This window comes from Colossoma macropomum, unplaced genomic scaffold (genome assembly GCF_904425465.1).
Source record: "Colossoma macropomum unplaced genomic scaffold, Colossoma_macropomum, whole genome shotgun sequence".
Classification (NCBI taxonomy): Eukaryota; Metazoa; Chordata; class Actinopteri; order Characiformes; family Serrasalmidae; genus Colossoma; species Colossoma macropomum.
In genome coordinates this window covers 1270261-1326152 of record NW_023495922.1, presented here as the reverse complement: position 1 = coordinate 1326152, position 55892 = coordinate 1270261, and the positions used below count along the sequence as shown (strand labels likewise).

General features: G+C 37.4%; 1 protein-coding gene across 1 annotated transcript; it reads left to right on the top strand.

Annotated features, from left to right (window-relative positions):
• Positions 1-6105: 6105 nt before the first annotated feature.
• LOC118803519 lies at positions 6106-49835 on the top strand. The gene is made up of 15 exons (XM_036564010.1): positions 6106-6171; positions 6262-6349; positions 11353-11412; positions 11620-11976; positions 15577-15927; positions 19757-19846; positions 24368-24533; positions 27675-27848; positions 27971-28144; positions 28531-28704; positions 30498-30671; positions 34698-34871; positions 41461-41634; positions 49056-49102; positions 49231-49835. Exons 3-15 carry the CDS (start codon positions 11355-11357, stop codon positions 49758-49760), a joined length of 2643 nt encoding a protein of 880 aa, XP_036419903.1. The 5' UTR covers positions 6106-6171; positions 6262-6349; positions 11353-11354; the 3' UTR covers positions 49761-49835.
• Positions 49836-55892: the final 6057 nt, after the last annotated feature.

Here is a 55892-nt window from a genome sequence, read left to right as displayed (position 1 = left end):
TGAAGAGGGGGGTATGTAACCATCATGGGACATGATCATGTTTTTTCTTTTTTTTCTTACCATGGGTTATATTCTTGCATGCATTTCCACCTACAGCAGCAGGGCAAGCTGTATTCTATACTGATTCCTTGAGGCAGGTTCAAGAAATAAAAGGGCAGGCAAACAGGAAGTAGAAGGGAGTTGTTTGCAACACATGTACTCTCTTCTTGGGCTATTTGTCTCCTGTACTGGGAAACTTGTGTTTCTATGCTGGTGAGGAGACTTTATGCCACCCATCAATTCCACTGTTGGTGTAAAGATTACCGTTCAACATATTCCGCTGGACATTCCACCAAAACACCAGGAACTCTCTGATCAACAGTCTCAACTTTCCACTGCACTATCCACACACAAGAACCATCTCCACCTTCTAAGATATCCATATTCCTCAAGGATCATGACGGCCACGAACGCCAGTCACTCCCGGAGCTTTCAGTTTCGTCTTCACCAGCATCACAGGAGCGATTATAAAGTTCCAGTGGTTGACAGCTGGGCTCATCACCCACAGTGTGTTTGAGTTCGCCGAAAAAGGGCACGTTATTCAGCCTCGGTCTCCTCCGGCCACGTTCAGCCGTTTCGTTCGAAACCTCTTCGAGCACGGAGCGGCTGCAATAAGTGTCTTCTATTTTTTTGCTACAGAAACATCAGACTAATTGTTTATGAGTCTCAGCAGCGCGAAATTTTGGCAAATGTTGAGTTGTACTGACGTAAAAGTCGCATGAATTCCTTTTGACCCACCCACATACATCTTCCTCCATAGCCCTGTAGGTGCAGGTTACCCATATTTTCTTAACGTTTCTGTGTGACCCTATTTTAAGTAGCAAGTTGCATAGTAGTTGTTAAATCCCATCCCACGACATTTCAAAATGTGTGCATAAGTAATAGCTTAAAATACAAACAAAGTAATTCAGCATTTGAGGCATTTAATGTCTCTAAGCTCCCACATGAAACGTTTTTTTACATGAAATGAGTATGAATACAATGCCTGATGTCTGAGATCTTGTTTAATATAAGGTAATTTTTTTAATCCATTCATGGCAAAGTTGCTGAGTGTTCTAGCAAAATAGTGCCCATTTTTTCAGCTATTTTACCATCATCAACATTTCATATAAAACTCAGAAGACATGTGTAGGTTCACTGGTGGTTTTGGATAGTAAAAAAAAAATTGGTTATATTTGTGTTGTAGTAGTTGTGTAGTTGTGTTCCAGTAGCTCCGTGTCTGCGTCTTCTGTTTTTTTTGTAAATAGCATCTTTTTACCCACTTTCTTTCTTTTCTGGATACCGAGACATGATTTAAAGTTGTTATACAACTTTTTAAACTTTTATTGACTTTTTAATGGATCACTTAATGATACTTTCAGACTTTGACTGCATTGCGCGCCCTCGCTTTGTCTACACAAGGAATCAGCTGATCGCGCTGCAGAAGCCAGTGGCTTTGTTACATCACAGCGGCCAGTGATTCCAGTGGAGCTGAGGCATCCTTACCGGGGCTGCAGAGCAGGAGAGAAACAGCGGGAAAAGAAGCAGAGATACAAACCAAATTTTCCTGCAATAATTATGGGGAACGTACAGTCACTGGCTAATAAAATGAACGAACTGTCTGCTCTAACACGGACACAATAGGAATACTGGGAATGCAGCACTATGTGATTCACAGAGTCATGGCTGAGCCTGTGCGTACCTGACTCTCATGTTCATCTGAATAGTTTTATTACTGTGAGGGCGGATAAAGACCACAAACAAACTGGTAAGAAGAAGGGAGGAGGGCTGGCTGTGTTTGTGAATAACAAATGGTGTAGTTCTGGTCACATCACGGTTAAAGAAGTCATTTGTAAGCCGGACATTGAACTGTGTGTTGTAGCTATGCGTCCCTACTATCTCCCACATGAGTTTTCCCACGCCATTCTGAGCGCTGTGTACATTCCACCTTGTGCTAACGCGGGCACCGCGTGTGACGTCAACATCAACCATTGTGAGGGTGCAAAACCAGAGCCCTAGTGCATTCATTGCAGTGTCTGAAGACTTCAACCATGTCTCTCTCTACATTTACATTTACATTTACATCATTTAGCATCATTGTCTCTCTCTCATCATGTCTTCCCACTTTCAGCCAGTTCGTGGACTGCAAGATGAGAGACTTTGGACCTGCTGTATGCCAATGTCAAATAAGCATATAAATCCACAGCTCTCCCCCCACTGGGTCGTTCAGACCATAATCTGGTTCACCTCAACTTATAGTATAAACCCCTGGCTCAGAGACAGGTAGTGACCACAAAGACAGTGAGGAAGTGGTCACCTGAGGCTGTAGAATCACTGAGGGGCTGTCTGGAGGCTACACAATGGGATGTCCTGTGTGAACCACATGATGAGGACATTGATGCAATAACATCATGCATTACTACATAAACATCTGTGTGGACTCTGTTGTACCCTCCAGGAATGTCTGATGCTTTCCGAACAACAAACTCTGAGTCACTAGTGACTTAAAGTCTCTGCTGAACCAGAAGAAAAGAGCATTTATGGCAGGAGACAGGGAGGAACTGAAAAAGGTACAAAAAGAGCTTAAAACTTCAATTAAGAAGGCCAAAGAAGAGTACAAGTCCAAGCTGGAAAACAAACTAGAGCTGAATAACACTTCTGATGTCTGGAGAGGCCTAAAAGACATCACTGGCTTCAACCAATGCAGCCCTATTCCAGCAGAGGGTAAGTGTGAATGGGCAAATGAGTTAAACCAGTTCTTTGTGCAGTTTGACAATGGCTCCTCTCCTGCTCGATTGTGTCTATCTCCTACACAGATTAACACACCTCTACAAATATGTCATGGTCCATCCACAGCCTCACCTTCCTCCACCACAGCCATTGACACCTGTGACCATCAGCAACCACTGTCTGCAATGGATGCCACTCACCCACCCCCCACAACTGGAACGTCCAGTGATGATACATTCACTGCCAATCAGGTGCAGTTATCTGCCTGCTGGACAGAACATACTCTCACCTGGACACATCAGGCAGCACTGTGAGGATCATGTTCTTCCATTTCTCCAGTGCATTCAACACCATACAGCCTGTGCTGTTAGGGGAGAAGCTATGGCTGATGAGGTGGATGAATCTATCATCTCATGTATAATGGACTATCTGACTGGACGACCCCAGTATGTGCGACAGCAGGGCTGTGTCTCAGATATGGCTGTGTGCAGAGTTGGGGCACCCGAGGGGACTGTGTTAGCTCCATTCCTGTTCAACCTGTACACCTTTGGCTTTAGGTACAACACAGAGTCGTGTCATCTGCAAAAATTCTGTGACGACACAGCCATTGTGGGTGCATGAGGAATGGACAGGAGGAGGGATACAGGAAGCTGGTGAAGGACTTTATTGACTGGTGTAAGCTGAACCAGCTGCAGCTAAACATCAGTAAGACTAAGGAAATGGTGCTGGACTTTTGGAAGTCCAAACCTGCCTTGTCACCAGTCACCATTGATGGAGTTGATGTGGAGGTGGTCGGGACCTACAAATATCTGGGTGTGCAATTGGACAACAAGCTGGACTGGAGCTGTAACACTCTTGCAGTGTACAAGTGAGGCCAAAGCCATCTCTACTTCCAGAGGAGGCTGAGGTCTTTTGGTGTGTGGCATTAAGCTCCTATGGACATTCTACCAGTCTGTTGTAGCGAGTGCTTTATTCTATGCTGTTGTGTGCTGGGGCAGCAGCATTAACAAAAGTGCTCTGAACAAATTAAACAAACTTTTTTAGGAAGGCTGGCTCTGTTGTATGAGTCAAGCTGGACTCTTTGGAGGTTGTGGCAGAACAGCGGACGCTCAACAAGCTGTTAGCCATATTGGATAACACCTTACACCCTCTGCATGCTACACTGGATAAACAGAGAAGCACATTCTGTGGCAGACTGTTACAGCTGCGCTGTGTTAAAGAGCGCCATGTGAGATCTTTCTTACCCACTGCTTTTCAACAAGTCTCCTTACTGCAGAGATGGTACTGATCTCTTGCTGTCTGAACTGTGCTGAACCACATTACTGTATCTCCTCTCCGATAAATATCCACTATGCAGTATATCATAACTACTACTGTAATGACACTTTCACTATGCACTTTACACTGTAATATTGATGCAACTCCGAGTTAGTTATTTCTGCACTCACTGTGCTTTTAGTTTACCTCATACAACAAATCTGCCTCATATGCCATGTAAATGTGCAAATAGATATACTTTTATTTTATTTCTCTTGTACTTTAACTTATGTCTAGGTTTATCTGTCTGTCTCAATCTACGTTGATCCATAGTTCTTATCACCACCACTTTAAAGAAATCTGCAAGTTTTTCTAAAAGTCCCTGTTTTACATCAAACTCTGAATGACCTTTCTACCTCTCAGTGATTAATTGTACAGAAATGTTTAAAAATCATTGGAATCTGCAGCGAATCTGTTTTCACTTTCAGTTTTCAGTAAGCCATCTACTTTATTTGCAGAAGATCCTTTTCTAGGCAGTTAACATCTTTGAGAAAAGTTGAAGGTAGAAGGTCAAGACAGCAGGAGAACTGTTTTAAGTTTTTAAGAATTTTGCCATTGATAGCGCTAAATTGAGATAAATCAGACTAAATTGTTTCTGTCCAGAGTTACGTATGGGGCAGCATTTTACAGCCACAAGGTCTTTATGGTACATATATCTGATATTTATTATTTTGTCTCAAAAAAAAAATTCATTTGTTGACTGAGAGTAGTTCAGGAGCTATGACTGCAGAAGGCTTTATTAATCTGTCCACAATGGTGTATGTTTTTTTTTTTATACATGTTTTTATTAATGTTGTCCAAAAAAGGAACAGTTGTTTGGACTTTTTTAACTCTAGATTATAGTTTGGAAGACTTGTAAAGGTGCCCAAGTTTTCTGTACTCCTGTTTTTGCTGTAGTGTTTCTCCATGGAGATTTCTGCTTGCCACACTTTTATTTATCTTTACAGGACCAGTACATCATCATAATTTTTGAGGAGAGTATTAATAGAGTTTGATTCTATATTTGGAGTCTAAAATAATTGATTAGAATGTTAACAAGGGATCTATATTGAGTAGAGTTGCAGATTTGATAGATTGACCCAATCATTTCTGAACATCATGACTTTTGGGCTATTGATCAAACCCATTGTAAAGACAAGACAAGATAGCAGCTGTGTTTTTCTCCCTTTATTTAGCTTCTTAATTGATCTTCTTCAGTGTTTGAATGTGAAAACATCCTCCACAGTATTACCCCTTGACTAACCAAAATTCATGTTTGTGAATCAGCTAATCTACATGCAGTTATATTAGCCTGATATCTTTAGTGTTTGAAAAGTGATGAGATAATGAACAGAATGGGTGAAAAGTCCAGGAAATTTCATGATTTTGACAGCACTTATTTTCCATAATTTTTCCAGGCCTGGAAAAACAAATTTCTATTTTCCATAGATTTTTCCAGGATTTTCATGACTACTCTTTTTCCTGTTGTACAGATATGAACACAGCAAGCGAGCTAACACCACTTACTAATTTGCTAATGCTAATTTTAGCATTGGTGAGGATAAAGTCACCAAGCACTTGTACATGACCAAGAAGTGCACCGGATTGTAAAATAATAAAAATATTTTTGTGCCAATCGCCATTTCCAAAACTGTTGTTTTATAAAGTTACATGTATTTGCAAATATAATATTAGTTCAGAAGTTTGAAAGCTTGCACTATTAGCATGTATGCTATCAGCTAGAGAAAGAGCTGTTTTTGCTGTTTTCGAAAATTAACTTATATTCTACAACTACTAATACAAATATTTGCAATTATTATTTGTAACAGTAGTAGTGGTAATATTAGTGATTATATATATATATATATATATATATATATATATATATATATATATATAAAGTATATATATATATCTTGTTAGATAGATATCCTTTATTATACAATGCAGATGATGGTGGTCCATCAAAACTATGCTTGCCTAGTCTTGTTAAAATTGGACTTCAGACACACTCTAATTTGACTGAATGTGCTCCAACTGGTTTTCTCTTTCTGAGGAAAAGGAAGTTGCAACTAGTTTATCATTCAAACTCCAATAGAGAAGCATGAGAGAAGAGTGTGTATACAGGTGTGTGATATAATAAACTGGTCTACTGCGAGAAACTACAGTATTAAAATAGAGACGATGTGATTATATATGACCTGATGTGTGTCTCAGCTGTAGGACTGGAGATCCTGATAAAGACGGAGCTGAACTTTTCTAACTGAAGACTCTGAAAGACTCTGAAGACTGACCTCAGAAACAGGTAATTGGTGGATATTATTACTAATTTTACTGCTTGTGTATTTGAATTTCAGTGTAAAACACTCTCAAACTGAACTGAGGTTAGAGAGGTAAAGTTTTCAGTTCAGTGAGTCATGTGATCAGTTGATGAAATGTCTACATAGGAACATGAACAGGTCCTGTGTTTTCCAGTTCTGATTGTTGCCTTCTCATTTTGTATTTATCTTTCAGTTTCAAACTGTGTTTTGCACAGTATGTTTAGTGCTGAGGTTGTGTAAGCTTTAATAAGAAGACTACACCTGTAAGTTGTTAGTAAGAGATATTCTGTGACAGTGATATAAGCACAGTAGGGTCATTATCTATCTTTGACTACATTTTATATTTCAAAATGAAACTTTTGATTTGTCTCAAGCAACACATCAGCCTGAATCAAAATAGCCATTTCTTCATCACTTCAAAGTGACTCCTGATGCTGTAGTTTCAAACTACTGACTAGAAAACACTATTGAGCACCTTAAAGCCCCAGTCAGAGGTCAGTTAGGATGGTTTTCAGTACTAAACTGGACTGCAGACTTTCAAATAACAGCAACACGTTCACTAAAACCTTCATCATGTGCATCCTTGTGTGTATCCTTCTAGGAATAAGCAGTGCCATAATTCTGTTCAGTTAATCTGCAGCATTTGGAGAACTAGGTGGAAAAAACACTGCAGCACATTTATGACTTTCACTGTGCAGCTAAAGGTCGTTTTAGGTTGAAATGCTGTCCAAAAAGACTGATACCAATGTAACTTCTGAGGCAGTGTCTCTCTCTTTCATACACCCACACTCACACACACACACACACACTTCATTTGTATCTTTGATGAAGTGTTAAACCGGTTACTTTCATCTTTCATTCAGAAACTGAACTGGAGCCAAAGAATGTGAATCACTACTGACAACAAAAACAACATCCACCCCCCTCCCCCCTACCCCACCTCTCTTTCTCTCTCTCTCTCTCTCTCTCTCTCTCTCACTCACACACACACGCACACACACACAACCCCATTCTCTCACTCTCTTCTCTTTGCATAAAACATTTTTATTAATAAAATTCTGCACAAATTAGTTCACTTTTTTCTATTTACCAGCATAGTTTGATCTCACTGTCAGTTCAGTCAGTCCACTATAGACATTCTCTGACCGCATCAAACTTCTAAACACAGGTAACTATGTATCTCCCTGTCTTTCTCCCTTTCTCTCTCTCTCTCTCTGTCTCTGAAAGTATTAAAGTCCTCAGCCACTCCTGCATGCGGAATGTAGTTGTGTGGAAAGTGAAACTGGTTTTTGTTTTTCTGATGAAATGTATTAACAGTTTTCTGCACAATCCATACAAACATGATATGTAAATTGTATTTGTGAGTGAGAATGTGGGTAAACATAGAACTTCTCCTACCATACAGACACAGAATCCATGGGTGGTAGAAAAGTGGAATCACAGCTAAACCTGAGATACACAATTATTGTCCACCATTTCATAGTAACTGACGGAATGAGGTGAAGACAGCTGACATAGATGACAGCTTTAGCTAATATGGGTTGTGCTTAGGACATATTTTTTTGGCAAGGCATTTTAGTATAGCTTTTCAATTTCTTCATATCAGAAACTGAAATTCAGTGTGAACAAGTGCAACATTATTACTACTAGTATAAAATGAAAATGAAATGTTACAAATTAAATTAAACTTTTACTACTAATAATTGGAATTTATTTGAATTTCAGTTTAAAACACTCAAACTGAACTGAAGTTAGAGAGGTAAAGTTTTCAGTTCAGTGAGTCATATGATCAGTTGATGAAATGTCTACATAGGAACATGAACAGGTCCTGTGTTTTCCAGTTCTGATTGTTGCCTTCTTGTTTTGTATTTATCTTCAGTTATGTAATGTTTCAATTAAAGTAAACTTTTACTACTAATAATTGGGTTCTTGTGTGAAACATTCACCTAGCAGAAGTCAGAATTTATGGCTTTTCCAAATTCATTTTCAGGAAACCGTAAGAGTTCAATTTTAATATTTGGTAATTGTCAGAAGTAAAAATTAGACATGTTGAAATCATTAAGTAATTAATGTCTGACCTGAATTCCTACTAGTGAAAAATAAACAAACACATGTTTAAATTAACTTATAATTTTGTACATGTAAGAAAGGAAAGTACTTTTATATGTAAGAGTTAATGTAAAGGTTGGGACAGTATGTAAAATGTAAATAAAACAGAAAGCAGTGATTTGTAAATCCACTTTGACTTTTGACTTTTAAGTCAAGATATTTAATGTTTTGCTTTCTCAACTTCATCATTTTTTAAAACATATGCACATACTGAAATTGATTCCTTCAGCACATTCCAAAAAAGTTGGATCTGAGACAGTGTAAGACCAGAAAGGCAAAACAAGTAAATTCATAAATGATGTTGAAAGATTTACTATTAGCTTATTTTTTTTTTCATATGGTTTCAATATTTTTACAAGTAGAATGAGAAATGGACTTAAGCTTGACCTTCATCAGCATTCTTACTGTGACACATTCCATGTAGAACAGCTGTGCTTTGTATTATAACTGCTGCATGAAAATAATATTTTACAATACATAAATAAGTTATCAGCAGAAACTACAATATTTATATTAAGACTGTTGAACTCTGTTTGAATGTTTAACCAAAATATATTTGAGATTAAAATTAAAATACAGGTATAAAGCACTTACCTACGTTATTAGTTATCACAATTTTTAGTCCCTTAAAAAAGTTTGGGTCTTTTGGGATTTAATCTAAATATGGCAAACGTGCCTTCCGCCCAATGACAGCTGGGATAGGCTCCAGCACCCCACCGCGACCCAGACGTTATTGAACTAATGCACACACACACACACACACACACACACACACACACACACACACGTTTGGAAGATTTTGATTTGACTTAATTTACTTACTTGATATAAAGTAATTAAAATGTGCTCCAACTGTTTTTTTTTCCATAAATAAAAATGGATATTGTAGATTTACAAACCTAATTCAAAAAAGTTCAGACGTAGTAGGTAAAATGCAATAAAAACAGGAAGCAGTGCTTTGCAAACTGTCTTTTATGGGTATTCAGTTGTAAAGAGCACAAAGAAGAGATACTTAATATTTTATGGAATTTATTGATTTTAAACATAACCTAATTCCAAATTGGATGCTTGCAAATAATTCCAAAAAATTTCAAATGTCAATGTAAAGGCCATGACACATTAATTGTAATGTGAATTTTGCAAAGTTTTTGAGCCACAAAAGAAAAAAAAAGGACTGAATATCTATCAAAAGGTCCTTTGCTTCTCACAAAATGGGTAAAGCGTGACATTGTGAAGGATGCTTTCCACTTTGGAAAACCGAAAAGAGAGATTATCCATCTCATTGAGGTGCTTAAACAAAGTCCTTCATAAAGTCTTTAGCTTAAATTTTATGAACTCTTTCGCACACAGCTCAGATCTCTGTAACTCAGTTTGAGCTGATTTTGGTGATGCAACTCCAAACAAGACAAAGCACAAAGCAAACAGGCTGAATGTCTTCATGTAGAGATAATATATTGTTTGCTCAGAACAGGCACTGGGCTACTTTCCATTTTGGAAAAGTGAAAGTATAGTATGAAGAGCTTCACTGCTTCAATAAGGTGCAGAAACTGAGTGCTTCCAAATATAACTCAATGTTTGTAGCCCAGTTTGAGCGCTGCTTGAGCTGCTTTTGGAGATTCTGATTTGTGAAAATGTGCCAGCTGTCGGAATACAGCCAACTCTTCACCTTGGTTGTCTCCATACCAACACCAGAGATGACCATGATTGGTCAGCGAGTTCAGGTTGCTGACGAAAGTTTGCAAAAACTGAACAGAAGTCAAATAAAATAATGTTCTTGCCTGAAAAATCACGTTTGGTTTCCAAGATATTTTCAGTTATACACATGCTCGGTTTAATGTTCTGTCGTCCGAATAAATCATACAAATAAACCATGTTTGGTGTGTAAAGGCCTTAAGACTGGAAAGTCTGTGGAATGATCAAAACACATTTTGGTACTTTTCACAGGTAAACAGATGGAAAGATAACAGACGATGCTTTCATGATTGAGTATAAAAAGAGCATTCACGAAAGGCACAGTCGAACAATGTTTTTCAGTGCACAATTGCAAGGAATTTAGGAATTTCACCATTTACAGTCCATAAAAGATTCAGAGAATCCGGAAAAATCTCTGTGGATAATAGTCAAGGCCAAAAGCCAGTACTGATTGCTGATTACTAAACTTATATGCATATGTGTGTGTGTTTGTGTACACTACTGTGCAAACATCAAAGACTACCCTTCATTTATTTAATTTTCAGCCAAAATGGCCGTTGACGCTATGGGTCTGAAAGGATGTGTAGCTGTCAAGAAGCCCTCAATGAGAAAAGGAAACAGATACATTAAACAAAAAAGATGCAGGTGTTCTCAAAACAATGGACAGACCATTCCAGAGTCCAGACCTCAGACCTCAGCATCACTGAATATGTTTGGGATTACTTGTAGAAAATACGACCAACTTCCAAGACTGAACTTTGGACATGTGGAAAAATATCCTAGCAGATTTCTTTGAAAAACTGAAATTGAGCCACCTGAAAAGAATGAAAGCTGTAATATATACAAAGATACCAAATACTGATACTACTTACTGAAAAAATTGATGTTATACATATTTGAAGTAATTTCCTCTCAAATATGTGTTTTCTGTTTTTTTGTGATTCTGAAAAATGCATAACTTGTACTTAATGGCAGTTTTGACTGAAATTTACATAAATGGTAGTCTCTGACTTTTACATATTATTGTACCATTTCTTCAAAGTGGGTTGAGGAAAACAATAAAGCAAATGTACAGACTACCTTTAAAACATCTCTGCAAGTTTACTACATTAAAGTTTACCTATAAGAAATGTATGTTGAAGTTTCAGGAATAAATAGTAGAAAATCTATTCAAACTGTCTTTCAGGGATGATGTTTCTCTGTGTGATGCTACTGATTTTCTCTGGCTTTATGGAGACCATGTCAGGTATGTGTGCTCTATCCTATAAAAATAGGGAAAAAACCTACTCTACTAGAACAGGGTAGCACTTACAGAATAATGTGACAAAAAAACAGGAAATAATATGGATGTTTTGTATATACAATATTTTCATATACATATATATTGTTAAATGGTTTTCATCGCGTTATTATTTTGTTATATATCATGTTTGTTTTTTATCTCTGATTGCAGAGAACTTTAAGGTAGTTGGTCCAGCTGCTCCTCTTGTTGTTGAAATTGGTGAAGATCTGGTTCTGCCCTGTTCTCTTCAACCCAACATCAATGCTGTGGATATGACAGTGGAATGGATTAGACAAGATCAGACTGATACCAACAACCTAGTGCATCTCTATGAAGATCATGATGACAGAAATTATGATCAGATGGAGTCCTATCGAGGACGAACAGCTCTGTTTAAAGAAAAGCTACAGAAAGGAAACACCTCACTGAAACTTTCAGCAGTCCAACGTTCTGATGAGGGAGCTTACAAATGTTTAATTCAGGACAAATCCTACAACAACGCCATTACTGTTTATGTTGAAGTCAATGGTGAGAGATAACAGTTTTAGTACTGAGCTTATTTTGGAACAGAAACCAACAAGACAACATTGTCAACTACTATAATACAAATAAACATTTAGTAACATATCAAGGAAGTGAAAAGTAGATCTGATATCTGACAGATATTTTGATGACAGAGAGAACAGAGACAGAGACTCTATTATTGTGTTATTATTTAATAAGTGTCAAAAGTTATATGTTTACAAAGTAAAGGCAGGGGAAGCCAAGATTCATTTTGGCAGAACTTCATAGTTATAAAATATGTTATAGAAGTAAAAAATGTAAATTAGTTAAAAAGGTAAAATGAGAAATTACTATGGTCCTTAAAGTAAAATCAGCAGTATATTATTCTATGCAAAACTTTGGGCATCCCTGGACAAATTATATATTTTGCTGATCTTCGAAGTGAAATGATTTGAACATAATATACATGCATGTACAGGGAGATTCACTCAATAGAGGCCCCAAATATTTTGTTGTAACTCCCATTAGGATGAAGCATACATACATACATACATACATACATCATCTAAACCGCTTATCCTTCTGGGTCGCGGTGGGGTGCCGGAGCCTATCCCAGCTGTCATTGGGCGGAAGGCAGGATACACCCTGGACAGGTCGCCAGTCCATCACAGGGCAAACATACAGACATACACATTCACACACTCACCCACACCTAGGGGCAATTTAGCATGTCCAATTAGCTTAACTGCATGTTTTTGGACTGTGGGAGGAAACCAGAGTACCCGAAGGAAACCCACGCAGACACGGGGAGAACAGGCAAACTCCGCACAGAAACGACCCTGGTCGCCCGGCTGGGAATCAAACCCAGGCCATTCTCGCTGTGAGGCAACAGCGCTACCCACTGTGCCACCATGCTGCCCTAGGATGAAGCAATCTGAACCAAAAAAAATACGCTAACTGATGCCTAAAAAGCTAGGAAAACCTATGCGTTATCTATCAATATCAAAGCACTTGTTATTAATGTCATTAAGAAATGGCAGTTAAGGAGAACTATGGAAGTCAAGGCAAGACCTGGAAGATCAAGAAAACTCTCAAATGGAACTGCTTGTATATTGACCACAAAGACAAAGCAAAACCCCCAGATGACAGCAAAGGACCTGCAGAAAGGCTTGAACTAACATAGGAATGGTAGTGCACTGTTCTACTGTGCAGCACTGCTTGCACAAACATGATCTGCATATAGGAGTCATCAAAAGGAAACCTTACGTGTGACCACAACAGTGAATGTCTGAAGTGTGCAAAATACCATCTTGAAAAGCCAGAGACATTTTGAAAGAAAATGTGGACTGACAAAGTAAAAATGGAACTCTTTGGCCATATGCAGAGTTAACAAGTGGGAACATAGTTGGAAAAGATATCTTTTTTGGCAAATCTCTGCATGTTTTATTATAGAGACCGTAAAGTTATTGAATATGAAACATCATATCTCAGTGTTCATTTGATTGATAGGTAAAATTCGGCGTCGCAAGACATTGACCCTCCGGTTTGCTCCACCACTTTCCAAACAGGGAAAGACAATCTCTAACCAATCAAAGCCCTTGCTATATTTCAACTATGGTTGCAGTGAAAGTGTAAAATTGTTTGCAGCAATAGGCTGTAAATTTAAATTGCTAGGAAGCCCCAAACTTATCTGGCCCATTTGACCTGACTTAAAATGTAAAGGTTAGATTAGTACTATAATCACCTAAAGATTCACTTAAGCATCTTTTAAAGACCTATGATTTGCATTCTTAAACACCATATCCAAAACAGCACCACTTTTAAACTATTTAAGGATGCCCAGGACAAATATTTCACATTATATTTACATTTATTATATTTATCATATTTATTACATTTGAGTTCAGACATCAGTAAGGATGCATACATTTATGAAAATCTATTGATAATTACAGGGTTGCATTGTAACGGAATGCATGTAACAGCATTATATACAAAATACAAAAAAAAGATAACAGTGATCAACATCAGATTACAGGTACATTATACATCAGAGTGGTTACAAGGAGCTTTACATTCAAGCCACAAGCCTCTGAATGAGCCATGTATATTTAAAAAGTTTTTAACTTTAGGAAGAGATATCTGAAGAAGAACCCCTCACAAGCAGTAGTTCACTGTCTTTTATTCAACCAGTTAATTGAAATTTTGTTAAGTATAGGCAGAACTAAGATCTGATGCATTTTTCTGAATTAAGTACAAGTTATGCATTTTTCAGATATCTGAATCAGGCGTTTACCCTAGTTTTCTATTTCACCACATTTTACAGTAGCAAACTGATCTGGTAGTAAACTCTTTTATTCTCGGTTGTTGCTACATGGAGTTCTACAGTTTGACTAGTTACAATCAAACTTTTGCTAATGTGCTGAAGTGAGTTAATGTTAACTAAGTGAGCAGTAAAGTTGGTTTCATTTTGCATATATGATTTCTATCTTAAATAGTATGGGAAAATTAACAGGTGCAAAAATGTGTAAATTATTGTTTGTAACCAACAAGCACATGCTGTTTAGCAGATAGAAAACAGAGGATGGCTAGTCAGTGTTTTTAGAATGGCTTCTATTTGTAATTACTGATGAGAAGGGGTCTCGAAAGTGGTCTATCAGATTGACTTTTTGACTTTGGTAATAAGTCTTCCAACCATTTAAAAACACATTTTTGAGCACAGGGAGCTTTGAAAAATAATTAACTGCACAGGTTGTGTTTACTTCTTTTCACTTTAAATGTACTAAAAATGTAATTTGTCCAGGGGTGCCCAAACTTCTGCTTTTGCCAGCCATATAGTACAATAGTGAAATCAAGTGATCAGTGTGCTATGTTGCTCTTGCTTAGGTATACAATGATATTATTCAAAAAAGTGCAATAGAGTTAGAAGTGCTACACTGGAAGTTAAAGGGAAATTCCACTGAAAATCTCTGCATAATTAAATGATTAACATGTAAACAAAGTCATTTAGAGTGGTTTGATATGAAATCCTTCATTTTAGAGAAACTTACAGACTCAGAATTGTCCACAGTGGTAGTGATAGGAGCCAGATGTCCAAAGAGTTTAGTGCCTCTAAAAGCTCCTCCACAGAAAGTTATTACATGAAACATATGAATATGCTGCCTGATGTTTGAGACATTGTTTTACAATAGTTTTGAGAAAGTTTTGGCCTGAAACATTTTTGAATAATTTAAGTTCATGGGGGAGAGTTAAATGCAGAGTGTTGACCTCCAAAAATCTTTTATTTTAAGATTTATCACTATTTTACCATCATGAACATTACACATAAAAACTCAGAAGACATATGTAGGTTGAGGTGGTTTTGGATAGCAAATAAAATGGCTATATTTGTGTTGTAGCCATGGTGACCCCCGGTTCCTACTAAAACTGTGAAGAAATCTGAGTAGTGAGAATATTTTCTACAATGAACCTTTTCACATCAAAACACTGACTTTGTTTACATTTCGACAACTAAATTAGGCAGACATTTCGAAAACTTGGTGGAATTTCCCTTTAAGATGGGAGAGTAGCTGGAGAAAATGGAAGCATAATTTTGACTTATATTTATGTATTTTTTCTTTCTAGTACATTTTAAAATTGTTGGTGCAGCTGCTCCTCTTGTTGTTGAAGCTGGTGAGGATCTAGTTCTGCCCTGTTCTATCAAACCCAGCGTCAGTGCTGAGGATGTGATGGTGGAGTGGTCCAGACTGCATCTGGGTGATAGACTGGTGCATCTGTATGAAAATTATGAAGACAGAAATTATGATCAAATTGAGTCTTATAGAGGAAGAACAGCTCTATTTAAAGAAGAACTGAAGAAAGGAAACACTTCACTGAAGCTCTCAGCATTGCGACTTTCTGATGAAGGAGCTTACAAGTGTTACATTGGATCCTTCTTAATGAAAGATGATGTAATTATTTATGTTGAAGTTAAAGGTAAGGATTATCATGATTTCAATGTATCATTGCTTATGAATCATACATTTGCAACAAAAGAATTAATTCATCTTTGTAGTAATTTTTGGCCAACTGGTAATTACAGACAGTATTTCAATTACTTGAAGTGATGTTTTGGCAAAATAAATCTAATTTACACAATTTCCCACTTACCCCAGATGTATGGTGTCCAAATTTTGCTTCTTTAGTTAAGTGCTGGGAATACAAGGGTAAAGTTGCTAACAAACACTAGAAGTCAATAGTCACCAAAATCTTTTCTGTAAACTTTTCCAGTGAATACATATGGAGAATTCTCACTTGTGTATAAATGGGATTATTTTGTAAAATGTATTTTTTTGCCAAACCGTTCTTTTAAATCTAATACATGAAATTATTTCAGTATTGCAAACATTTTGTATGTGAGACAGTGTCAGGAGGGTACAAAATATAGAAAAGCTGTACTCAAATAAAAGTACAGGTACAGTGTCAACATCTCACACAGTTAAAAGTAGAATTATGGAGCTGATCGCACACTGATCGCACACTGCATAACACAGACGTTGTTTTCACATTAAGTGTTCACATTAACTAGTGTACTTGTTACAACTAAAACATGATATACTATGTTAATAAAATATAATGGCAATTACAACCCCATTTCCAAAACACTGGGACGCTGTAAAGAATGTAAATAAAAATACAATGCAATGATATGCAAATCATGTAAACCATATTTTAAAGGAAAATAGTACACATAGGCGACATTTCAAATGTTGAAACCGAGAAAGTTCATTGTTTTTTTGAAAAATATATGCCCATTTTGAATTTGATGCCAACAATACTTTCCAAAAACGTTGGGACATGGGCATGTTTACCACTGTGTTTCATAACCTCTTCTTTTAACAACACTCTGTAAGCGTTTGGGAACTGAGGAGACACTGCTGTAGTTTTGAAAGTGAAATGCTTTCCCATTCTTGTTTGATACAGGATTTCAGATGCTCAATAGTTCGGGGTCTCCTTTGTTGTATTTTTCATTTCATAGTGCACAAAATGTCATCACTGGGTGACAGGTCTAGACTGCAGACAGGTCAGTTTAGCACCTGGACTCTTTTAATACGGAGCCATGCTGTTGTAATACATGCAGAATGTGGTTTGGCATCGTCTTGCTGAAATAATCAAGGCCTTCCCTGAAAATGATGCAGTATTGATGGCAGCATACAGTGGAGGAAACAAGTATTTGATCCCCCACTGACTTTAAAAGTTTTAATACAAAAAAATAAATGAAACATCTCATAATTTTATGCCAGCTTTATTTTAACAGTAACACATATCAAAAGAAAAACTGAGAAAATTACATGAAATGAGAAATAAAAATTAATTTGAATTTCATTGAAGGAAATAAGTATTTGACCCCCTAGTAAAACATCATTTAATACTTGGTGGCAAAACCCTTGTTGGCAAGCACAGCAGTCAGACATTTCTTGTAGTTTTTATAAGGTTTGCACACACTTCAGGAGTAATTTTGGCCCACTCCTCTCTGCAGATCATCTCCAAATCCTTAAGGTTTTTAGGCATGCATTTGGAAACGCGAAGCTTCAGCTCTCTCCATAGATTTTCTATGGGATTGAGGTCAGGAGACTGGCTAAGCCATTCCATGACCTTGATATGCTTCTTATGGAGCCACTCTTTGGTTTCCTTGGCTGTATGTTTTGGGTCGTTGTAGTGCTGGAAGACCCATCCATGACCCATTTTCAGTGCCCTGGCGGAGGCAAGGAGGTTGTCACCCAGGATTTTACGATACATGGCCCCGTTCATCTTCCCGTCGATGCGGTGAAGTTGGCCTGTGCCCTTAGAAGAAAAACACCCCCAAAACATAATACTTCCACCACCATGCTTGACGGTGGGGATGGTGTTCTTAGGGTCATATTCTGTATTTTTCTTCCTCCAAACACGTCGAGTTGAGTTGAGGCCAAAGAGCTCAATTTTGGTCTCATCTGACCACAGCACCTTCTCCCAGTCTCTCTCGGAGTCATTAATATGTTCATTGGCAAGCTTGAGGCGGGCCTGGACGTGAGCCTTCTTGAGCAGAGGAACCTGGCGTGCACTGCAGGATTTTAAACCATTACGTCTCAGTGTATTACCAATGTTTTTTTTGGAGACTGTGGTCCCAGCTGCCTTGAGATCATTAACCAGCTCCTCCCGTGTAGTTCTTGGCTGATTTTTAGCCTTTCTCATGATCAATGAGACTCCACGAGGTGATATCTTGCATGGAGCTCCAGGCCTAGGTCGATTGACAGTAATGTTGCACTTCTTCCACTTCCGAATAATTGCACCAACAGTTGTCACCTTCTCACCCAGCTTCTTACTTATGGCTTTGTAGCCCATTCCAGCCTTGTATAGGTCAACAATTTTGTCCCTGACATCTTTAGACAGCTCTTTAGTCTTGCCCATGGTGGAGATGTTGGAGTGTCACTGAGTCTGTTGGCAGGTGGCCTTTTATACAGGTGACAATTTGGGACAGGTGTCTCTCATGCAGGTAATGACTTCACTGAGATTAGGGTGTGTCAGTGGTATGTGGGAGCCAACATTAGTCATGGTTTTTAGGGGATCAAATACTTATTTCCCTCAATGAAATGCAAATTATTTTTTATTTAAATATTATTTAATTTTCTAGATTTTCTTTTTGATATTCCATCTCTCACTGTTAAAATGAAGCTACCATAAAAATCATAGACTGTTTAATTATTTGTCAGAGTACAAACTTTCAAAATCAGTGGGGGATCAAACACTTATTTCCTCCACTGTATGTTGCCAAAACGTGTTTATATTGTTCAGCATTAATGGTGCCTCTATGTGCACGTCACATGCACCCCTATACCATCATGAATACTGGCTTTTGAACTGTGCACTGACAACAAGCTGAGTGGTCTTTAGCCCAGAGGACACAGTGTCCATGATTTCCAAAAAGAATTTCAAATTTTGATTTGTCAGACCACAGACCACAGCACACACAGTTCCCCTCAGTCGATTTTAAATGAGCTCAGGCTCAAAGAAGTTGGCAGCATTTCTGGACCCTGTTCATAGATGGTTTCTTCTTTGCGTTTTAGAGTTTTAACTTGTATCTGTTCATGCAGCGGCAAACTATTTTCACAGACAGTGGTTTTAAGTTCCTGAGCCCATGCAGTGATTTCCACTACAGAATCATATCTGTTTTTAATGCAGTGCCGCCTGAGGGCCCAAAGATCATGACCAGCAAATGCTGGTTTTTGGCCTTGTGCCTTGCATACAGAGATTTCTCTGAATCATTTAATAATATTATGTACTGTAAATGACGTAAAGCAAAAGCTCTTTGCTATTTTATGTTGAGAAACATTATTCTTGAATTGTTGCACTATTTGATCGTGCAGTATTTCAGATTGGTGAACCCCTCCTAATCTTAACTTCTGAATGACTCAGCCTCTCTGGGATGCTTTTTTATACTCAGTCATGTTACCAACTTGTTGCCAATCAATCACCAGGTGTTTTTTTAGCATTACACAACTTTACCAAACCTTTGTTGCCCTTTTTTTAGAACATGTTGTTGGCATCAAATTCAAAATGGGCATATATTTTTCAAAAAAACAAGAAACTTTCTCAGTTTCAACATTAGATATGTTGTCTTTCTACTATTTTCAATTAAATATAGTGTTTACATAATTGGCACATCATTGCATTTAGTTTTTATTTACATTTGGAAATGAGGTACTTTTTTGTACTCATGGCCTGAGGTTTTTAACTTTGTCATTTGTTTTTTAGGCTGCTGTACATTTTTATCTGTTTTGTGTTTCAGGAAAACATTTTCATGGATGGAAGATTGCCATCATCTGCATTTCAGTTTTTGCGGTTATGTTAATTACCTTTACAGCTTACATCTGGAAAGGTGAATTTTCTTAGTCATTTCAGGAATAATTTCTACATGTTTAAAAGAACATTTACCATATTTAGATTGTGTGAATGTACAGAAAAGATGATGTCATGCAACGTCATCTTTTGGGAGACTGTATCCTCAGCATGATGACATGCTAAGCATTGGCTTTCAAAAAGAGAAATTTCTTTGTCAGGTTCTCTAGTGCCAAAAATCATTAGTATTTTTCTATATTTAATTTCTCTGCACCTCAGTACTTCACCTTTTTAAAGAGTGCTCAAGGGGTGAGTCTTCAACTTATTCATATACTAAGATCACATTTTACGTTTTGTTTTAAAGTACCAGAAGAAGCGGTGTAATCATTCATTCACTTTCTTGATGCATCATATTTATAATTCTTCCCAATCAATGCAACTGTACTGATTGTAAAAGGGAAATACTGTATTCTTAAATGATTATTCTATTTATTATTGATCAAGATTTATTCAAAACCTATTTCACTCAACAAGTAATTGCCCCTAAACCTAATAACTGATTGTGCCATCCTTAGTAACAAATGCAATTAAATGTTTGTGATAAATTGTGATCAGTCTTTTACATCGCTGTAGAGGAATTTTGCCCCACTCTTCTTTTCAGAATTGTTTTAATTCAGCTACACTGGAAGGTTTTCAAGCATGATCTGTCTGTTTAAGTTCTTGCCACAGCATGTCAATATGATTGAGGTCAGGACTTTGACTTGGCCACTCCAAAACCTTAATTTTTGTTTCCTTTGAGCCATTCAGAGGTAGACTTGCTTGTGTGCTTCAGAATAATGTCCTGCTGCATAACTCAACTGCGCTTGAGCTTTAGGTCATAAACTGACAGACGGACATTCTGACATTTTCTGATAGAGAGTAGAATTCATGGTTCCATCAATTATGACAAGTTGTCCAGGTCCTGCAGAAGCAAAGCAGCCCCAGACCATCACACTACCACCACCATGTTTGACTGTTGATATGATGTTCTTATGGTGGAATGCGGTGTTAGCTTTATGCCAGATGTAACGGAATCTGCGTCTTCCAGAAAGTTCCACTTTTGACTCATCAGTCCACAGAATATCATCCCAAAAGTTATAGGGGTCATCTAGATGTTTTTTTTTTTGGCAAATGTGAGATGAGCCTTTGCGCTCTTTTTGGTCAGCAGTGGGTTGTGCCTTACAACTCTCCAATGAATGCCATTTTTGCCAAATGTCTTTCTTATTGTGGAATCACATACATTGACGTTAACTGAGGCAAGTGAGGCCTGCAGTTCTTTAGATGTTGTTTGTCTGGGTGCTTTTGTGATCTCCTGGATGAGTTGTCGATATGCTCTTTTAGTGAATTTTGGTAGGCTGGCCACTCCTGGGAAGGTTCACCACTGTTTCAAGTTTTCTCCATTTGTGGTTCTCACTGTAATTGCCAATTGGTAACCTTTTCTAGACTTGTAGACTTTGTTTCACATCTATCTTTGAATCTCCTCAGAATGTGGCATCATGTGCTTCTTTTGGAGACTTTCTAGCCTGCTTAACATTGCCAGACAGGTTCTATTTAAGTGATAGTTATATTCTCCAGGACTGGCAGTAATCATGCCTGTGTGTGGCTAGTGAAACTGAACCCAAAAGTCAATTGAATTTGCTTAACTGGTTGATTTAGTAGCTAAGGGGGGCAGTTACATTTTACATAGGGCCAGGTAGGGCTGAACAGCATTTTATCTTCAGTAAGTGTAATTACCATTTAAAAACAGCATTTTATGTTTAATTTGGTTATTTTTGTCTAATTTTAAAAGTACTTTGATGATCTGAAACATTCAAGTGTGACAAATATGCAAAACTAGAAGAAATTGGGAAGGGGCAAATACATTTTTACAGCACTGTATACCTGTTCTAGTTTCCAACTGCTATGCACCCAGGGGCTTGCCCTGAGTGAGAATCGAGCTCATGACCCTTGTGTTATTGGTGGACAATAGAGGACAGCCTCAAGCACAGAGCAACTCAGGATTTGGGGAAACATGCAACTCAGAAAAACAAAAAAAAGAGAGACTAAGAGATTAGCTGTTATTCATATTTGATCAAGATATTTGTGAAATACACAATATGTCCAAAAGTATGTAGACACCTGACCATCACACCTATATTAGCTTGCTGGATATCCCATTCCAAAACCATGAGCATAAATAAGGTGTTGCCCCTCTTTGTGGCTCCACTCTTCTGGGAAGGTTTTCCACAAGATTTTGGAGTGTATCTGTGGGAATTTGTGCCCATTCAGTCAAAACAGCATTTGAAAGACCAGGCACTGATGCTGGATGAGAAGGTCTGGCTCTCAATTGATGTTCCAGTTCATCCCAAAGTTATTCAGCGAGGTTGAGTTCAGGGCTCTGTGAAAAACCCTGAAAACAGCCCCAGACCATTATCCCTCCTCCACCAAACTTTACTTATGCTGCTATGCATTCAGGTAGGTAGCATTCACCTAGTATCTACCAAACACAGATTCGTCCATCAGACTTCCAGGTAGCAAAGCATGATTTAGCACTCCAGAGGATGTTTCCACTGCTCCAGAGTCCAGTGGAGGAGTGCTTTACACCACTCCAGCCATGCTTGGCATTGCACATAGTGATCTTAGGCTTGCATGCAGCTGCTTGTCCATGGAAATCCATTTAATGAAGCTCCCAATGCACAGTTCTTGTGTTGATGTTGCTTCCGGAGGCAATTTGTAACTCTATAGTGAGTGACGCAATGGAGCATAGACAATTTTTACATGCTTCAGCACTCTGTGTCCCTGCTCTGTCAGTTTGCGTGGTCTGTTGCTCCATAGCTATGCTATTGTTGCTCCTAGATGCTTCCGTTTTACAACAATAGCACTATCACGTCGGGTAAAAAAAGGTTTTAAAAAAGAGACTGTTTTATATTTGTACATCTGTTAAGACTGAATGTTGTTGAAACACCTGAACTCAATAATTAGGAGGTGTGTCCACATACTTTTGGCCATATAGTGTATGCAGATCAAGTGCTCTGTACAAATGGTATATTAATATTACTCAAACACAATCAAAATTAGGGGAAACATGCAAAGGTGACACAATCAGGGGATTAATTTGGAGGACGCAATAGTTTTTAATAAACAGGACGTGCCATAAGTCCTTGAAAATATGAATCATCCCTGCAATATATAAAATTGTTCACTTTTTGCTTGTTTGACTTTCCTATTTTAATATGAGTAGGAGTGCATGATACATCTTTAAATTTCAGTCTAATTTACCAATTCATTATTTGTGTAACGTGCGACCAGTAAGCAGACGCTCGCGGATGTAAAACAGTGAAGAAGCTTTACTTGGGGATTCAGACAGAGATATTGTCGTCAGTACACAAGCATGGGTCAGTTCCAAAGTCAGCAACAAAACACAGAAGGCGATCATAACAAAATAGGGCAAGGCAGATCAAAGTCCAAAACAGGCAAAAGTTAAAAACCGAATATCCAGCAAACCAGGCAACAGTACCAAAAGGGCAATCCGAAAATCAGTGAACACGAGAAACAGAGTCAAAACACAAGGTCAAAACACGGGAGATCCAAACCAGAAAGAACGCTCAGTAGTTTCACTAGGAAAGCAATACCTCGCAATGAACCTGACTATAGCCCGGGCTAATATACTAACTAAAACAGGTCATGTGAGAAAACATACAGGTGAAAATGATCAATATTCAGGAGAACTAGAGCGGTGATAAGCTGCTGATGATCTTCCCGGAGTCAGGTGATGAGGCGTTAGTTTTGAGGCTGGCTGGCCGAATACGTGACAATTTGCCATATAGAAGTAGTTTACCTAACGAATCCATGAATTGTCATGCATCAGAATTTAATTTTTAACATTGACAGAATGTGTCAGAGGACCAAAAACACTAAAATGCAACACAGGGACAGATAGCATAAATACAGTTTAATAATCAAAGCATATCCAAGTTCATGGCGGGGATTAAAGATCAAGCAGATACTGAAACACAGGAGTATCCATAAAGACAAAGACGGGGTAGGCCATGTTAAGAAAACAACAGGGAAATACAAGTAATACAATGCCATAACTTCCACAAAATAGACTCCATTTAAATGACATAAGACACAGGAGGATACAATGACCACTGGGTGGGTCAATGAAAGATGATGAGGGAAAAACCAGAGTGATTTTTTCATCTCTAGAAATGTTAGATATAAAACATCACTGTAATTACTGAGGCTTAGTAGAACAGATAGATCTGTTCTTTATTGTAGTGATAAAGAATGCCCCAAAGACAACAGAATAATATAACTAATTAATAATACATATGCATGTAATATAATATAATATATATTTTATATTATATTTTAGCAATACAAATAGTTTGTGAATTGACTAATAAATCAATAATTCATGAAAACTAACAAAATTAAGTTTTTAAGCCTCTGCCACTGTTCCCTTAAACATCTGTCATGTTCAAAAAGTTAGTCACTGGATGATGGTGGTATCTGTTATCTACTGTTTCTCTAATTTCAGATAAATTCTCAGAAAAGAAGCTTACTCCTGCACAATGCTCCATCATAACCTACATGCATCTCCGATCAGAGAATGTGAGGAAAGAATTTGACCTGAAGAAATACAATACATCAGAGAAGGGTTACAGAAGACTCATTCCGGCTATCACAAACTGCAGAAAGGCTCAGTGAGTATTTACCATAAATGTTATTAAGCTCATATTAATACTACATTATGACTTATGGACTACACAAAATGTCAAACAAGTCTAGGTACTTTAAGGAGTCTAAAATATCTTGTCAGAGTTTTTCATCTTTTGTGTTGGAGCTTCTGCACTCTATTGGCAGACTCATTATTAAAAATGTGACAGATTACCTAAAAATATTACATAAGTTACACATATACATATGTACAGTACATGCACATTTATTTTATTGTACTTGTTCATTTATTGTGGCTGTCAATAAGGAATGTTATAAGCATAACATTCATTATCAACAACCGCAATAAATTTCTGTGCACCTTAAGGAAATTTTGTTGTTTTGAGAAAATCCACTTCAGTCGTCATGTGCTAATCTTTGTTCATTAGATTGATTTTGAATCATGTGATAAATCACTGTTTGCTTGTTTTAAATGAAAGACAGATAGTACTTAAGGAAGCAGCAGTTAACACAGTATGTGTAATACAGTATATGGTTACTACCAGAGTCAGTTGGCCCTATACATTCACTATGCACATTATGTAGGGCCCCACAAATTATGCAAGATTAAAGTGAAATAAAAGTGGGTAGGCCACACAATTTAGCATAGCTCATTAGCATTTACAGTACATTACAGTTTGTAACTTTATAGTGAGTGATACAACACAGCATAACAAAGCACAACTGTGCGAAAGTGTTCTGCTATGTGTTGGCCTGCTGTGTCATCATACTGTCATCTCTCAACAACCATAAATATCAAACCAATCCACTCTGTTCAGTAACTACAACAAGACACTATGTTCAGAATCTGAAAAAAGCACCCAATAGCAGACAAAGGATAGCAGACAATAAAAACAGCTTCACACATAGTGACTGCATAGAGTATTAAGCACCAAAGCCAAGAGGTGTTATATAGCTGACAAATCTGTATGCTCAGTCATAGTCCATAGATGCTGTAAAGTTCCGAAATTAATCTCCAACACAGCAAAGTATTATTTAAATTCTTTAATGAGCTTACTGAGCTTCAGTGGTAGCCTACATGTTTCTCTCTCAGCTACTCCAGCCATCTCTCAATAAAATACTGTCAAATTACAACATAAACATCACATGCATTATAAACCACAGGCTAAACATTACAGACACAACCTCAACAACATTCACAACCAACTTTGCTATTTATCACTATTCAGGTATCATGCAGAAATACACAACAATCTACACAGCAACCTGACAAGTTGACTACAGCAAAACAATGTACAATTTTAGGCCTACCTTTGATGTCTTCCTGGGGCCATATTAATCCATAATTATGAATACAGGAAGTGGCCTAGATGTCAGGGCTTACAGTTGAAGATAGATATGATTTCATCGTAGTCCAGTGAGTCTGACAGTTCCCGTTCAAAAGACAAAAAAGGGTGAAGTTTTTCAGGCGAGGTGTTGACATTGAGGCTCTCAGTCTTGTTTTTATCTGATTTGTCGTTGAGAAAGACCTCTCCACTGTACATAATGTCACTGGCAGGATTATAATAACCCTAACCAATCCACTGACAGTGGGGAAAATCTCTGCTAAAAGCCTGTCTGTTGTGGAGTTTGACAGTGCTAATTCAGTGCCCCTCCCCGTAATGTTAATGGATAACGGTGGTATCAGGCATCAGCTCCTGCAGTTTTGTTTTTCTTTTTAAAAACCTTACAATGAACATTTATTTTTTCATCGCAAACAAGGCTACTCTTAAGCTACAAAAAATAGCTAACATTAGCTAGCACTAGCAAAGCAGCAGCATGTTTGCTTCTGGAAAATGTCCAACTTGGTACACTGTGGTAGATTTCAATTAGTATAAGCAAACACCATTAAAAACAGCCAATCACAGCACATCACACATGGTTTAATTTACAAAGAATTTTTATTGGTTGAAACAAATAATAGACAGATAGTTGCCTCCAATCAGTACCAAGATGATATCACCACCATCTATTTGTTTTACAACAGCATGAAATGAAAATGAATATGAAAATCAGTATATCACATTATTAGACAGTGATAAAGAGGTAAGGAATGTAACCTCACATTAAGTCATTTTAATAATGGTAGATTTATAAAAAAAACAGTTATTTGATTGGATGGGTCTAAGCAAGAAGTTATAGCCATGCCCCTGCTCCTCTCCAAGGTTAATGTCAGTAAATAACAAAAAAAGAGAGTTAAATACAACTATTTATTACCTTTGATAAACGCCAAAGGGCAACAGTGTTTACAGACTGCAGCTTGGAAAAGATAACCACATCATGCATAAACGTCTTCATATGCACATGCACAAAATGAAACTTAGCTTTGCAACAACAAATTTACAAATTTAAAATGTTGATTAGCTGGGCCTATAGGGCAATATGATCTGTGATTTCATGCTCTGTGAAACCCTTGCACTAAGTCTAGGGAAACAATTAATGTGTAACGTGGCAGAATAACTCAAACGCTCACGGTTAAAAAACGAGAGTGAGGCTGTAATGTTAGAGTCGTAATCCAAAATCGTGGTCAAAAAACAGGCAAAGGTCAAATCCAGCAAAGACAACCAACACCAAAAGACAAACATAGGGCAAACAAAGTCCAAAGGGCAAAGGCAAAAGGGCAAAAGTCAAAAACAGCAAACAGAGTCAAAAAAAAAACAGAAAAATCACAATAGAGAGAAGAATATAACGCTCAGTAACTCTTGGAAAAAGAAGCAATACCTCACAACAAACTTGACTGAAAGCCTGGGCTTTATACTGAACTAATTATGTTAGAACAGGTGTAACCAGTTAATACTCAGGAGACTGAGAGCGGTGATTGGAGCAAGATGGAGGACTGAGAACCATGTGATCCCCCTGGGGATTCTGGGAATTGGAGTCCCTAGAGGCCTCTGAGGCTGAGGGACGTGTGACATAATGACAACAATTAATCACAACAATTAATGACTGTTAACTAAATAAGTAGTAAAAAATAAAGGAGGAGCCAAAATAATGTTTAACAAAATGTTAGAGAAGTGAAAGAAAGAAAGATAGTATCAAAAATGAAATTGTTCAGATAATTCCAAATGCAAACAAGGTTTGTGAATCGTCATATATTTTACTCATTTTCTTTTCTTCCCCACATGTAGATTTGTTGGCTGTAATCTCACTGCACAGTCCCTTGAAACTTTGAGTGCAGCTCTACAAACAGAAAGCTCCTCCCTGAAAGAACTAGACCTCAGTAACAGTGACTTGCTGGATTCAGGAGTGGAGAAGCTCTCTGCTGGACTGAAGAGTTCACACTGTAAACTGGAGATACTCAGGTCAGAATTTCAAAATTCCATGAAATTTTGCAGTTGTATACCAGCGCTGTTAAAATATGCAACTATTATAATTTCTATTTAGTGTACTGAATAATGTGTTGCTTTTACTTTCCTTTTTGCAGACTTGCTGCATGTAAACTCAGTAAACAGTCCTGTGACACTCTGCGATCAGTTTTACAAACAGAAACATCCTCCCTGAAAGAACTGGACCTTAGTAAGAATGATGTGCAGGATTCAGGGGTTGAGCTGCTCTCTGCTGGGTTGAAGAATTCACATTGTAAACTGGAGATACTCAGGTCAGAATTTCCATAATTACTGACACCCTTTGTAAAGCTGGATAAAAAAGGTTATGAAAAAAGTTTCACTAGCTCAGTCTCACACAGAAAATATCTGAAAAATCTAATCTTTGATTATCTTAAATTTAGAAAACAAAAATTCCAATTAACCAATTTGTTACCCCAATTTGTTGCACTTCTTTAGCATATTCTTTAATCTTCTGCATGTTGATGATGACTATGGGAGTTGGCCTCTGTGTAACTTTTTGCACCTTATATTTATGCCACAGTGAAACAGGAAGTCATAAATGACCACTTAACACTTCCTGAAGAAATATAAATGGGAACATTACGTTTTATTCACTGATCAAGAATACAATTGTGACACATTTTTTCTCTATTTGCAGATTAGCTTTGTGCAATCTTGGGCAGAATACATGTGGAAATCTGGGATCAGCTTTACAATCAGAAACCTGGCCCCTGAAAGAACTGGACCTTAGTAAAAATAACCTGCAGGATTCAGGAATGGGGATGCTTTCTGGTGCTTTGAAAAGTTCACACTGTAAACTGGAGATACTCAGGTCAGAATCTCAAAAAAGCTATTCTTTTTCAGCATTAAGCCTTGAAGTGTGCAACTCATTACTTTTTTTTATTCATTACTGTGCAAAATTTGGTGATCACCCTATTCATTTATTTAATTTCCAGTCTAAAAGCCAATAAATAATAAGTAGTCATTTTTCCATCTCAGGAAAAAAAAACTGGCTTGTACTCAGAATAAGTACAATTACTTAACTGTAGTTTTGTTCAGATGAGGTTCACTATTTTAGGAATGCTAAATAAGAGTAACACACATACTGAGCTGAAAACACAATGATTACAGCACTGTATGTAAGACAATCACTGCACTAATGTTAGGCATGAACTGCACTGATACATTTCCTCCAATATAATTATGTCACTCTTGTGTCATATGTCTGTACTGTAATTTGATTTGTTATCTCAGCTGGAAATTCATAGACAGTGGTAACAATATGATTAATTGTGCAGCCCTACCCCTCACACAAATAATATCTGATCAGCAGTGATACTATGATGATCCTTGTCTGCTGATGAACAGGACAAAGGGGATTGATTGTGTAGCAAAAGATGGGCTACAGTCAGCAAACTTACACAGTTGGCAGATCTGTCTGTTTAAATGGCCAGTGAGTGTAGATACAGTGTATATCATAGACTGGCAACAAAGATTATATGTTTCTGCAAAATAACTGGTCTTAACTCGTATTCACTGGTATTTCGTATGTTGATTCCAACCGTTGGAACAGTAGTAAATGTAAATACATTAATGGGAGATGTTATATTCCCATATGTGAACTGAACATCTATGATGAAGATAAAAAATACACAAGGTCATACAAAATACATAAAGGATCCATCAATTCTGTCAAGAAAACTGAAAGACATTGACTCTGTTTCTAATTACTGTGGCAGAAAGATAGCTTACTTCTAATCTAGCAAAAAAATTTCATCTAATACAAAATAGAAAACTGTTAGAAACCGAGAATAGCAGAGAAAAAAAGCACAATCTTTTATTAAAAATTAAGGTTTCACAAACCCAAGCATTAATCTTGAGTTGGACCAGGCAGCAACTAAAAAAAAAACAGGAAAATCCAACCTTTTTTATACTGCTCTGGAGAGGTTACCCACCCCCATTACATCATATCAACTGATCTGTCTTACTGTCACAACTCTGACTTCCCTGAGTTCTGTTATAACTAACAATTTTTGTACCTTTTACATACACTTTGTTTCTTCAGTTAGAATTGGCCTTGTGACAAACACCTTGTTTTTCTTCTAAAAGTGCTATGTCATCCTTCATCACCCATTCCAATTCACACACAGAGAGAAAAATACACATAGCATAGTGTAATTATCCATGGAATCAAGTCAATCATTAATGTAGTTACAACTAAGTCTCTCTACATATGTGCTTCTCATTTTCAAAGACATTTGTAATACTATATGGTGTGTGTGCTTCTCCAGGCCACAGCCCCTAATGAGGCCCTCTTGGCACACACTAAATTTGTAACATACTTAGGGTCACCCACAGGCACACAGAGAGAGCTGCACACACAGTGAGAATGATCAGCATAATATAATTAATTATGAATAAAATCATGTATTACTTTAATAAACATGAAAATATTTCACACTATCAAAAAATCTCCCTAACAATTCCAAAAATCTCCCTCGTTACAAAAAGAAATAACAACATAACAGAAGTTGGAATGATGGTTGCTGCATCTATTTGTTTCTGTGTGATCCCACATTTTCGGACTTAACTGTGTTCTCTACTGTATTTTTTCTCCCTTTGCAGATTAGCCATCTGTAATTTCACTGTGGAGTCTTGCAAATTTCTCATATCATCCCTACAAACAAAAATCAACTCCCTGAAAGAGTTGGACCTGTGTAGCAATGAGCTGCAGGATTCAATAGTAGAGCTGCTTTCTGCTGGACTGAAGACTGGAGACTGTAAACTAGAGATACTCAGGTGGGTGTTCCTGTCCTGTCATGTTTTGTAGAGAAATACTGACATATTGTGGTGAGAAACTCAACTTTTGCTGCAAGTTTGTCAACACCTGCTAGTACAGAGATGTTTTATCATAAGACAGGTGCAGCTGGATGGTGGTGTTTATCACATGACAGTGTTTAATCAAGGTTTTTAATTAAAGTAGATAAAGCATAATTTGTGAAACAACATGTTTCCCAAGTTTATTTAGGGGTGTCTGGGCTACTACATAATTATTTGACAGCCTTACACTGAAAACAAATGACTACTTAATATGTGCTTCAAGAAAAGGAAATTTATTTCGTCTGTGCTATAACACAGGAAACATGATGATCCAGCCCAAACTCCATTTGCCTATGTCATTTATCACTCTCAGTGCTTTTCTCCTGGTCTCTGTCCTGCAGCCCAGACCTAAACACAGCCTTATTATTCTCCAAAATAATGCAGTAGTTCTATATTAATTGTCCTACATAGTTTATCCTCAGTGGTGGACGAAGTACACAAATCATGTACTTAAGTTAAAGTAGAGATACCCAAGGTAAAATATTACTCCAGTAAAAGTAGAAGTCCTCCCTTTAGACCTTCACTAGAGTAAAAATACAAAAAGTATTTGCCTTCAAATGTACTTAAGTATCGAAAGTAAAAGTACTAAAAGATCTATTATGACTCTAATGTCCTATTACCATTTTTGTAACAAGACTCTTGCTTCATTAACTCATTTTAGGTGAAAATACTCCAGTGCCACTCTTGGTAAACCAATCTTTTAATAGAATGTCATTAATTTGTCTGAAACTGATGTCTGTTAAAATCATCATAAGAACAAAACACTGAAGGCAAACAGTTTCCATTAGGTAGAACCAAGTGGCTCTGAAATAACTTTTTGCAAACAAGCAATGTTTCAGTTTAAGATTTATTTGCAACTTAGTTGCAAGTTTAAATTTAATAAAAGCTTGCTTTAAGCACAGGTTCACCAAAGAGTTTTCCTTTACTATATTGCATTTGTAGGTGTCTGTTCATAAACATAAACTAGCAAAAACAAATTTACTATAACATGAAATAGTGTTTGTATAAAGGATGAGGAGTTGGTGGAGTTACACTTTCATATCGATTCACCCATAAAGAAACACTCAGTCACCCTGTCTCTCCTGGCACATCAGCACCAGAGTATTATTAGTATAAGAACCGGCTGAAACGGCTGAGCAGGAAACTGTTCATTTAGAATAAAGAGTCAGATGGACTCGGAGGAAACTGTCTGTCTGAATCTCAGGCAGGGTCTTCTACATGGCTATCAGTAGCTACATCTCCGTGCCATTCAAAGAGGGCATGAAGTTTGAGATTGATAATCTGAGAATGATAAAATGAGAATGATAATTAAAATGATCGACCCACAAAGAGACAAGAGTGCGTGGAACTCTGGCGCGCCAGTACAGCAACCGAGACCCAAATGCATTATGGCAGCCCCCTACAGTTAGCCCACTTTATCCTCCAAATATTACAACTTTTTACTCAAAATATTACGACTTTATTCTCAAAATAGTATGATTTTTTCTTGAAATATTACGACTTTATTCTCAATGTCTACTATTTTTATTTTTATGAACAGTGGCCATAAAATGCCGTCATAGAACAGAATTGTTGCACTGGGTATGTCCAACAGGTCAAAACAAGTTCAAAACAAAGTGCATGCTGTACCCTGATTGGTATGCTTGCTTCACGCTTCTTTCGTTTTGACTTGTTATAAAATGTTACATTTTTATGCACACATTAGCCAAAAGGAACTACAGATTTTGTATAATGTAGTGGAGTAAAAAGTAAGATATTTGACTTTGAAATGTAGTGGAGTGAAAGTAAAAAGTTGCCCAAAATGGAAATACTTCAGTGAAGTACAGATACATGAAAAAAGTACTTAAGTACAGTAACGAATTACATTTACTTCAGGACTGTCCACCACTGTTTATCCCACAGTTCAGTACAAACTGGATGGAATGATTGCATATTCAAGCATCAATAAAATACTACCATGTTCAAAACCTTATTTATGATTAACAGTTACCACAATAATCAATTCTTCTTCTAAGCAATATAGTTTGTTAACAGTTGGCTTTGATTGTCAAGCAACATAATGAATGAATATTATTCAATAAACAGCACTAGCAGAAATTTTGTTTTAAAGATAACATCAGATTTTTGAACCTTAGGTTCTAGGAAGATCACATTCTTCACAGAAAAAGGCAGATGGACTAAAAGTTTAGTAACACGACAATATTTGTTGTGTACTGTAGAACATTAGCATATCTGAAAACATTATCACTCAAAAATAAATTGTCTTTGTTTAATTTTTTGTGCAGACATAAAAATGTCTAAGAAGAACTGTAGACCAGTAAAAAGATGGTAACAATAATCAAACCAGGGAAACCTTTTAGTCACTGGATCTTGAAGCAACAGGTTTAAGTGTTGGATGAGTAACAGAGGCTGACCCTTCAAAAGAACTAACTGTAGTTTTAACACATTTATTTTCTAAAACAATATTATAATATTACACTTTTTATTCGCTTTTTTTTTTTTGCCTGGGTGGATCATAAAATCAGGTCAGTATGGCAGATTTTTTTTCAGTAGAAAGTTATTACAACTCTTCTTTGTTTCTTACTGCCTTATGCTTCCAGGGGTAGGGAATACATTGTTTACTGCTTATTGTTCTCTGTGTAAAAGCTGTTTCTGCTACTTTCAAGTTGTCCTGAAACAGTGACTGCTGGCCTGATTTTACCTTGCTTATCATTATTCTAAGGCCCAACCCCATTTCACCCCTTGCCCCTACCACTTAGCCCTTAGCCCTCTGTTTTGCGCATTCACATCTAGGGTTAGGGTGTCCCGATTTTTGTTGAGGTAGAGGGGTAGGGCGAAGTGTTAGGGCTACATGGCCCTCCAAATGGAGATTTTTCAGAGGCACACTCCAAATGGATATTTTTCAGAGGCACACTCCAAATGGAGTGTTATCAGAAAAAAAGAAAAACTGGAAAGATGGCTGCACGAGCAACCAAAGAAACCCACAAATGTGAGTATTTTCTTAATTAAAAAAATATGATAACCATCGTATTATCTTAGTTTAATGTTGTTTCAATGTATTATGGTCGTTTTCTTCATAACAAGCGTAAAAAATCGCTAATAGCATGCTAATGTTTCGGTAGCTAGCTAGCTAACTTCCCCGTTCCACCTTAAATAGTCCATTAGTGTTGGTGCCTGAAGCGCCAGAATGTAACTGCTGCACCATGTAAGGTGGAATGGGAAAATTCGAACAAGAAGCTGGTGAATAGCTGACTTGAGCTTCGTATCACCAAAGAATTAGCGGTGGGCGATAATAAATAATTGTCTTATCCCCTCTCTTTGAAGGCATATACTGCCCTAAATGTAACTAAAGCCCAGCAGCGAGGCCGCTGAACTTTTCCCTTCTCGCCTGTCACTGAAGTTGGGCTGGGTCGCCTGCAGAGCACCGCTAGTAGCCTGTTAATGAAGCAATGTAATTTGAGGGTTGTCCCATTTTGTAGGGCAAGATTTCAACAACTACCCCTTGTAACTTTTTGCTTGGTTAGGGTAACACTCGAAAACAAGGGGTAGGGGTAAAAAGAAGAAATGGGATTGGGCCTAAGAGTGCATTGAGAAATCTTACATGGCACACTTTATATAGATGATTAGCTGTGATTACAAGAATTTTATACTTGCATATTATGAAACCAACTGTACTGACAGGGATATTTAAGGTCATTGTTATGGCTCTGTTGTTATTTCCCCAAAAGTTGTTTAAGACATTTGTATACAAAAGCTAAGGCACTCTGAGACAAATTGCACATTTGGATAATATCTGAAGTGAAAAGAAGTAAACACAAAATGTGCAGCACAGTAATTGAATGTTCCAGAAAAAAAAAAAAACATTTCTGGACTCATTTTGTTTTCTGTAACTTATATCCTGATTTGAATATGCTGTAAAATCAATGTGTTTATTTTTATTTGCAGACTAGCTTTGTGTAATCTTGAAGGAAAAAGGTGTGACAATATTGGATCACTTTTAAAACTTGAAAACTCCTCCTTGAAAGAGCTGAATCTCAGCAACAATGACTTGCAGGATTTAGGAGTGGACCTGCTCTCTGTTGGACTGAAGAGTTTGTACTGTAAACTGGAAATACTCAGGTCAGTGTTTCTTTCAGTATCAGTGATGGATCTAGAAAGTTTTACTAGGGGTGGCATTAACATGATACCCTGACAAAACACCCTGCCACCCCTGAGGGTAAAAAACATACAGATATTGCAAGCATAAATATAATATACATGCATACAGAGTGTGTGGAGAGAATGCAAATGTAGGTAGTATGTACTGTGATAAGAGCATATGTAAAATGATAAGTACACAGATTAAAAACATGTACAGTAACAGTCTGTGCAAATGTGAATAGTGCAGTAATAGACTGTACAATTATGAATAGTGCAATAATACTAGGACATGAAGTACATAACAGTGCAGTGAGTACAAAGATGTGGTTAAAGTGGCGGTGTGGCGTTCAGCAGGGTCACAGCCTCAGAGAAGAAGCTCTTCCTGAGTCTGCTGGTGCAGGAGCGGAGGCTTCTCTAACGCTTGCCAGAAGGGAGGAGGGTAAAAAGTCCATGGTTAGGATGAGAAACGCCCTTAAAGATGTTCCTTGCCCTGCCCAGGCACGCTTGTGGTAAATGTACTCAGTGGTGGGTAAATGGGTGACTGTGATGCGCTGGGCAGTGTTCACCACCAGTTAAGTTAGAAGAGTTTGTCTAACTTAACAGACTGAGGTCTATCAGTCAGGAAGTCCAGAATCCAGTTCCAGAGAGATGTGCTGATAGCAAGCTGGCTAAGCTTTAAGATCAGCTTGGAGGGGATCACCATGTCAAATGCTGAACTGATGTCAATGAACAGCATTCTGACATAAGAGTTTTGACAGTCCAGGTGGGTCAGCACAGTGTGGAGCGCAGTAGAAATGGCGTCCTCCTTTGAACTGTTGTGGCAGCAGGCAAATTGGTGTGGGTCCAGGGTAGCAGGCAGAAATGATTTCACATGAGAAAGAACTAGTCTTTCAAAGCACTTTGAGATGATGGAAGTGAGTGTGACAAGGTAGAAGTTATTCAGGGCTAAAGCGAATGCTTTGCCACTGGCACAATGGTGGCAGTTTTGAAGCTAGTTGGGACAACTGCCTGGGCCAGCGACAGATTGAAAATGTCTGTGAAGACCCCAGCCAGCTGCTAAGCACAGGCACTAAGCTCCATCAGGGCCAGCTGCCTTTCGTGCGTCCACCTCACAGAGCGTGAAAGACATCCACGGTGGAGAGTGTAAGTGGCTGCTCATCAGGTGGTAAATCTGTTTTGAAGAAGTCTACCTTATTTCTCCTGTCAAAGCAAGTATAGAAGTGGTTGAGCTCAACAGGGAGTGAGGCACAGTTGGTAGGGGGCACAGTGCTGGGTGGTTTGTAGTCAGTAATTTATTGTATGTCTTACCACATATACTGGGAGTCAGAAGAGTTGAATTGCTCTTCAATCCACTGTTTGTAACAGTGTTTATCCTTTGAGATGCCTCTTCTGAGGTTGGCTCCGGCTGAGCTGTAAGCCTCCTAGTCTCCAAACCTGAAGGCAGCATCTCTTGCTTTGAGCAGGAGGCAAACCTCTCTGTTCATCCAGGGCTTGTGATTAGGGAAGGTTTTTATTATTTTTTGAGTTGTCACTTTGTCCACATAGCTGTTGATATGTTCCAGGACAGAGTTGGTGTAAATGTCAATGTTGATATGAAAGTCTGCGGTGGCCTGGGCTGCAAACACACTCCAGTCTGTGTGCTGGTGTCAAGCATCCCTCTGACTATGAGATGCTTACAGACTCCACCCCCAGAACCCTCTGATACTAATCTTGTGCACCTGTTCTTTCCAGTCATGTGTCTAGTTACATGTATTATAAAGTCCAGGCTTTTAGACAAGTTAAGTTGCGAGGTATTGCTTCTTTGAGTGAGAACTAATGAGCATTTTCTGGTTGCCTTTTTGTTACTGTTTTGTCTGCCTGGAATTTTTCAACTTTGTCTGCTTGTCTCTGCCTCTTTGCATTTGGTTGCCTGGTTGTTATGTTTTTTTCTTTTCTGTCTTTGGATTTATTTGACCTCTGCCTGTTTCACAACCACGAGTTTCGACCAAGCCCTTGACACTAAAGCGTCTCTTTTTGATATTTACCACAAGCATCTGATTCGTCTGCTGGAGCTGGTGTTGAAGAGATGAGTCAGCCCCTTCTATCCAGATCTTGACAGATCTTGTTGTGAGTTTCACACGTTTGATGACTGGGATGTATTTGGGGAGCAGGAACAAAGACAAGTGTTCGGACTGTCCCAGGTGGGGGAGAGATATGGCTTTGTAGGTGTTGGCCACACTGGTGTAAATGTGATTGTTTTTTGTCCGCTTATGGTGCAGGAGACATTCTGGTGAATGTCCAGATTTCAAATTGCAGTGATTAAAGTCCCCAACAACAATAAAGGCTCTGTGCGGGTGCACAGTTTGCAGTTTGCTAATAGCAGCACAAAGATCTTTCATAGCCACATTAGTGTTAGCGTCTGGGGGACATAAACTGCAGCAGCAACAATGCAGGTAAACTCTTGTGGAAGATAGAAGGGTCTGCAATTAATAAACAGGAACTCTAGATCAGCAGAGCAGCGAGCATTAACAACGACAGAGTTTGTGCACCTTGCTTTGTTTACATAAATACAAACACCACCACCGTGGCTGTTATCCGAAGCTGTAGCTGACCTATCAGCTCTGAAGAGAGTGCACCCCTCCAGTTCCACCATGCTGTTGGAAACATTGCTGCTTAGCCTTGTTTCTGAAAAACACACTGCAGTCCATAGGCCTATTCTGCATGAAGGTCCAGATCTTCAATTCATCCAGCTTGTTCACCAGAGACCGCACTGACAAGAGAAGGATGGTAGGTAGCACTGGCTGGTATGAATTAAGCCTTAGCTTGGCACTTAGATCTCCACACTTACCCTGTCTTTGTTCACAGTCTTGATGCTGGCGCCGGGCTCTTCCAGAATGAATGATCTTGGTCTCGACACCCAAAGTATTCCAAAGTATGTCTACTATAATGAGACAGAAGTTGGTTGCATTACATATTTAACAAAAACAATGTTATAGACTGGCCAAAAGCTGAAGAGGTTGCAATTTGCAACTGAAATTGAGATGTATTAAACTGCACATACTTTTTCTAATCATGCCTTGAGATGAATTCAACTGTAGTGAAACTATGAATGCTAACTTAAATGCAGTTCTAATGTAGTTCTTAGTCTGTAAACAGAACTATTTAGGTTTTCCAAAGATAACAGATGACTTGTTAGACCTGTTAGAGGCCTATCCGAGTAACAATGAGAAATTGATTAGTCACTGTTACCAGTGAAAACCAGTGATTACTGTTAAGGAGTGAAAAACCATGAATATCAATGACTACTGTTAGAAGCCTACAGTGAAGATCTGTTAGTATGAATATGAGAAGAGCTCAGAGTATTGTGAGGCAGGGGAAGCCATGTCTATGATTAAATAGTTTGATTTGGTGCAGGCAGCAGTATCATCAGGGGGTTGAGTGGCATGCAGGTGAGGCTGTCTGCACCGCAGATGAAGCAACAGCACCACACTGATCAGGATGGGCAGTTGTTCATCTCGGCAAAGAAACATACAGACAGTTAGTTCTGTTAGGAGTGACTGAGAATAAACAAATATAGAAATAAGAAATACAGTGTTAACAGAATGCAAGCAATGATTCTGGTTTAGCCATTACAGCCTGACTAAAAGGGAGAGCCAGAAGGTAACAAAGACATGAGATGTCTTTCCTCTTGACTGTCAACAAACTTGAGAAAATGTATGAGAGCATTGGGACGACAGCCCCAACATTCTCAGTTTGCCATAATACTGTATGTCAGTGACCCCCTGGATCTGCACCTATTGTCCATAGGGAAAAGCTAATTACCAAAGCCTTGACTAAACAGGTAGGTGTTTAGCTTAGACTTAAAAACTGAGGCTGTCCTGAACACTAACTGGAAGATTATCCCAAAGCTGGGGGGTTTGTATGAAAAGGCTGTACCCCCTGATGTAACTTTATTAATTCCAGGTACTATTAGTAAGTCAGCAGCTTGTGATCGAAATAAGTATCATGGTTCATAATAAGAGATAAATTCATTCAGCTATTGAGTGGCGAGAACGTTTACAGCTTTATTTTTCAGTAGCAGCATGTTGTACTCAATGCAGAATTTAACTGAGAAGCAATGTAGGGTTGATGCAATTGGGCTGGTATGGTCAAACTCTAGTTCTTGTAAGAACTCTGGCTGCAGACCAACTGAAGCTTGTTAAGGCTTTTGCTGGAACATCCAGACAGCAGGGCATTACTGTAATCCAACCTTGAGATAAAAAGGTACAAACTAGCTTTTCTGCATCCTGTAGGGACAATGCATTTCTTAATTTGACAACATTGATGAAGAAAGGTTATTCTGGTAATACTGGTTATATGTTCATCAATATCTCGTGATTTCTTGTGCCTAAAGGGCTCTGTATGTGTGGTATTTTATTTATTATTATGATTATGATTATTATTATTATTATTATTATTATTATTATTATTATTATTATTATATTTTTGGGGGTATAGACACATTGCACTTAACACAATTTTGCTTCATTTTTAAAAGCTGCAGAATCACAGAGGGGGTGGCGGTATTTGTAGGGCAGGTAATCAGTGAAAAGGGAAATAGGTGTGAGGAATGATTGACAGCCTCAGAATTTGGGGGATGATAACCTCTGGTGTCCAAAGTTGGTAGTACTACTGCCAACTACAAAACATTTCATATTCACAATCATTCAGCATCATACACATACTGTTACATTCAATCTGTTCACAACAGACTGAGGAGAGTGCTTAACTGAAAAAAAAAGTATGATGTGTGTGGGGTATGGGCAGATATTTCATTTTACTGTTTGGGGGGACAATAAACAGAAAAAAATATCAAGAGCAATTCCTGAAGGGGACACCAAAGGTGCCACCAGAAGTAATATTGTATTAAATGTATATAGAGAAAACTTACTAATATACATGCTGAATACTTGATAGACAATTGAATTGTACCTGCATGTTCAAAATTATATTAAAAGTACTAGTAGTAATAGTTGTAGCAGTGTTTTTTATCACTCCAGTAGCCTATATCTGTAGGTTTTTGTATGTTCAACCAGTTCAACCAAGAATGACTATAGGTTACAATGGTACACCATATATGGGTGTAGTTTTCCTAATTACAAAGAGTATGGTGTGACCTCATTGTAATACTTTATACATGTAAATGATTAATTCTAACTGTATAACTAAAATAAATAAAAAAAATAAAATAATAAATAAAAAATTAACTGATCTTTTTTTTTTGCTGTCAAAGCGTAAAAGAATTACATCTGCATTAATTTCCAAAAATTATATAGAAACTTCCATCATAGCTGCAATTTTACATGCAACAAGAAAACAAAGAATATAATATAGAACCTAATTATGCAGGCTAATAATATTAGTTGATATTAAATATTATATTATAGAAGTATTACTGTTACTATCTACAAAAAACAATTATTAGTATTTTGGTATGAGAACCAAGTATCATAAATACATGTCTGGCACTTGTAAAAACCAAACTGATTGAAAATTAGTGGAAGATTCAGAGAGTTATGATGATTTCAATTGTGGATCTCTTGCCTCCACAGATGCTCATACCAAGGGCTAATGTGTGTGGTGGTTTGGGGATGGTAGGCAGTGCACCAAACCACTGAGGCATATGAAGGTGGTGATGCCATCTTTCAGAACTTGAAAAGCAATTTTTTTGTGTTTATAATTAGTTCTTTCAATGCATATTATTATATTATTTATGTAGTTACGTGTACAATTAAATATTGAGGCAGGAAACGTTTTCCCAGGAAGGGGGTGTCAGAACAACCCTATATCCTCAGTAATTTCCACCTATGGTGGGGGGTGGTATAAGTTCATGCAATGCTAGAGAGCCAAAGTATGTATTTAAGGGTTAATTTTAGCTACACACTACATTTTCTGTTTCATCTCCATTTCTCTTTTTCCTATATCCATGCATCTATAACTGCTTTATCTGGTGTCTTCCCAGATGAGAATAGGTTCCCACTTTAGAATGCTGGTCCCTCTCAGTGGTTCTTCCTCATGATCCACGTGATTTTTTTTTCCTTTAAATGTTGGTTCCTTCGGTAATTCTTCCTTACACTTCTATGGAGACTTTCTTGACACTCTCCCTTGGTGCTGCTCATTAGAAGGCCATACGTTTCAAATCACATATCTTGGATTACGTTACAGATCACCTCTCAAATAATGAAAACTGAAAATAACAAAAGCAATCATATATTCTGTATGTAAGTTTGCTCTCAGAATTTAGATATGTTTAATTTGATCTTTCTATTAACAGACATTTATAATTTTTCCTGAACAACTTGATGACACTGATAGCTGATAATTGATGATCTACATTCATGCAAACAAAAATTCCAGGCCGAAGCAAATACAATATTTTATTTGTGTTTAGAGTAATACAATATCAAGATAAGCAGTGAGGTTCTGCCAAGGAGATTATGTTGACATATATGCTTGTGTTAAATTGTGTGTTTTAGTATGTTTCTGTTTATTTATGTTAATAATCTCTCTCACTCTATCATCTTTCTTCTTCTTTTTTCTCTCTGCGCAGATTATCTGGTTGTATGATCACAGAAGAAGGCTGCTCTTCTCTGGCTTCAGCTCTGAGTTCAAACCCCTCACACCTGAAAGAAATAGATCTGACCTTCAATCACCCAGGAGAGTCAGGAGTGAAGCTGCTGTCTGCTAGACTGGAGGATCCACACTGTTCACTCAACACTCTCAGGTATGAACAAGTGTGTTCAGAGGTGTGTGTGTTTGTGTGTGGAATAAGAATGTTTGAACTACTGAAGGCAGTAACTATCTGCTTGTTCTATACTGCTGACAGCTGTTCAGCATAATGACGCCAGTTCATGTAGGCTGTAATGTCAATGACTGCTCACACACTCCTAAACTGTTCTTACTCACTTAGAATGCAGCTAACTCTGCTAAACTGCTCTGACTATATTCACCTAGAACATAGAGCAGCTTTTCTTTCTTCTTGTTGGGAAGATTATTAACTAAAGGAAATGTTTAATAATTTTTTGTAAAGAATTCTATTTGAAGCTGAAATTTGTGCATTCTGTTACAAAGTGCAACTCTGACTTATTAGTTGGCTGTGTTGACCCAGTCTTTGCTCTTGAGGCAGAAAAGACTTTTTGTGTCTGCCGCTCTCTATGCCTCTCTACACTTCATCAGAGTGGATTTCAATTGTAGATCAGAAGGTGATTTTTAGTTTGATTTAGTTTGATTTATTCTAATCAGGATTGCTGGTGTGTTCTGGTCCTGAATTTGTGTTTGTGTTAATGAACATTGGTGTAGTACTGTGCTTTTGCTTTAGGCAAAAGAGGGGACTGTTTTCTTTGCTCAACTCTTGGTGTTGCAGAGCTTTATAATTATATATGGGGTTTGCTGCTGTGTAAATGCATCAATCTAATAATGCTCTCTTTGTAATGAAACATACATTTTTTTTTTTTTTTAAGTACTGACAATGTCCACTATATGCTCAGAAAAAAACATATTGTGACGTAATGTGACATAATTTACCATAGTAAAGATAAATATTGTCTCACTCCTGGAAAAATGCAAAAAAATAAATACATAGATAGAAACCTAGCTATTCACACCTTCTTTACTTTGAACATGAGATATTCATGAAGACATACTTGTGTCTTCTCCAGGAAAATTCAAAGAAGAAGCTGGCAAATAATAAGCTGACTTCAGGCTCGTAAAACAGTCAAACGCTGAGAGACATTCACAAGAAACTGTTCTACTTTTGAAGAAAAGTGTCCTGGTGGAGATGGGAGGAAAGCACCTATAGCTAAAGCTTAAAGCAGAGCAAAATAAATCTTCATTTCTGTTTATATTTTTAGCCTATACTAGGACATCAGCACATACTGAAACATACTGGACATAAAATGGTGTGGCTCCCAATGTGGTTTGATTTTTGTTGAAAGGACAATATGGATCTTCTTAACATTTGGGTTGTGACTCCTGACCTTACCTGGCTTTTAATGCAGAGGGTGCCGGTCGGATTTCTCACTCATCCAGTTGTGTTTTTATTATGTGCTGCCACAGAGTGTCCAGGAGCTGCACTTCCATGTTCCGCCCTTTGCGTTCCATCAACATTACATTATAAATTAAAACTTAAAAAATCGTTTTTTGACATTTGTGAATCGATTCAGAATCTTCCACATCAGCATCGTAATGCATCTAATTGACTCCCCCCCACGTCTAGCTTAGACTCTGTTAGTCACAAGGCTGTCTTGTGGAAACTAGTGCTTAATTGTAGTCCAGGGCCTTCTGGGCCATTAGAGAAAGCCTAATCATTTCTAGGAACAAAAAGTCTGTTCAAGAGTCATGCTTGTCTTCCAGGAATTGTTTTTCACTGTGTTACCTAGGTAGATAGACCTAAGCAAGCTCTCCCACTGGCTAGGACATTACAGCTGAAGTGAAGGCCTACGTGTTTGAAAAAACTATCATAATAATGAAGTGACAGAGGAATCAACCAATTAATGTTTAATTTCCAATAGACACGACTGATTTCTTAGAAGTTAAGAAAAAGTCATTCTAGGTCACAGGTTCCTGCTACAGGTTTCCCTCCCTGGTCCTGAAGTACCCTGAGACCTGCGCATTTTAGTGTTTTCCCTGCTCACAATGCACCCACTTGTAGTAATGAAGGGCTTGTTAATAAGCTGATCAGTTGGATCAGGTGTGTTGGGAGTAGAGGAAACACTTAAAACCTCAGGACAGGGGGTAATCCAGGATCAGTCAAGTGAAACTTTATTTATGTAGCACTTTTTACAAAAGGCTTGTCACAAAGCAGCTTTACAGGAAAATCTGGATCCAAGCCCCCATGAGCAAGCCAGTGGCAAGGAACAACTCCCTAACAGCAAGAGGAAAAAACCTTGAGAGGAACCAAGACTCAAAAAAGCATAAGCAAAAAAGTAATACAATAGTTGTATAAGCAGGGAATAAGGTTTCATCAATATAAGATATGGAAAAGAGGAAAAGCAAGAGAAGCAATGGCTATGATTATCATCAGTATCATCAGGACATTGAGGTTCGCACAGCGTTGTACAGCAGGAAGCAACATGGTGGTCAGACTAGTCTAGAAAGCTGGTGAGCAGTGGGCACCCGAGCACGGCAGATGAAGCACAGGATGGGCTGTTGTTCAGCTCTGCAAAGAAACACACAGGCAGTTAGTTCTGTTAAGAGAGACTGATTACAGTATTCAGTGTTAACAGAGTGCAGCAGAGACTCCACCAAGCTATTACAGCCTAACTAAAAGGGAGAGCCAGAAGGTAACAGAGACATGAGGCTCCCTGAGATGTCAGCACCCCTACGCTCCACCATTAACACATTTGAGTGAAAGTGTGAGAGCAGCAGGATGACAGCACCAACAATCCCAGTTTACCATAATACTCTATGTCCATGAACCTCCATATCTGCACCCTTTATCGAACAGGAAAAACTAATTACCAAAGGCTTAGTTAAACAAGTGGGCTTTTAGCCTAGACTTAAAGACTGAGGCTGTGAGTCCTGAACACTAACTGGAAGATTATTCCAAAGGTGGGGGGCTTTGTATGAGAAGGCTGTACCTCCTGATGTAACTTTATTATTTCTAGGTGCTAATAGTAAGCCCGCACCTTGTGATCTAAGTTCACTCAGGTACTGAGGATTGAGGCCGTTTAGAGCTTTATATGTCAGTAAAAGAATTTTTACTCAAGGGCAGGGAACCACTGCTTTAAGTCTTCTGGAAGTATTAGATACATCACTGACAGTGGGTTATTAGAAATGAAACAGTGGTGGCAGCTATACACCAGGGCCTGTATTCAGAAAGCAGATCAGGAGTGCTGATCTAGAATCTGTCAGTGTGATCATTGTAAATAAGACTTGAATCTAATAATAAATTAGCACTTCTGCTTTAAGAAGCTTTGTTAATATGAGCCCTGGGCTCTCTACCGAAAAAGTGACTGTGAAACTACAAATGTTAGCCTAATAAAATATGCTAATATGTGTGTCACAAGTGTCAAGTAAAACAGGGATTGTCTTTTAGAAAGTCTGTGTTGCATCTAGAATGCCCTAAAATGTTAATGCAAGTACTAGAATCCCATAAGTACACTAGTGTAGCCGTTGTGTGTGCATGTGTGTGTGCTGGCTCAAGTGCATCATCTGCACTCCAATAACTACTGTGTTGTGCTACCAGTGAAGAAGAGGATGACGATACGCTCAGCCATATGACTGGGAATTTATTTTCTCTCTGTGTGTGTGTGTGTGTGTGTGTGTGCAAAATGAATTCTTGGTCTCTCTTGAAATCAGAGCTTTCACCATCAGCAAAGTATTACATTATAAAACGTAAAATAATAAAATCCATATAAATACTATATTTCACAAAACAAAGAGTATAACTATACTGTAAATCACAAGTTTAGATTTATAAAATAAAATCTTATTCAAAATAAACATCATTCAATGACAGTAAACCACCAATTAATGTGCTGCACAGTCCTTATTGTAAATTAAAAACAACAGTTCCTGAATAATACTTAACAAATAAATAAGACTGCTTAATAGATGTTACTTAAAGTTAATTAGCATTGCTTAATTCTCAAGGTGTCCCTTTTCAGAACGCTTAAAACATATATAATAAGCATTATTTAAATGTATGTCCCCTTAATTAATTAATGAAGTGATCATCTTTTTGACCCCTAAAGTTGAAATCATGTCTACCATTAACAATACTTAATAAATGCATAGGAGCATCATAAGCATTATTTAATCACAAAGAGCCATTAATTTATGCAGTATGTAATCATGCATTTAAGCACAGTACTATTTAAGCTGTTTATTTTAGTTGTTAATTAATATTTAAACCATTATTACATGTGAGACTGTAGTTAATGGTGACTTAATGATGTAATTCATTAAGTTTTTATTCTAATGTTGTGATAATGTTTATTTTGTTTATTTCGGTTTGTTTCTTGGTGAAGTATCATTAATTAAAATGTTGTAAGTATTAATTAAGACTTTATTTGAATATGATTTGTATGATTAATTACTGATTACTTCTTTCTGTCTCAAGAATGTCTAAAATAATATTCTAATTATCTTAACTATTATTAGCTAATGATTACCTGAAACATTACGTAAGCATTCAGAAATGATTATAATTTACTTAAAAAAAAATACATTTAAAATAATGTTTGTTCACATGACAAATTACTGGTGTTTGTGGTCATGATATAAGGGCAGTCTCCAAAAACATTTAACTACAGTGTTTACTGACTGTGGTGTGTGGTCATGATATAAGAGCACTGTCCAAAACCTTTGGCCAAAGAGTATTTACTGACTGATGTGTGGTGTATGATCATGATAAGAGTAGTGTCCAAAAACCTGATGTGTGGTGTATGGTCATAAGAGGAGTGTCCAAAAACTTTTGTATATACAGTGTTTACTGACTATGGTGTGTGGTGTATGATCATGATGTAAGAGCAGTGTCCAAAACCTTTTGACACCAGAGAGTTTACTGACTGTGGTGTGTGGTTATGATATAAGAGCAGTGTCGAAAACCTATTGGCTACTAGATCAATTAAATGCCATCAGTTAATACATCAGAATGTTACAGATTACTGAACAGAGAAAACACACTAGCAGTTTATTTGATTAAAATAAAAAAAATCCCAATGAAAGAAACTCCTTGACAGTGTACAGACTCAGTGATCATAATTCAGACACAGAAAAAGGTTCCATAAGAAACACTGGAGGCCCAGAGAAGAACAACTCTGTAATCAGTGCAGCTCAGAACAGAAACAGACACCATCTTTTTCTCCTCATGCAGCAAATATAAAGATCTCAGAGAAGATTATTACAGTTCAGTTAAACTGATATCCATCATTTAAAGAGAAAATGATTAAAACTAAAGATATATATGCATGTGTTTAGGAGAGACACCAGAATGTGTTAAACTATCAGATAAATATGTTTACAGCTGTTACACACACAGAATGAAACACATTAACCTAATCACACATACATGTATTATTTATAATTGTGTGTGTGTGTGTGTGTGAGTGAGGGAGAGAGAGAGAGAGAGAGTACATATATATTGTTGATGTTTATATACAAGGATGTATGATTTTACATTGTACATACACATACATATCATATTGTATGATTTTACATTTTACCTTGTATGTATATATTAATATTTATATGAAAATGAATTATATGAATATTTTATTATTATTCTTTCTTTCACACATTCTTTTTTTCCTTAACATCTCCACATTAAATTTTTGTTTATCAGTTTTGGAACAGTTATAAGCTATTACAGCTATTAGAATTAGAATTTGAGATACCAGAGAGACAAAGAGAGAGAGAGAGAGAGAGAAACAGATAGAGCGAGAGGGAGAGAAACAGAGACAGATAGAGAGAAACAAACAGAGAGAGAGACAGAGAGAGAGAGAAACAGACAGAAAGAGAGAGAGACAGAGAAAAACAGAGAAAGACAGACAGAGAGGGAAACAGACAGAGAGAAACAGAGAAAGAGTTTTCACTGTAAACAATTCAAACAGAAAATGGAAATGTATTAAAATTTTGAAAAATGTACACACATTGAAAAATTACAAATAATCCTTGGGAGAGCCTGAGAGACAGTGGGTAAGACCCCCCATAACCCCACCCTATAATTGTAATGTTTACAATTATATATATATATATGTATATGTGGACAAAAGTATTGGGACACCTACACATTACACCCACAGGAGCTTTTATGACATCCTATTCTAAATAATAAAATAACTTGCTAATATGGAGTTGGTCCCCCATTTGCAGTTATAACAACTTTGTCTCTTCTGGGAAGTTTTCTGCAAAATTTTGGAGTGTGTCTCTGGAAATTTGTGCCCATTCATCCAGAAGAGAATTTGTGAGGTCAGACACTAATATTGGACTAGAGGGCCTGGCTCCCAATCTCCATTCTTCATTCTAGTTCATCCCAAAGGAGTTTGATGGGGTTGAGGTTAGGGCTCTCTGTGGGTCAGTCAAGTTCTTACACACAAACTCACCCAGCCAGGCATTCCCCAAGCTGTTTCCACAAAGTTGGAAGCATAGAATTGTCCAAAATGTCTTGGTATGCTGAAACATTAAGATTTCCCTTCTCGAAGGGTTCTAGGCCAATCCCTGAAAAACCCCATAGCATTATCCCTCCTCCACCAAACTTTACACTTGCCACAATGCAGTCAGGCAGGTAACGTTCTCCAGGCATTCGCCAAACCCAGACTCATCCATCAGACTGACAAATAGAGAAGCATGATTCATCACTCCACAGAATGTGTTTCCACTGCTCCAGAATCCTGTGCATTTTGATCTTATGCTGTAGTATGGCTGCTCGGCCATGGAAACCAATTTGTGAAGTTCCTAACACACAGTTATTTTGCTGATGTTGCTTCCAGAGGTGATTTGGAACTCTTTAGTGAGTGACTCAAATGAGGACGGGCACTGTGCGCTTCAGCACTCACTGGCCCCACTCTGTGAGTTTCTGTGGTCTATTGCTTTGTGGCTAAGCTGTTGTTGCTCCTAGGTGCTTCCATTTCACAATAATAGCACTTACAGTTGACACAGGCAGATCTAGCGGGACAGAAATTTCACAAACTGACTTGTGGCAGAGGTGGCATCCTATGTCAGTGTCATGTTAATGTCACTGAGCTGATTAGTATGCCCCATTTTACTGCCAATGTTTGTCTATCAAGACCGCAAGGCTATGTGCTTGATTTTATCCACCTGTTAGCAATGGATGTGGCTGAAACACCTGAACTCAATAATTAGGAGGCATGTCCCAATATTTTTGCATATATATATATATATATATATATATATATATATATATATATATATATATATATATATTACATACACACGTCAACAATATTGTTATTGTAGTTATTTGATATGATTATTATAAGTTCATGTTTTATTGCCATGCTTTAGCCAAAACTGGACCTTACAGTCATGACAATAAAGTTACATTGAACTTGAACTTGAGAGAAAGAGAAATGGAGAGAGAGATGCACAAAAACAGAGAGAGAAGAAAGTGAGAACATTTGAATGAATATATTAACATGTATGTGTGTGTCTCTCTGTGTGTGTGTGTGTGTGTGTGTTTAGGGTGGAACATGGAGGTGACATCAGAATCAAACCAGGACTGAAGAAATGTAAGTAAAGACGCTCACACACACATTAACACAAACACCCAAACATACACAAACATTTAAACATAATCACACACACACACACACACACACACACACACACACACACTAATCTCTCTTCTTGTGTGCAGATTCCTGTGAGTTCACTCTGGATCCAAACACAGCAAACAAAGAACTCTTTCTGTCTGACGGGAACAGAAAGGTGGAGCGTGTGGATGATTCACAGTCGTATCCTGATCATCCAGAGAGATTCAATGTCTATCAGCAGGTTCTGTGTGTAGAGAGTGTGACTGGACGCTGTTACTGGGAGGCTGAGTGTAGTGGTTTGGTTTATATAGCAGTAACATATAAATCAATCAGCAGGAAAGGAGGCAGTGCTGACTGTAAGTTTGGACGGAATGAAAAGTCCTGGAGACTGGAGTGCTCTAATAACAGATACTCTGTCTGTCACAATAATAACATCACTGCTCTCTCTGCTCCTCCCTCCAGCTCTGAGAGAGTAGGAGTGTATGTAGACTATCCAGCTGGCACTCTGTCCTTCTACAGTGTGTCCTCTGATACACACACACTGACACACCTACACACATTCTACACCACATTCACTGAACCGCTCTGCGCTGGGTTTGCAGTCGGTTCTGAGTCCTCAGTGTGTTTGAGATAGAATAACCGTCTGTGTGTGTGTGTGAATGAGTGTCCGTGTGTATGTATGTGATTGTGTCTGTGCGTCTCCTCTCTATCTCTCTGTCTTTCATTCTCTGTCTCTCTCTCTATCCTTTTCTCACTCTCTTTCTCTGTGTATCTCTCTGTCTCTCTCTGTATATCACTCTCGCTGTTCCTCTCTCTGTATATCTCTGTCCCTCTCTCTCTTTGTCTCTCTCTCTCTGTCTATCTGTCTCTCTCTTCTCTCTGTCTCCATAATACACTTTGAAGGTCTGTATTCAACATTTTCTTGTACTTTTTCATTTTGCTGTGCTGTATTTTGCCTCATTTAAAAAGCAGTTCAGTCTGTATTTCTCTGTTTTGTAGATGATTATGAGGATACAGATGATGTACAGAATCAGTGAAAAATCTACAATAAAGAACTGATGAAACTCACAATTATGTAAATTTCATAAAGTGTTGATAAAACTCACATCTGATTTACTGACACCTGTATAGATTATGTAATCTGAGTTTAAAGTTTTCAGGTTAGTTTGTGGCTAGTGAATTCGGTCATGGCTAGCATGTTATTTTGCAGTGGGTTAGGGCATGACTAGAAAGTTATGTTATGGTTAGCATGTTGGCTAGCGGGTTACCTCATGGCTAGCAAGTTAAGTCACAGCTAGCAGTTTAGGTTGAGGCTATCGAGTTAAATAATGGCTTTCTGGTTATTTCACTGCTAGCGGGTAAGGCCATGGCTAGCAGATTAGGTCATGACAAACATGCCAGGTAATGGTTAACAGGTTACGCTGCTACTAGCAAAGTAGCTTCCAGCTAGTGGGTTAGGTTCTAGTTAGTGGATTATTTCATGGCTAGCAGGTTAGGTCATGGCTTTGAAGTTAGGTCATGGCTAGCAAGTTAGATCATGGCTAGCAGGTCATCTCACATCCAGCACATTAGATTGTGGCTAGTGGGTTAGAGTAGCACGTTAGGTAATAACTAGCGAGTTATCTCGCAGCTAGCAGGTTAGGTTGCGGCTAACGGGTTAGGTCATGGCTAGCAAGTTAGGTCAGATTGGCTGGTTAGGTCATGGTTAGTGGCTTAGGTCATGACTAGCAGGTTAGGTCATTGCTAGCGGGTTAGGTCATGGCTAGCATGTTAGGACATGCCTGGCGGGATAGGTCATGGCTAAAGGTTTAGGACATGACTAGCAGTTAGGTCATGGCAAGCGGGTTAGGTCATGGCTAGTAGGTTAGGTCATTGCCAGTGAGTTAGGACATGGCTAGCAGGTAAATACGTGGCTAGTGAGTTGGGTCATGGCTAGCATGTTATTTCGCAGCTAGCAGGTTAGGGCATGACTAGCAAGTTCTTCACTGTTCTTCAGTAAAGGCAGTGGATCTATGTAGAACCATGAACACTTAAAGAACAGATCTGTGAGAATCAGTCTCTGTTACCAGGGAAAACCAGTTACTGCTGTTAGGAGTGAATTACAGTGAAAAACCATGAACATCATTGATCTTCTAATAGAAGCCTGTAATGATGATCTGTATGAATATGAGAAGAGCTTAGAGTATTGTGAGGCAGGTGAAGCAATGTCTATGTTTACATAGTTTGTGAGGCATGTGACACAATGTCTATGACTGAATAGTTTGTGAGGTAGGTGACACAATGTCTATGATTAAATAATTTAATCTGTGCAGGTGCCAGTATCATCAGGAGAGTCAGTGGCACTATGTTATGTAAATGTATCTTTTCAAAGGAGTTTTTATTACTTTTATTCCTATTACTGCACAAAATAAATTAGTCTGAGATAATCTCACTGGGCCAATTTCACATTTACATGTGTAATTAAGAATATGGGAAGAATTTTAGTCAACAGAGTAATCTCCTATCAGCTAATTCACACAGGAGAAAATCTGTACAACTGCTCCGAGTGTGGGAGGAGTTTCAATCATCGGATGAGTTTCAAAGCACACCAGCTGATTCACACAGGAGAGAAGTCTTATTCCACGCTCAGAAGAGGGATACAGATTTTCTCTTGGGTGAATGAGCTGGAGGTGTTGGAGATTAATCTGTTTATTAAAACTATTAAAGCAGGAATAAGGCTTCTCTACTGTGTGAATGTGTATAAGTATTGGGAGGAGTTTTACTTTTCCCCTTTACAGTAGATGTAGTCAGGGTAACGTGCAAACGGCTGACCTAAAGTGTGGACACCTCCAAAGATGTTGTCAAATAAAACACCAGCATTTGTATACTAGAAGGGGAATGTTTGTGAATGACCTTTACGTTGGCTTAACAATGCCATGTAAGGTTAAAAATGTGTGTTTAGAGTTTGGAAGAGTGTGTGTGTCACTTCCAGTGTGAATATGATGTGGTTTTAATCACTGTAAAAAATTTGCAGCTTTTAAACTTAAAGCAACCAAGTTAACTTGAACTGTTGAGTTCACAGAACTCAACTTTAAATAATAATATAACACAAATTATTCATTGTTAACTTAATATTACAAGAATTCAATTTCAGGTTAACTTGATTACTTTTTAAAGTTTAAAATCTGCAATGTTTTTACAGTGTGAGTTCAATCTGTCATGATTTAAAAAAATCTTACAAGAAACTATGGGCCTCACTCACCAACAAGAAATTTATGCAGTTTTCATGAAGATTCTGACATTCACCAAAGTTTTCTTTGGGATTTGTTCTTAGGTAAGAACAGAATCTACACACACTCAAGAGCACAAAGGTGTGAACAGCTCTGTGGTTTAAGAACACATGAGTCTGACGTAGACTTTTTCTTAGGACCTTTCTCAAGAACACATATAAGAACAAACTTAGAAAGATATTGGAGAATGAGGCCAAGTGTGTTCATTATTTTTAGTCATTTTTTTATTTGGTTAATTTTCCTTTTCTTCCAAGGTTTCTTTTCTTAGTGTTGACTGAGTGCTGTAGCTTTAGGGGTGGACAATATGACAATATTTATCATTTTGATAAATTACATCACAAAATGTCACAATTATATTTCGGAGCATATCGTGAATTTCATCAGTATTTAAAAACACATTGCATGTAAGAGAGCATCATTAATCCAGTTTAACTGGATTTAGTGTAGCTCAGTCTGTGTGAAAGGTTGAATATAAATCATAGTTTCTGATAGCATTTTAAAATGTGGCAATACTTAATCTTTTCCAACTTATCAGATGTCAAAGAATATATATATATATATATATATATATATATATATATATATATATATATATATATATATATATATATATATTTATATATATCATGAGATTGTGTTCTGTGTAAACTTCTGAAAGTATCATGATTTTACATTTTTGCCATATTGCCCACCTCTTTTGTAGGTATGTATTTTTGTTGGAATGGAGTAAATTACATTAAAAATTGGGTTGAGATGAAAAGCTTCCCAGTAAATTAACCTAACCAGAGAATGTGTGGTGAGTAGAACTGCTGCTTGATAATGACTTCTGGGTTTATTGAATGAGTTAAAAATAAATGAACAGAGAAAAGCATAAACACAGAAAAAACATGAAATATTTCAACATTGCTGTTATTTATTTATTTATTTTTTTGTGCTTTTGAGTTATAAAGTTATAAGACTTTCTAACAGTACCTCATGTACATTTATGACACCATTGAGCCCGAACCGCTTTAAATCAGCCATTCACCCCAAAACATTAAGAACTCATTCACAGGTGGCCTCGAGCGTTTTGCAGTTATTTTCTGATGTAATGGTATTGGCCAGGCTCAGTAAACTAGCTCTTATCTAACCACCTTTAGAACCTCCTCAAGGATTAATAACCTCCATAAAGTGATTCCTGTCACGGCTTAGGAGACTTGCTCAATGATGAGAATGAATTTTGGACCATTCCTCCTTGCAAAACTGTTTCAGCTCATCAGTATTTCTGGGATGTCATGCTTGAACAACTCTCTTCAGGTCATGCCACAGGATCTCAATTGGGTTAAAGTTGGGACTCTAAAACTATCAATTTCTAACAACAATCGAAAAAGAAAAATTACAATGCAATGCGTGCATAAACACATTTACCCTCACATGTACAAGCATAACATGATAAAAATGGTAAAAAGATAATAAAAGACCTAAAAGTAGTCATCAGGCTAAAACCAACATAGAACTATAAAAATGGATATCTGGTTTGGTTACTCTGGTTAAGTTAGCAAAGATGCTCATATGGGTCCTTCATGCATATTGTAAAGATGTCTGTTTTGGTCACTCTCAGTCAGGACCAAAGCCTGGAAGTACTCTAAATGATCTTACATGAAGATCCACAGTGATTCCACTACCTGAGACTGCCTTCTCGTCTGATAGGATAGTTTGGTGTAAGCAAGTCCTTGTCTTATGTTATAGCAACCATATCAAGGAATAAATAACACTGAAGGCACTATGCCCCTGTGAAAAGAACACAAAACCACCCAAGATTATCTTTTCCTTTCGATCTTGTTCTTTTCTGTTTTCTTTTCTGTTCTTTTTTGTTGCCTGCTTCGGTGGTCTTTCTTTTACTTTTTTATTACTTTTTATTACTTTCTTTCTTTCTTTCTTTCTTTCTTTCTTTTTTTCTTTCTTTCTTTCTTTCTTTCTTTCTACCCACCTGGGCCGAGGTACCGTACTGGTTACCCCTCTAGAAAGGTGTAACGCTGAGCTGCCGTTTTTTGTGAGCTTTTATGCAGCATTCCCCAGGTGCAACCTGTCAGCCCTGATTATTGCTAGGGCTTCTGGGAGTTGGAATAATAATAATAATAATAATAATAATAATAACAACAATAATAATAATGGCAAATGTAGCAACAATAGTACTAGTAATAATAAGAATAACTATTTTTGCAGTGTTTTGTTACTGTCATTATTACTGTTACTATTATAATTTTTTAACTTTTTTGATATCATGATATCATATCGGTGTTGTCTGAATAGTAGAACATTTCATAGCGTACGTTTGAGCCCACCCCTACCATGAAAAAGATACAGGTGTGATTGTGACTGGGCCAATCCCAGCTGGGAGGGTCCATATGTTTTCTCACCAGATGGGAGACCTCATGAAACAAATGTGCTCCTTCATTATTTAATTTTTTTACGTAAAGTTTTTTAACCATAGATAAAATATAAACAAACAGTAAAACAGCAAAAAAGAAAAACACCACATTTACAAATTAACCCTTTTTGAGGGATTATATGTTCTCTTTCTTATTATTGGGAGATCTATTATATTCAGAATTTGTGGCATCACAAATCAGAAAGATAATTTTTTTTTGTATGATATTTAACTTATTTTAGATTATACTGATTTATTATTGTTATTTTTTTTGCTTAAAACCTTATTGCAATTTTAATTCCATGACATTCTTGTTTCAGCTATTAAGAAAAGCCAAATATGTAAATATCAAAATGTGCAAGCAATAGATTTTCATAGATGTATGTGTCTTATACATGCTTAAATGAATTTCACCTCAAATAATTTCAATAAATACAATATAATAATATTACATATATTGTGCAATATCTGTCCTGGGTGTCTGATCATCCTTATATATTTTAAAATACATGATGTTTTGTAAAAGGTATTTAAGAATAAAAAAAAATCATAGGCCATTGTAGAATGTTTATTTAAATGTTGATTGTCACTTTTTTAATATTTAATCTTATTTGGCTATCTTTTGCTTTTAGGCTACATTGTCGCTTGTCATTGTCTATCACTTGATTTCATTCGATTTAAAGGCAAGTGTGTGTTTTAAATTGAGGTGATAATATGCAGATAAAATGTGCATACCTGTAAAGTTCTACACAAGAAAAACCTGGCAGTCTTAGAGGCAGAAACTGTACATGGGTAATTTCAATAATATGAATGTGCCACCCAGAAAATTAAGTTAAGGACTCACATTGTGTGAATTAAGTCTGAATATAGTGAATACAGATAACTTATCCTGCGTACTTGTTGACCTAAATTTTAAATTGAAGTGGCTGATTTATCCCACACAAATCAGTCATAAACATTACAAACATCCTGTAGTAACATTTATTTACAGAAATAGCACTGTATATCTGGGCAGGTTATCACAGAGAAGGTACTTTAGATTTATTCTAAGTAAGATACTTTATTTTATTTGACTTGTCGTTATATT

Coding starts and splice junctions, on each gene's coding strand:
- LOC118803519 (XM_036564010.1), top strand. CDS start 11,355: ATGATGTTTCTCTGTGTGATGCTACTGATTTTCTCTGGCTTTATGGAG. Junction 28,705..30,497: donor TGTAAACTGGAGATACTCAG/GTCAGAATCTCA, acceptor CTCCCTTTGCAG/ATTAGCCATCTGTAATTTCA. Junction 30,672..34,697: donor TGTAAACTAGAGATACTCAG/GTGGGTGTTCCT, acceptor TTTTATTTGCAG/ACTAGCTTTGTGTAATCTTG.